This window comes from Pagrus pagrus (assembly GCF_965226575.1).
Source record: "Pagrus pagrus genome assembly, chromosome: 17".
Taxonomy (NCBI): Eukaryota; Metazoa; Chordata; class Actinopteri; order Spariformes; family Sparidae; genus Pagrus; species Pagrus pagrus.
In genome coordinates this window covers 20,226,991-20,289,108 of record NC_140201.1, presented here as the reverse complement: position 1 = coordinate 20,289,108, position 62,118 = coordinate 20,226,991, and the positions used below count along the sequence as shown (strand labels likewise).

At 41.6% G+C, this 62,118-nt stretch overlaps 1 protein-coding gene and 1 long non-coding RNA gene across 2 annotated transcripts; both read left to right on the top strand.

Moving 5' to 3' along the window:
* Positions 1-1,411: 1,411 nt before the first annotated feature.
* trim71 (tripartite motif containing 71, E3 ubiquitin protein ligase) lies at positions 1,412-35,418 on the top strand. The gene is made up of 7 exons (XM_084379807.1): positions 1,412-3,302; positions 18,535-18,702; positions 23,481-23,615; positions 27,409-27,651; positions 27,810-28,307; positions 29,317-29,457; positions 29,705-35,418. The coding sequence occupies exons 1-7, from the start codon at positions 2,571-2,573 to the stop codon at positions 30,275-30,277; spliced, it is 2,490 nt and encodes an 829-aa protein (XP_084235933.1). The 5' UTR covers positions 1,412-2,570; the 3' UTR covers positions 30,278-35,418.
* A 7,258-nt stretch (positions 35,419-42,676) lies between these two features.
* LOC311272727 lies at positions 42,677-45,571 on the top strand. Its single transcript, XR_014624595.1, has 4 exons — positions 42,677-42,788; positions 43,288-43,344; positions 44,802-44,881; positions 45,420-45,571. It is a non-coding gene; the product is annotated as an uncharacterized lncRNA (long non-coding RNA).
* The last annotated feature ends 16,547 nt before the right edge of the window (positions 45,572-62,118 follow it).

Sequence of the window (62,118 nt, the reverse complement as noted above, 5' to 3'; positions counted from 1 at the left end):
CCTTTAACCCCCGAGATAAATGGAGTAACATTTGTGACCTGTGTCAAATTAAGTTTGTTAAGTGTCTCATATGATCTCACTTAGATAACAGCCAAAGCCCACAGTTTTGACTGGTCTGCTCCTCGTGCTGCTTTATGTTTGTGGAACCTCATTTTTTGTCATTGACCTACAGTAGTCCCTCTCTTCAACACAGACCATTACCATCTTTCTATCCACTGTCAGTGCAGAGTAGAGCAAAGACAATGAGCAGTCAAATCGATGGTCAAATTACAGTGAAAAATGACAACTTTCTCTATTTTTTATAATCAAACAATTATTTTAGTCTGACATAGACATAGGCTTAGACTGTCTAAATTTCCAACAGCTGATGGTGCCAGTTTTTGGTATTAGGCCCAAAATGGGATATGTTGGAATGGAAATCAGATGTATAAAACAAGTGGATGCATTACTTTATTAGTCTGGACAAACACAGTTTAGCAATCTGTTAGACATGTTTTTTTAAATGTCATATCTTATTTATTGTTATCTTTAATTAGGCAATATCTTTATGAATTTTATTAGGCTATTAAATTGCTGTAGTTATAGGCTCTACTTATCAAATATTAATATTTAGATGCACTTACCCGAGAACATATTGCAAGGAATTGTTTGTAAGGCTACACAATGATTTAAGCACCCTCTTTTTTAAAATATAAAATAAAATGACAGATTGGCTGATGGACCATTGACTGTGTGGTTCCCACTTTTTTACTCAAAGAAAGGAAAATGTCACTCGGTCCAACAATGAAGTGCTAATTTCAATATTAACTGTAAGATACAGATGTTTGATATGAGAGGTGTCAGTGTTTAGTAATTATGCTGTCAGCTTCAGTGCAGATTACAAATGTAGATGTCCCGGACACTGTAACCACTACACTATAAAATGCAACTGTATTGTCTACCATGGTGGGAATCTTTCTATGTACATCCATCACAACTTCCAAGTAAAGTAAATATTCTGAAGCTTTATGGTTCCTGGAGTTGTTAAGTAGCCATCAGCCATCTCCACCAGTCCAGCAGCTGCAGGGCTGTGGTTCACTAAGCTCTTTATACAGTATGAACATCAATCATAATTAGCTTTATGTGCTGAATATCCTGCGGGAACAGTAGATTTAATCAGATAACGGCCTCTGGGTTTCATCCCATTTCATTTCCTTTACCTTTTCCCATTCTGACGTTAAAACCATCAGACCCATTTTTAACTGTTTGCTCACCGTGTCACTCACAACTGACTGCCGCCCGTGAGCACTGCGCGCGCACCACCACACTCCCATCAAGTCTCGGGCACGAGCGTTTGGCGCACACCCCTCTCTCCTCCGTCGGGCGGAAGTGGGTCCATTTTTCTCTCAGTCGGATAAGAGCGGCTCGAGGAGCTGCAGCCCGAGCGACACGCGCCCACCGAGAGCGCACACCCTGTGTTTATGTCAGAGGAGATTCACCCGAGAGTAAACAACGGCAACAGCGACGAAGCAAGGGACGGCATTAAGGTCCGGACGGTCGTTGGACCGAGTTATTCGCGGTTGCAGGGCTCCGTTTTCCACGCCGCCGGAGGAGAAACCCTCCGCATTCCTCCACGCAGAGAGCCACAGAGGGCGACCAGCCGACCGACTCGACGGGGAGGGAGAGCTGGAAGCGGCCTCTCCACACGGCGGACCGCTGAATTCACCCACACAGGCTAGTGGCAGACGTCCTGTCTGGTGTTTGGGCTCTACCGGAGACTCTCTGTGTTTGTTTTCGATGCCCTAACGACCCGAGGCACGCTGCGAGATCGGTGCTTTGATGAATAATTTACGGTCTCGCTCTCCGAGGCTCGCGCTGCGAACACCAACCGACCGCTGGCTGCGCCCGACGCCGTCTGCACGGGCCCCGATGGTGGACTAGAGAGAAACGCCACAACAACAACAACAACTCGGGCCTAAATTTAGAGAGCAGAAAATAAAGCAGAAGTAATCATTCTTTAATGCTCGACTGGGTGTTGTTTTGTAGCGCGGAGCCCGGGAGTCATGTTGCCGAGTAAGTGGGGGAGGAGAGACGGAGCCCCCAGTATTTCGACGCCGACCCAGTGTCACTCGAGTTTCGGGTTCATTTAATGAGCCTCAACGAAGAACCGTCGGCCCATCCTTCTGCACAGAGGCGCCGAAATCGTCCATCGACATCTTGTTGGTCTTATTTTTAAAGATCGAACCCGCAGCTTCCATCAGAAAACGCCTTACACAACTGATTTGATATGATCTTAACAGCATAAGTATTTCTCTTTTTGTCACCTCAGAAACAATCTTTGAAGAACTGTTTGGAAGATCTGGCTACCTCGTTGTTTTGCATCAGGTCAGAGTGGTATAATACAGAGACAAATCTGTAAGTCGATGAGCGCCGTTTTCACTGTTGAACTGACTGTAATACCTCATGAATCTACCTCAACTACAACTTTATTTTCTACAAACCACAACGGGCCGATGTGTCCCCAAATGAATGCCTCAACCTCATTACTGTGCATGTTGTAAAACGCAGCCTGTGTTTCGGTAACACTGCAGATGGCTTCGTTTCCAGACTCGGACCTGCAGACTTGTCCGCTCTGCAAGGAGCTGTGCGGCTCCTCTGCTCCTATTTCCTCCAGCTCTTCTACCTCCTCATCTTCATCACATACCTCATCCTCCTCCAGCCAGACCACGAGGAGGCTCCACGTCCTGCCCTGCCTCCATGCCTTCTGCAGGCAGTGCCTGGAGGGCCAGCGCAGTCCCGGGGACCCGCTAAAGCTGCGTTGCCCCACCTGCGATCAGAAGGTGTCCATCTCTGAGGCCGGGGTGGACTCCCTGCCTTCCTCAAACTTCCTCTTCAGCAACCTGCTGGATGTGGTGGTGAGCTCTGAGGAGCAGATCCAGAACAAGAACGGCCACCACCATCCCCGGGGAGTCTTAGGTGGAGGCTCCAGCGGCTTCCATCACCCTCATGGAGGCCTGCTGCACTCTCACCATCTGGGAGAGCCTCAGTGCAGCTCCTGCGATGAGGAGAACCCAGCCACCTCCCACTGCCTTGACTGCCAGGAGTATCTGTGTGACAACTGTGTGCGGGCACACCAGAGGGTGCGGCTGACCAAGGACCACTTCATCGAGTGCCTTGGAGACAGCCTCCACCTGGGCCGAGTCAACGCCAACAGCAACTCGGGCCAGTCAGGGGTGTCCATCGCACAGTCCCTGCAGAACAACTTCGCCCTGCTGTCCCTCTTCCAGGATCGCATGAGTTTCTGCCAACACCATGACAATGAGGTGAGCAGAGCCTCAGTCTAAGAAATTAATGGGAAATATATGCATGACAAATTATTGGTTGTCTTTGCAGCTCAGCCTATCCTACTGGTCCTGTGGGGTTGATAGTCCATTAAAATTCTATTTATTGTACACACACAAACACATTCACACACACTCCTGCAGTGTAATAGCATTGTGTGTGTAGTATAGACCCATACTGGGGGCCATATGGCCTTAGGTTCAAAGGGAGCTGAGTGGCTCTTCACCTAGTTCCCTGGAGACAAACGGGCACGTGTGCTGAGCAGGATTTATATATACACACACACACACACACACGCGCACCAAGACCCTGCGTGCACACACACATATAAGCATAGACACATGCAGAGTCTGGTTAATCTGTACCACACCATCCATTCAGGGCAGAGAGAGGCCCCTTTAGTAACTGCACACATGTTTCTATGACTGTTAGAAGTCCTGTCCATGGACATATTATGGAGATCCAGCTTTTCTCTGATAATGGGAAAGACAAGTTGGAACTCTGGGCCCAAAGTTCCTTTTTTTCCTCTTGGACCATGTGATCGGGGCGGAGTAAACTACAAAGGCCTGTAAAACAGGAAACTAGCTTTTTCTTGGTTTAGTCATATGGTCAGGAAGAATGACAAATAGCAGTAGCAGGCGGTCTTGGAATGTCAGTTTTGTACCACTCCTGTTTTCTGTTGAGGAGTTAGAGAAGCCTCCTGCTGCTGGAGAGCACACTTCTTAGTCAAAAAAGCATGAATTAGAAAAAGCAGATAAGAAAAAGGTCTGGCCAATTGAGTGTGATCAGTAGGTCAGCAAATGTTGTATGCAGTAATTGCACTGTATATCCATAATTCAATTTACCACATGATGTAGTACTATTGAAAATGTTTGATGTGTAAGCATAACAAATTAACAGATGTGGGTTGAATATTAATATTTTAAGTTAATAGCATGGGTACTACCTGTTCAACCATGAAATGATGGAGGAGACGTACAGGATGCCATTCAGTGGTAAATGCAAAACATTCTGGATGCTCACTGAGACATAAAGACCCCTTCGCCCAGTTGTGCGACGTGGGAAAGTTGAGTAGGATTCCACTTAGTGACAACTGTAACGTTGTTTTTTTTTTACTCCACTTAAGTATGGAAAACTATTTTAAACAAAATTGTTTGAAAAAAAAAAAAAATTGAAGTTCTGCAGTGCTAATCCCTGTGCTTGCTTGCAGTCTTCTTTCTTTCTGTCTTTGCGGGCGCATTGCTACGCTTCTTGGCACATTACTTCCACCTATCGGTGAAATAGTGTGAAAAAGGGCGGTAGGAAATCTGTATTTCATTAGCCACATGCTCTCCTGTTGATCCATGTGCGTATTTACGATTCCATCTAAATGGGGGCACACCCCACAATGCTACTGCTAGTACTAGCACTGCTAAAGATGCTGACAAGCTGGAGGCCTGTCAGAGGCAAGAGAGAGGCTGCTTATTTAAATTTGTGTATTTGAAAAAGGTTTTTAGTTCCAGGTTCTATTCATTGTTGATTTTATGATATGGCATGAACTAGAGGCATTGGGCGAGGTTGAAAAGGGAACATCAGGGAGCCAGCTTTCATGTAACAAAACAACTAGATCTTGTGTTAAAATGTCCTTTAAGTAGCCAGCAGTCACCAGTGAACTCACTTTTTTTGTAGCGTTGTTATAAACGTAAATCTTTATTCAATGCTGCTACCAGACAGATGTTTGTTTATTGGTAGACTCGGGTACACACTTGGTCTTTGTTAAAATGCGCTGAACTTCGATAAAAAATGCAGCATTATCAATAAATGAGTAATTCTGTCTGCAAAACATTAATTAAGCGCGTAGTCACAAAGGCCCAGGTCAGATTTCCAATTAATTTTTTCCTCCCATGGCCCCCCACCTTCCACACAACCCCCCTGTTCATTGCCAGTAAATGGGTGGATTGAGTTTTCCAGTAACAGCTTCATTTCCCAGTAATGCCTCACTCACTCACTGTGCTTCAGCCCTGGGGGAGAGAATGACACAGGAGAAGGCAAGTCTTTCTTTACCTGTGAGCACTGAGCAAGCAGAGCCATTGTCTGTCACCCAGTTCCAGATCCTTCACATGTTCAATGGTTCCTCATACACCCAGTCTGCTTGAAAGACAAGTTTGGCCCTCTCTGGAATTTTCAGATTTGATATCCTGTTCTGTTAATCCCCAGTTTGCCTATCCAATACACATTTACAAAGGTTGCCATTTCCTAGTTTGTGTAAGAGTCTTTTTTAGCCAGTAGACTACACCAGAATAGCCTGTCAGATGGTTGAATAGCTTTCGGGAACCCCTCCCCTCACACCTTCCCAGGATTGGAGCAGGAGCTGCGTCCGACTATTTCTGTAACTTTCCCAAAATGAGCATCCAGCATTTGCACTGTGATTGGCCAGATATGTGGAAATGAGAATAAAGCCTGGTTAAAAACCCTTCGATTCCAGCTTCTCAAATATGAAACTTTTCTAGTTTCTTTACTCCTCTATGACAGTAAACTGAATATCTTTGGGTTGTGGAAAAAACAAGACATTTGCGGATGTAATCTTGGCCTTTGGGAAACAGTGATCCACATATTTTCACCATTTTCTGACATTTTATAGACCAAACAACTAATCAGCGAATCAAGAAAAAACCCAACAGATTAAACGACAATGAAAATAATTGTTGGTTGCAGCTCTAGTATTGTGTTCACAGTTAGAAAAAACCTTGTCACCATTTAGAATGTTGTTGTCCAGCAAATCTCCAACTAGATATGTCTGTCATCTAGTTTTATGGGTTGCAGGAGCTGGTTACTGACGAGGACAACAGAGACCTTTGTAGTAAGAAGATGTTTATTGCATGGGGGAAGGGACGTCATCAAAATGATTTTCTTTCACAGTGTTGATGAAGTGAAATTTGTCATTTCTAATTGAGATCTGCTGTCCTGACACACAGATTTGCAGTAGTGCAGCAATTGGCTTCTTTGTTCAGATTTTTTAAATATATATGACTGACTTTATTTCCTGTCACCCAAGCCCAGAACGTACACTGCATGTCTGCAGCCAGCTGGCCGTCAGCTGTAGCCTTTGCTGCGTAATCAAATGCAGTTTTTAACAGAAGACGCAAGGCATCACATCCAAGTTTCTTCTTTGAGGTTTGCATGGTGTGTCAGGGCCCTCATACCAATATAAAATGGCTGTATAGTCTGAGTTATGGAGCAGAGTTTTTTCCAGGAGCTGGGGTCTGTCCCCTCTGCAGCGTTACGTAAGCCTGCTGAGGAATTTCTTCTCTCCCTGGAGATTGGTGCCATTGATGGTTACTGCTCGGTGCTGAAACAACTAAACAACAGAAAACTGTGTTTCTAGGTTATTGTTGGTTATTCCAGGTTATTGTGTCATGTGTATATTAAAAATGGGTAATGGATTAAATTTGAGTTTGGCTAATATACAGTGTTTATGTCGATAAAACTAATCACAATGTTTGTTTACAAAAACTTTAAGAGAAGAGCTCTGCCTTATGTTTTTTTTTTCATGACGTTATTTGAAAGTGTATACATCTTATTCATCTAAAATGCATGTTTGTGCTTTCATATGGTAACAACACCTCCACTAATGTGTAGAGCCAACCGATAGATTTTTGTGGCAGAAATTAGAGAGTAAAATATTTTTTTTGCAGTGATTCCTCAAATGTGGTTATCAAACACTTGCGGCAGAGATATGTAATGGAGGCCGGATGTTTTACAGTTTAATGATAAACTTTATTGTCTAAGATGACATATGTGCACTGAAACAAGAAATTTCACTAAATTATCTCAAGCATCTTTTGTTTTCTTTTTTTTCTTCAAAAATATATATATCAGCGCCTATCGTCCTGATGCTAGATACCATCTGCAATAGGCTAATATGTACTGATAATATAGGTCAGCCAATATATCGTGGGGCCACAGACTAAAAAAAAGACAGTTTACCCCAAAGTAGCAGTACTGACTGACAGTGAGATGTCTCTGTTGGGTAGATATGAAATGTACTGACAAATAGCAGATAGGTAGGCCCACTGTGTTTATCTATTTATCTTTGAACGTTAAAGTTGCAGCTAAAAAAGACCACAGAAATACTTACCTTAATGACCACAATGCAAATCAACTGCCAGTTTCCGGCCCAGAAATAACTCTGTTAATAGCTGTGGTCTGCTGGCCACAACTAATTAAATTTGCCAACAGTTATCACTTGAACTGGTGACAGTAGCTGGCTAAAAGTAGGAAGCCTCTATACAAGTACATATACTGTGCTTTATTCAGTTTTTGGAAAGCAATCAAATCTTGAAAAACCAAAAAATCAGGACATTGGGGGGAAAAAAAGGGATGTGATACTGTGACAGGGAGGGGCATGAAAAGTTCTCTCTTCATCAACTGTAATGTAGAGAGAGGTTATGTTGTTTTTCCTTATGGAGGCTGTGAAGTGCATATCACGTTTATTTGCTTTGGCCTCGCATTTTCTCCCAATTCTCTGCACACAGAGTTAACCCAGTAATTATGCATGCACTTCAACTGAAGATCATTTGATAATAGAGAGTATCAGAAATTGCAGAACTGGAACTGAAATAGTGGATACAGAAGGATTGATGGCCAAACAAAGGGGTTTCAGTTGGAAGATAAGACTCCTCGGGTAGCAAAGGAAGTCAGCTACCCACTGATAAGAATATACTATAGGGTCTGCACACATGACTGAATATGTTGGCCTGCTTAAACAGCATGAATGTCAGTTGTTACTCATCAGACGCACTGGCAGTCAGAGAGGGTCCCACGTTGTGTGTGTGTGTGTGTGTGAGGTGGAAATGGAAAATTGGATTACATCAAAGGACTGCCCTCTGCTCGCTGTGATGTCACCCTCGACATAGAAATACATACGCAGCTCCATCTGAGAGACACCTAATGATATGATAATCCCACAAAATGTCACTCTGTGCTTTAGATTAAATTGTCGTCACCATGACGACAAGCCTGGCTGTGCACGCGCATGGTGTCTCGGCGACACACACATAGTCTTTATGTAATAGGGGCGGGGGGTTGCTGAAGCAGGCTGAGAGTGGACAGAAAGTGGTTGCTGGGCAATGAGCGCCTACAATGCATCGTGTTTATAAGGATGAGGTGAAGTTGAACTAATCAGTTTGACGGCCTAGCAATGCTCTTGTATCTCCTCGGGGGCCATTTTTGTCAAGCTTTAAAGTGAGGAAGACAGTGGGATGTTCAGTTGCAGTGGGAGGTCTTGAGATTTTATCGTAGTTTGTCACACATTTCCACAATTTCACTTTTCTTTGTTAAACTTTACTGCTCCATTATGCAGCTCCACAGAGGAAGACCATCACTTGAAACATATGCTGGGTTGGCTTTGTGATCACCAGTTGTACTCCCCCCTCTTTGGAGCTCGCTCGCAGAGAATGTTTGTAAGGAAACCTAACCCAGCACTGACGCTGATACAAGGCCAGAGGAATTCCTGTAACTTGAGTTTATACCTCCTGGGTTCTCTTTTCCCCTTCTCCCTCTCCCTCTCTCTCTCACACACACTGGGTATTTCCTCTGCCGACTCCTGCCTTTCTCATCAGTGCTCTCTTTCTGCTCTGTGTCAGAGACAATGGACATTATGGATGCAGAAAGTCTCCTCAACATGATTTAGCAGCTGTTGCTGTTGAGGGCCAAGTGATTACATTTCATCACTCCTGGAAGTATCCGTGTGAGTGTGTGGCAGCAGCGTTTTCCTTTCTATGAGCATCTCCCATCTGTAGGTAGTTATCCTCTGAAGAGGATTTTAGTGTGTGCAAGTGTGTGTGTTTCCACACAGCCAGCAGAGTTGGATTATATGAAGTTGGACTTCCAGCGTTTTAATGTGCAACATGTGCCCAGTAATTAGAGAGCATTCCCTGTTTCCTGTGTGTTGTGAATGTGTTTCATGTTGGCTAAAGGGGAGTGTGTATGTGTGTGTGTCCTAGCTTTGATGTCCATTTGAGGACTTTGGGCCATATAAATTTAATGGATAGAAAGGAAGGCATTTATCACATTCTCTTTGACAACGGGATTTAAAACCCATTCAAAAGCTGGAAGCTGCCACTTCCTACTCAGTGGTTGGGCACAAATGGGGTTTTAATTGGCCATTATTTGACCTCACTCAACGGGATTGCGCTGTTAACACATTTAATGTTAAAGCACTCAACTCTATATGGGGGACACTGCACAGCTTCCAGCCATGATTTGTCCCCCTCTTCACTGTTTTTTATTTATTTATTTATTTATTTTTTATATATAAGGCCACAACTATGCTAGTTTGTTAGCCATTGAGATTAGAAGTTGGCATACTGGCTGTAGTTTGAAGAACCTTCAGACCAATGTACCATTGACCATATCAGAATTGTGCGTTGTGATCATATTGCGTATTGGGTTATGATCATATCAGAATGTTTTGTTTCCTAACCATTTTCTACTGCACGTATTTCACAGGGTCCTAGACGACCATCGGTTTTTATTGGAAGTAATGTTGAATAGACCCTTAAAGCTAGGTATATATGTGTAATACAATACAGTAAGGCCACGCTCTTATAGATAACAGTAGGTGAAAACAAAAAGAATCACAGTATAACCAGCAAAAAAGTTGAACAAGGGGCAGTTTTTGCTAAAGTGCAATATACTGTCATTGGGCAAGGTGCTGCGTCTGCCAGTCAATATTTGCACAGGAAATGCGCATTCCTAGTACATAACTTTGTAACCTGAATGTCATATATCTGCTTTTTACCTCACTGGGATGCAGGATGAAAGGACTGCGGCATTGAGAACTTTCCAGAGTTGTAAAATCCTCCCTAACAGTTAAAAAAAAAAATTACACTCTGTTGTGTTTTGATATCTGAAACCTTCAGACTCGTGGATCTAAGTAAGTAACTTGTCCCAGCAGGGACTTGAACACATAAAAAAAAATACAAGCAGAAGTAAACAGAAAATAGAACAACTACACAAAGGCAAGTCGAAACAAATGGGTCTTGATCTTTTGTTTAAAGGGAGAGAGTTCAAGAGTTTATGAGCCACAACCTCCAAAGCACCGTCTCCTTTCGTTGTAAACTTATATCCAGGAACTATCAGCAAACCCGGATCTGAAGACATTAGAGACCTGCTGACATATTCGTACACAAACTGACTCCTTGGATTGTATTTCATTGTCTCACCCTCACCAACTTTATTTTTAGATAAAGTCAACAATACATTATTGTTGCATGGCGATATGACAGCAGATTGATTCAAAAATTGTTTAATAAATGTTTTCACTTCAGGAATTTCCCCTTTTGGAATATGCAACTTATATAATGGGTAATGCTACATGTGTTGTGACAGGCATTTGCTCATGCTAATGTTTCGGCTGACTTGTATAACCAGGCCATTTCCTGTAAAGGCCATTCTCCTTAGGCTGCCACGTTGGTATGCCAGCCATGTACATGTGTATGTGTGCAGCAAACAGGCAGTGAATGTATACGAGGGCTTTGGAACAGAACGTTGTACAAAACGGTGAATGTTTGTTCTTAGCCTTGCATTTTAATGGACTATTTAAGAATATTCCTGTTAATGGTTATGTTTTGACATGTATGAGCAGGCAATATAACTATGAGAGCTTGATGTGAGTGGTAGAAGTGGGAAAAGAGCAGTCTTGTCATGAATTGAGGGTCATTAAGCATGTGGGCTGTTTATTATGCTCTCTAAAGCCACGGTAACCAAGAATAGCTGGTGTGTGACTATACAGACATGCACATGTTACATCTCAGCTGCTCCACATTTCATTCACACAGCGTCTCCTTTCGTCCCGTGTTTGCTTGAAGCTGCGACTCCCTCTCATGTTTCTCTCTTTCTCTTCTTTGCCTTCTCATTGTCGTTGAACTCCTTTTTCTTTTGATTTTTATCTTCCCTCACCTTTCTCACCCTTTCAGTGTCTTTTCTCCCTCTCCCCCATTTTTTTTTTTTTTTTTTTTACTGCTCGAGTACTAAGCACCCGACAGTCAGTCACATGCTCGCTGTGTAAGGAGGCCAGCTGACTGTGGTTTGTTTTCCTTCTCCGCTGTGGGGCTGTCCAATCAGATCGCCGGCTTACGGCCACCGCCCCCATGATGTATCTGGCAGAGTTTCAAAACATCGGCAGGCATGTCCGTGTGTGTGTTGTGTCGGTGGCAACAAGCCAACAGGGGTTGCCACGAGAGGGCGGGGCAGCGGTGGAGGAGGAGGAAGGAAATTAGCAATGAGGAGTGGAGAAAAAGAGTGATGGGGGAACAGAGAGGGGAGGGAAAAACAAGCTACTGAGGTTGTTTTGGAGGTTGAAGATGGGAGTAGGTGTCTGTGCGTTCCATTAAAGGAGCTTTGTCTGGCAGATGGTATTCCTGGGATTGCTGGGAGTGCTGGGATTGGGTGCTCCACAGATTATCCAGCCTGAACGTACCAGACTGGTTTAGGTCTGGTGCTGGGTCAGTAGCTGGGTGTGTTATTAAGCATGGTTAATGAAAATACTACTGAGGGTAACAACAGACATTTTTCTGTGTAGCGCCATGTTTCACTCATGATCACTCAGTTTGGTCTTGTGCCCCAGTTTAAAAAACACATTATTGATCTGCCTGGCATCCTGGTTGTTTACTATTATGTCAATGAGGACAAAACACCACTAGTAGGAACGGTATGCTACTAGCATAACAACATAGCAGCTTTGCCTTCGGCAATCTGATCAGCAGGGTTCCCTACACACGGACCATGGAATGACACCCCCACACCATGGCACAGACCTTGCGTGTTCGTCAACAAATTTCTGAAATGCTTGGCTGGTAACCTGACATGACTTTGAGGCCCTGTTCTACACAGGTAATTCTTAAAGCATAGTCTGTGCATGTGTTTTGACTTTTCATACACAAGTAAACAGCATTTTAGGTCACTGAAAACTGACCTTTTGGAAAACTGTTTCCAGGAGATATTTAAAAACTGTATTTTCAGTTTTTGTCTGGACGGGCAGAAACTGAAGATTTTGGAAACAATGACGCTGACACCCATATTTGCTTCCTGATTGGGTCTTATCAGTGTATGAAGCATCATTGGGAAATGTTAACGTGACGTATGTGTTATGTCATATGATCGCATTTGAGGTTGTACACTGACGGACTGGCTGTAAGATTGTCTATATTTAGAAAGGCACAAGTGGACACAAGTGGAAAAAGAGACACAAAATGGCTGCTGATAATGTAGTAAAGTAGAGTAACCAATCTGCTTCCTGTTTACACCGGCAAATGCATGCCAACTGTACATGAATGGCCGTGTGATATAGTGTTGGGCCAATGAACGATGCCATACACAGTTTTCTTAGCTTAGCGTCCTTGGCTAGTCGGCCAACATTGTTTTATGCATATGAGGCTGAACAAGGCTATGTGACAGACATGTGGTGTGGAGACGAGGACACTTTTAAACCTGGCACAGGGATGCATGTCGGTGGTAACGGGAGATAGTTTCCTCTGCAGGGTGAGACAATTGGAGATTCATGTCAGAGCAACGGTGGGAAACAGCGGTGGCTACAGTGGTGAGCTAATAGGCAACTGCTGCCTTAAGACAACACTCAGGGGACGTGCTGCCTCAAATTCGTAAACAGCGATGTCATCATCCATCATGATGTTTCATTGTAGACATCGTCATATGCCAGTTTGGCAGACATCGCCCAGCCCTAGTGTGATGTGTTTTCAGGTGTGTTGGTATGGACGGAGATTAGATCGTCTAGACGGAGATCGTTTGTGTTTTAGGCCTGATTAGTCTGATATACAACTTCCTTAAAGAAAACAATTCTTTTTTTTTTTTTAATTACTGCTGTCATTATTATGTTTTTAAGTATTTTTTCAAAATGAATCGTGTCTAAAAGAGAACTATGTGAAATACATTGTATGGCGAATACATTTTGTGAGCATAGTTATCTTCAAAATGCAACCCCCACTTATTTTGTCCTGGATTGGCCTGACTGCTCCAGTTGGCAACTCAGAAACCAGTAGTTGTACAGGAGAAGCTCCCAGGTGAAATTATTGGTGATTGAGTGCAAAGCAGGATGTTGTTTAAAGGTGTATTCAAATTATTCCTTCAAGCAGTCCATTTCTCAAGAGAAACCGCCTTTCTGAAATGTGTTAGATGTCAGTTTTTTTAACCGCTTGAGTCAGACATCAGCCTCTAGGAATGTCCCTTTAGTGTGTGTGTGTGTCTGTTGACAGGCAGTTTAAGAAAGACCACACAGGCCTCGGGCACTGACAGGGTTTATGAAAAAAGTCTTAACGTCCTCACAGTAAATCCCTTTTAGTCTAAAAAAAAAAACATACTAGATAAAACGTCTGTGTTTTTTAATGATCCAAGTAAATTTTCTAAAAATGTGCACTTGTTTGTTACTTTTTTAGCTTTGAAAACACAAATTGGTTAACTATATACTTTGTCAGCAGTCTTAAACAGAAATTGATTTTGTTTCTGTGGGTTAGAACAATTTTCTTGAAAGATCACATCCTGCTAACCTGAGCCCTCGTTTACTGCTTCTGGAAAAATAAAATCCAAAAGGAAATACTCTGATCTCATCTCTTAAAATAAGATCACATCTTTCCTACTTACCTCAGAAGGCATATTTGTTTAATTTCAGTTCCTTGTGCATTTAACTGTAATTAATGTGAAAATCATTATCAGTTACTTTACTGCTGTTTGATTATGAAGATAAATACACTTATTATCTACTGCATGACTTCAGCCTTTTAGTGCCTTCAGTTATATTCTGAAACTACATGTAAAATACATTTTTCTTTCATTTGACAGTTGAGTTATAGAGTAAGATGGAAACTGTTGACAATTGGACATGACCATTGCAGATATCTGAGCATCTCGCTGTCAGCTTTGGTGAACGTGCCCTCATAGTTCCCAGAGCAGCCCTGGTTTTGCTGGCACCACAGTGTGACATTACATGGCCCTCTTCCCCTCCCCCAACTCGGCCCTGCAGGCAGGCTGTGAGTGCTGCGACGAGCGATTCTACTGGCTAGTGGAGCTCGTGCCCTCTCCCCCAGTTCCCAGTACCTGCAAGGGGAGGGAGGGAGGAAAGGGGGCGTATCCTACTGCAGCCTGCCCACAGTGTGAGCACAAGGCCAGGCTCATAGCCACAATACATTTATTCTGAGGTTATATCCCTTAAGATTTGTTTGTTTCCCTGCAGTGTGCTTTTGTCAGGCCAGATTATGGTGCGATCATACAAATTCTAGATACAACTAGCATCTTAAAAGGTGAACTTGCGTTATAAAACTATAAGAAATCAATAAAACACATTGTTATGTCCCTGTCCTTTTTGGGGCTTGTGTGTTTCTTCTGTTTTACATAATTTACTAGCAGTTCTGCTGTGGGAATAGCAGAGGTAAATTGCTAAAATTATTGAAATTACAGGTCCATGCTGAGACTTTTCAGTGCTTGGCTTGATGGTACATGAGCAGTATAATCCAGACTATTTTATGGATGTAACAGTTCTATCGTTGTCTGTAAAATGTCAGAAAATGGTGTAAAGGCTACCAAAATTTCCCAGTGAGCATGATAGCATCTTTATAATATCAAATTCCTTGGGATCAGCACTCCAAAATTCAAGATATTCAATTTACAATGATCTAAAACAGATAATGGCAAATCCTCAAATGTACCATCAGGATGGTTGTTGATCGTTTCACCTTCATTTGAATGTTTCTCATGGAAATAAGGTGGTGGCAAAAACAAAACGCTTACAATGATAGTCCCTGAATTCTTTTTGAGGTTTCTCTTTATGACAAGACATTTTTTTAAATACAAACGCCCCAACGTATGTGGGTGTGTCTAAGTGTAAACTCAGAATGGAGGAGCGTAATGGGCAGAGAGGGTGCACGAGAAACATCCGGTGCACTAATGAAATACAATAACTCACTTCCCCCACTATGGCCGAGCCCTCCTGCTCAGAGCTTTTATAGCTGGTGATGGCATGTTTGTTCCAGCCCCCTCTCCAATAGCACCTCACTACTAGCATTTCACCTTGAGTGGCTGTATATGCTATTTGTTGTGCACTTTGCTGCACACAAGTCAACTTGTGCTTCTGTATATTTTGTTAGAGCTTGCTGTGTTGGTGCTTGACAAATAAATTGTGGAAGTGAGTCACTGCTGCCCGAAGGCCTTCCCTCCAGGGTGCTCTCTGTGGAATTTACAACTTTGTTAGTGTGACACCACGCCTATTTCACATCTTTTAAGGTTGTTTTTCCACATTTGGTGTCACGTGCCGGATACACTCACACATGCAAGAGCACACCAGAAATATCCAGCGTGTCCAGCTTATGGCATGGCTGTGAAATGCCTGTTGGAGGACCACATGCAGCTGCCTTCCTGACTTTGTTTTGGGCGGGATGCACTTTTGTCTTTCATAGATTGAACAATAAATACATATTTGTGGCAAATGACTTGCAGATTGTTGAATGATTGGTTTGAGAGAGAGGCAGATAAAGATGGAGGTAAGAGAGGGAACAGGATCCTTCCATAAAGACCTGTGGGAAGAGCCAGTATCCTGCGTGAGTCAATAATATTGACTGGCGATCCAAGAGGCCAGCGTGTTATGTAATCTACAACCTTGTGTGTACGAGTGTGTTTCACCTCGAGGAGTGTTGCGCTGTGGATGACAAGAAAGCTGCAGATAGCATTTTAGGCATCTGAAGGTTCTTGCAGGTATTTGTCATGGGATCTATTTATGTGAAGTAGGACTCCAGTGTTTTCAATAACAGGCTTCTGTTCTCCTGTTGTCTTTCAATTTGCCCTGTTTGGTGACTGCGAACATGAAATAACAGTCCTAAGATATTAATGATTCATAAATGGTCCGTGGTCAGTTGTGTGGTTTTGATGTCATTTTATTGTTTTGGATAGATGATGATGATAATTTGGTTTGTAGTTAGGGTCTCAGGAATAGTAGACGTTTCCAAGGCAACAACATAGATCCTAATAAATGGTAGGTGGACGCTTGCAGCTGAGGACTCTGAGTAAATTGGCTAATTATATTTGACACAACCTACCACACTGTTCTGTGGACTGGTTATTGTGAAGTAGTTAGTAACTGAATTAGCGGACCCACTTTGTTAGCGGTGATTCTTTGATAGTACTGCGGGGCTAGAGACAAGCGCGTCATTGGTTTAAGACACACCTTCAAGCAGGTAGCTCAGTTGTGGTTGAAATGCAAAATCCCGGCTGCACCAGGCTGCTGCACTGAGTCAAACCAGGTAGAGCCAGGCAGGCAGATGTGATGGAAAATGTCAGTTTGTGTTTTTGGAACTCATTTTGTATCTAATCTCATCTAATTTTCTGAAGAAGAAAATGTAAATGTTTTACATTAGATATTACAGTAATTACAGTATTATCAGGATGAGTGATAAGGTGTGAGGTACAGTCCAAATCATTCTAAAAAGAGTGCCAGGTGGTTTATAGATGAAATTATGTTTTCTTCCCTGGATAAATCAGTTTGTAGTTCATTGAGATGGTTTTTTAAACCTTATGTTATTTAAAAATGTTTGTGGCCTGTGCAGGTCACTGTCTGGGGATACCGTTGTGATTACCATAGATTTTTTGTTTTTTAAGACTTTATAACTGTCCTCTCCTGAACAATAGGTGCTAGGACTATAAACGCCACAAATAGCAAGTATGCAAGTCAGCTTTTTCACATCAGGAACAGCCTCCCTATAGCTGTAAAAATATATAGTTCATTAAACCACTCATCATGCAATTGTCAATAATGGAACTGCTCCATCTGATGATCTGAGTGCTGCTAATCTCAGTCCTGTAGATGCTACCGCCCAATCGCTCACCAGAATCCATCCTGTCCTTGCACCGTAAATCTGCCTGTCCCTCAACCCCCCAACTGCCTCAGCCTTGTGTCCATCATCGTCTTCTCCACCTTCCTCCTCCACTCCAGCCCAGCTGCATTCCTTGCTTTTGTGTGACCCGTCCCCTTGGAATTTGGGAGATGTCGATGGGGGTGGGAGGTGACGTGACAGGAGAGAAGAGGAGTGCATTGAGTGACAGAGCGGTGCAGGGACTGTAGTAGAGGACAGGGCTCAGCAGAAAGAGAGCAGGCAAGAAAAGGACAAGAAGAAGAAGAAGAAAGGGATCCAGGAGGAGGCAGAGAGGAGGAGGAAGTCAGATAAAGGGGGAGGGTGTGTGCGTGTGTGTGTGTGTGTGTCTCATTAGATTATACTGCTCCCTGAGGGAACTGCCATTATTGATGGATTGATTGCAGGCCCCTCCCCATCCACTCAGGTCTCCTGCTATTGGAGGCCATTGATCTAGTGTCTCTTTGGGATATGATGGCCAGTGCATATTTAATTAGCCCTTCATTACAACCAATCAGCATTCAGACAAGGGGTTTAAAGCGAGGCTTGGGTTTTAGCAACAAAGGTTAAATGATCATTTTCCTTTACATCCCAAGGGAGAGGGATTTTTTTTGGTAAACCACGATCAGTTCTGCTTTTATGTAATCCATAATTATCATCATTGTACACAAAAAAATAACAACTTTTAAGCCTAAGACTGCTGAACTTGGTTACGGTAATAAATGGTTTGAAAAATGTGAAATGGGAGTAACATCCCTTTATGGCCCTCCTCCTCAGATGTTAAAAGATTCTACTGAATGAGTATTGATCTAGTTTTGGTGGCCTTTAGTCCTTCTGTGCATCTTCTGCCTCTGTGTTTTGGAAGATAGAAGCTCTCTGGGGTGTCGAGGCCCATATGAGCCTTCTTGGTAATGCATACATATAAATGACTTTTGTTTGTCATTCGTGGTCTTTTCTCATTAATTAGCTCTGTGTGAGAGAAAAAGAGGAGAAAAGGGTGACACATAACTTTGTGAATAATGTGCTCATCCTGCATTTTCATTTCAATGTCAGGCTTTGGTGTCTGATATCAGTAAAACACACCAGTAATCACAGAGCTTAAAGAAATGGGCATTATGTAGTTTATACTTACACAGAAGATTGTCAAGAGATAATGAGAGGAATTTAAACAGTTGGTCAGTTATTGATGTATCCAACATCTCAAATGAGTAAAAATGAGTTTGGCGATTGATGAGTACAGCTTGGCTTGCCTACGGCCGTGACTGTGGTTTACTTTGTACACACAACTAATTTGTCCATTGATATCTCTCTCTCTTCTCAGGTATTCCTGTTCTTCTGTGAAAGCTGCTCGGTGCCTATCTGCAGGGAGTGCAGCGTGGGCCGTCACATTGGCCACACCTTCGTTTATCTACAAGATGCCGTACAGGACTGCAGGGCCATCACGATTCAGCTGTTGGCAGATGCACAGCAGGGGCGACAGGCCGTGCAGGTGAGACAGGAACCCAGACAGACATTCACAGGGAGTGAAAAGGAAAAATATCCCTGAGTTGTTTGTTTTTTTTGGTTAGTTTTACCCCTGAAATCTTGAACCAAGGCAGCAGTATTGAGTTAAAAATAACTCCTGCACGAAGTCAAACTTATTCCTGCTTTTTGTTTTCATGCAAAATCTTTCAAATTTAGAGAATCCAGCAGATAATCAATTTAAGAGAACATGGCCAGATGTTCTCATAATTACATTTAAAGACAAAGGTCCCGTATCACTCAAATAGGTCAAACTGATTTAAGTCTTAACTAAACAAAGCCACGAGCTCTTGCACATTTCTCCAAGGTCTGACAAAAAGACTATCCTTATGAAGGTCAAACCACACAAATCAACACTCATCCATCTCCTAGAGAGACGGAGGAGAAGCTGAGGAGAGCAGCTGTGTCTCTCTAGCACAGAGAGGCCGACTATTAGAGATGATCAGCTTGAATCTGTTTGAGAGTGACCAGTCCTGGGCTGCTGGGAAGCCTGGGGTTAGAGGTGTCCAGCTGGCCCTGAAAGGGGGTGGGTTGCACGGGGTGAGGTCTGCCGGGGGCAGGGCTGAAGGTCAGAGGGGAGGAGGAGTGGTGAGTACGATGGGGGAGGGTATATGAGGTATTTAAAGGATTTCAGAGAAAGGAGAACTCCCCTTCTCTTTTAAAGAAGTGGAACACTTTGCCCTACCTATTCAGTCACCCTCTCACTACCCCCGCCTCTTACTCTCACTCCCACACAAACACACACACACACACCGCCTCTGTTCATTTACGTAATTATAGATTGGGTGGCAGACCCCCCTTAGATTACAACTCATACAGTGAAACATGCGAATGTAAATGGTGAGAGGTTTTACTAACAGTCTGAACAGTGTTGTTTGGCCTTTTTTGTCCAGGTTTCAAAGGCACCACGAGTTGCATTTGCTGTCACTGAACTGACAGGATAAGTCTTCAATTGTGCTGAAACAATTAATTTATAAGTAAATTGACACAAAACACCTAATTCCCACGGTTGGGTATTATTTGCATTTTATTGATTCAAATTTCGCAGAAATTAGACAGTTCCAGTTCTTGATTCTCAGTTTCGATTCCAGTTTTGTTCTGAAAGAGGGAAAAAGTCAAATGTTCCAATATAAAAATATCCATATTCTTTTATTGTTTTAATAAAGTAGGTCAATTCAAATTATTTTTAACTAAAGCCTGATGCCTGAAGCTATGCACTGCTAAACAAAGGTTCCATTAATCTACACAAACTGTACTAAAACAAGAGAAACAAAGCAGTAGTGTGCAGTAAGAGTTTTCCAGCTGCTTCTCAGATGCAGATACATTGTAAGTGGACTCTTCACTCCATTCATCTATGACTGAAAACCTGAACAGGACTACAGCTAGCTTACTGTTCCACAGTTACAGCCATCATTTACAGCACAAACTTGACATGACCACATTAAATGATTAGCCACTGTCGCTTTTAGCAAACAGCAGCTGTTATTGGTCTTCATTATAGCTAGACTCACCTACTAATGTTAAACTAATCATACGTACTGAATACTGAATGACACAGTTATGTTAGGACACTGTGGTCACATTAGCCAACATGCTTGTATCTAAACAAACACGCTGTTGTGTGACATGGACATGTCCTGGCAGATATGCAGCCTATGTTTGCAGTAATTAAGGGTTAATGTGTTTGAGATCCAAAAGCGGAACTTACTTTTTTTTTACCCAATTCTTGAGTCTGTTCTAATTTGAAAACAAATTTTGGTTCCCAGTTGCCTACAATTTTGATAGGCCATTACTTTACTTTTATTCCTTTTATTTAAGAACTAGATCAAGAGTCAACAGCCACACTAGTGGCTCTGTGAGGCCATGATTTGAGCTTTATATGAATGTAAGCATGCTAACATGCTCATGATGAAAATACTAACATGCTGATGTGTAACAGGAAATGAATGAAAAAACTTAAAACACAAATGTCAACCTCATGGTGGCGCTAGAGAAGAAGTCAGGGCATCACCAGGTCAAGTCACCAAGTCGTACACTGTCTGGGAACCACGTACGTCTGCACAAAAATGAATGATAATTAATCTGAAATTTTAAAGTTGTTGTTAATGTTTCAGTTCCGACTCTAGTTTGGCTAAAAATGCTCTATACACTGGTTTCAGCTTCTGTACTGTTTGTATTTCCTGTTTCTCTCAAAATGATGTTATTGTAAAGTCGATATCTTTTGAGTTTTATCCTGTCGTTTGGCTAAAACAAGCAATTTGAAGATGTTGCCCTGAGCAGGGAAATTGTGACTGACTTTTTATCGACTGTCATCCCCTATGCAGGAAAGGAAAAGATTGATGCATTTATCAAAAATCAAAAAAATAATTACTCTATAAAAGATAGTCCAGGTAACCAACATTAGTGCTGTCCAGTGTGCCTGGAAGGTGGGGCAGTGTTCTAACCTTGGTAAAGACTCCTGAAACATGAAACACTAGCTGTTCCACTCAGGTCATGTGACACGTTGGTATTCACTATCTCCTCAGTAGAGCTTGACCTTTGAGTGACTGCTTCACACTAAATGCATGCATACTTATGTCACTCCGGGTGTTCTACAAATTCCAAGATATCACAACACGGATCTGCTCAGTTAAATGCCACTCCAGACCACGTGTAGTTTAAAACTTAAACCCTCACTTGTTCATGACTACAGAGAGTCAAACCAACAACTTCAATAATTCATTTGGTGAAAAGAACCAGGATCTGTGCAGCTGAGTCATGAGCAACACCGCCTACCATCTGGCAATATGTTGTGGTGTTTGCTGTGTCCATTTTGTCCCAGGTCACCATGGGAGTAAATGCTGACGCCAGATAATATGTAAACACACACACACACACCACACGCTCCTGTCCCCTGAGGTAGGAAATTTCCGCCCACTCCACGCCTATTATCTTCGCTGACCTCTGACCCTGGACTTGTGACCTCCTGGTTGGCCAGAGCTCTTTCACGCTGCGGTTTGATTGGTCAGTTTGATGCTCTTTGTGCTCCAAGCTGTGCTCTTCTGGGAATGTTGATGGAAAGATGGAAAGAGAGAGAAGATGGAGACATGAAGAGGGAGATTATGAGACCAAGTATGACAAATAGAAAATGAAGAATGAAATGGAGAAACTAATTTGATTCCCTTTCCCTCACTCCAGCTCAAAACAGAAAGAAAAAGAAAAAAAAAATAGAGAAGGAAAATTAGCATTTTATAGGAACACAGGGACAACTGGAGAAAGGCGGTGGCTTTATATTTCACCCTGCCTCCTTCCTCACTGTCTTCCTCCCCCGATTCTTCCAGGAGTCCTCCCTGCTGTTCTCTCTCTGGGGGCCTGATTTAGTTGACCCTGTAGCTGCCCAACTCAAATGGCCAGGCGAAAGAGAAAAGGACCCTGCTGCCAGGCTTTGTTCTTGCAGAGTATAGTGGGGGGTAGGACGTTATGTGTCTTGAGACAAGGGTTGCAGATCACGACCTGTAGAGGTTTAGGTGACCTTTGATCCCTGCGGCCAATATCACAAAGAGAGCCTTATCCAACCTCCCCTTCGTCCCTGTGAGGTCCGGTTCACCCTGTGACCTCCCAGAAAACGCCAGAGGAAAAGACAGATAAATACAGGGTGGGAGACGAAGAGGAAAATGTGCATTTAGCTCAAACTGGGGGTTGTAAAAGCCCAAAGGTTGAGGTTGACACTGTGCAGTTGCATTTTAGAGCCAGTTATAATCAAGGTAATAAAGAAACTCATTTTATTGTGCTGAAGCCCTGATGATGTAATTCCATGCAGTGTCATGAGAGGCACACAGTAAAAAGAGAAGCCTGTTTCAAATGTCTACATTTTGGTACCAAAACAAAAGTTTTTAATACTTTAAAACCCTTTATCACAAGGCAAAACATGCCAAATTGCTTGGTGGTAAATAACAACAAAAAAGCAATTCAAGCAAAATAAAATTAAAATAAATAAATCTCTGATTCTAGCATCTTAAATGTGAATAATTTCTGGTTTCTTGACTCCTGTCAGTATACTGAATCTCTTTGGGTTGTGGACAACACATTTAAGACATTTAAGGATGTCATCTTGAGCTTTGGGAAACCCTGATAGTTATTTTTTGCCATTTTCTAACATTATATAGACGAAATAGCTGATTGATTAATCAAGAAAATAATTGACAGATAAATTGTCACTGAAAATAATAATTAGTTGCAGCCTTAAACTTCCGCTAACTTTCAGTACTTTTTCATACTCAGTTCTTTAGGCACTCCTCAGAAGGTTATTACTGCACTTTGAGTGAAAAAAGTATTTCAAATGTCGTGCTTTAAGTTTTCATGATGCCGACCTTGAATACCAGGAGTGAACAGTGGGTCTGTCCAGCAGGAAGTTGCGTCATGTTGTGCAGTGTGACGGGACTTCCTATTCCTGACCCCATGTTTCCTTTTCCTCTCGAGAGAAGCCACCAAACGTGAGAAAGGAATAGATCACAGAACAGATTGCAGGTGTTGGTCCATTCATTTGTCAGGAAGATGGCACATACTGTGTCCTCTCTTTTAATGCTTCCTGATCCTCTGCATCCTGTTTCTGGGGGTCATCTGTATCCCATCTGAGTAATAAAACAGAGCAGGTGGTGGTGTGTGGAGACAGTCCTGTCTGGTACTTGCGTCAGCTGACTATCAAATAAGCTGACAGGGTGTTACGCCATATCAGTACAATGACATCATTGTGTTTTGCTTCCTCAGCTAAGCATGGAGAAGGTGCAGGCCATGGCAGAACAGGTGGAGATCAAAGCCAAGGTGGTGCAGACTGAAGTGAAGGCCCTGGTCCTCAGGCACAAGAAAGCGCTGGACGAGAGGGAGTGTGAACTACTGTGGAAGGTGAGCTGAAGCTTTCATGTTCATTAGCTTACTAATGAAATATCCTGCTTGTACCATATTGTGGTTGTAGCATGCTCATTGTTATGATTAATCCAATGACCGAGTGTTTGTTAAATGCATAACTGCCTGTGACAGTCGCATCGAACGAGCAAACAATAATAATATAAATAAAATGGCAAAAATAAAATATAAGAATATGGGCTTTGATACAAGTCCCTAAACTAAGGATTTTTTGTTGTTATTTTGAGGCATTACAGTGTTGTTTGTCCTAATAAACTAGCAACAGCACTATACCCATAACTTTATATCCTTAGATTATCTCATGGTACACAGAGTGACGCTGTATCTGCAGGGAGAAAAAGGATGTATGAGTCCAGCAGAGCATATACTGTCTCATCAAGATTCATTAATTATACTTATTAGATTAAACCAAAGAGCCAGCTGTGAAGCTGGCAGTTTGGACCGCAGCCTACGCTTGATGAACCCTCTTTCAAAGCCTCGCAGGTTTAAGGTTACCCAGAGAACAAGTGGGGTTTTGGGTGAAAGAAAGACCTCCTTCCCAGAGGCCCCTCACCCCTGGCTCAGCCATGCTTCAAAATAACTAACCCATGGGTAATAAATAACCACATAAAAGGAGACTGTACTGAATGCATGCTCTGTGTCTCCATGTACCAGTCTGGTCTCTAACAGCACATACAAGCACAAAATCTTGCATTGTATCAATTACGATTGAAACTAGATAGTTTCATGTGTATTTGTGTACATCTGCAAATTTGTAGCTTTTTGCCTGAAAGAACATAAACCATACTTTAGCCAAACACCCACTAGTCTACTAAACTCTTATTACTCCTCTTCTTCTCAGAGCAGTCTCAGTGACATCATAAAAACTGAGCTGTGTCTTACTCCCTCAGATCTTAAAGCTCTTGGTGTGTGTGTATGTGTGTGGGTGCAGGTCAAAGTGTCACAGAGAAGGTTTTCACTTACCCATGTTCTGCCTTTAATCCTTTTTACACTACAGGACTCACTCTTTATCCCTGGAGTCCTTATAGGCAACTATAGCACGCCTACACACACTGACTCTGTCTTTCCCTGTTTTTATGCTTTCATGTTATCAGTCCGCCCGTCTGTACAAACATATGTACGTACATCTGTCCCAATCTTGCGAACGCATACTCAGGAACACCTGAACGCTTTTCATTACATTGAGTACAATGTCTGCTTGAGCTTCTCCACCACAGAACTGGTGGAGAAGCTCTCCACCAGTGCTCTGATAGTGATGGTGTCAAACTACAGCTTGACTGGTTAGCAGAGGCTTACAGCCCAAGGGCAGTAACTGTAGTTTCTCTCTTGAGAACAAACAACGATCTGACTGTCACATGTCATGAATATCGATGATTTGCATCTTGTATGAAGTATGTAATTAAGTGTTTGGTCATGAGAGAGTTTTGCAATGCCTGTTTGTCTGCAAGAGAACTGAGGAGTGGTGTTGAGACTTTTAGGAATATCAGTGAAGGCAGATGAAAGCTGCATGTGAAGTAGGGTGGTGCTGGTGGATCGTCCATTTGTTGCTTCTAGAGAGGCAAGGTCACGCCCCGGTGTGCCTCATAGGACCTTATTTCTGAAATAAATCGTCATCAATGGTGCATTTTTTGTAAGGGTAAAGTAGAACGACTTACCTATATCAGTATGATTTACATGCCACCGTTTGCACTAGCTCAGCTCCTCTGCTCTCCTCAGCTCAGGTCCCCACACTTGCAAGTTGAGCTGAACAAGCCCTGAATCATACAAGCTATTGGAAACCACACAAGCATTTCCTGTACTTTGAGCCTGTGCTGATGGCGACCTGTGCTGACAGTGGTGCTGGGAAAAATGTAACTGAAACTAGGAAGGTGCTCCACAGTGACTCAGCGCTGTGTCACTGAAGAAGAGAGATTCATGGCTGTGAGATAATCGCAAAAAATAGCTAGATGTCACTCACAGTCGAAATGTGTCTTGAAAGCTACTGGAGTGAATCTGGGTGTGTCTTCTATATGTTATTGCACGAGTATGTTGTGCTTGTGCTTATAAATGAAGTAAAACTAGATGTCTGTCTATCAGAGGCCTGACTGGAGTCTCTGTCCTCAGTGACCATAAAGTGTAACTCTAGTCTCACAGATGCAAATTGTGGTTCCATTTATGCCAACGATTAACAAAGGACCCCTCTCTTGTGGACTCTTTGTTTCTTTCGGTCCTTCCTTAGTATCAAAAGTCCTTTTAACCAGAAAGGCAGTCAGGCTATTGTGTTGTACTCTTTTTGTTAGGTGGCGGTAAGTAAGAGCCCAATCCCTGCATCTCAGGTTCTAGCACCCTCTTTAATGCTTTATTCTCACTCACTGTACTGTAACTTCATCTGGCTTCTCACCGTAACAGAAATCTGTTGTGGGTAAGTGGAGGTCAGACTTTTTTATGATAAGTTAACACTTAAGTACTCTTTCTTTATTTTTATTTTTTCCCTCCAAGTTTTGTTAGCCCCTAACCTGGCTATCTGTTTGAATAGTCTACTTTGTATCCAGTGTTAGTCATTGTTATGTTATTGTCTTCTCTTGTATTGTCCAGGCAAGAAGAAAGGAACTAATAGCAGTAGCTTGCAGCTGCTTAGGGTTGAATTTCTGCAGAAAGAAAATACTCTGGATTTGAATGCAAATGTCACCACTGTGTTTTCCAGTTTAAAAACAAACTCCCCAATAAAGATGATATCCATATTGTCTTTATGACATTCATGGTCATGCTCATAAATGTATGTGATTCGAGCAAATAAGAGTTTATGATTTCAGTACAGAACAATTGCATCTTGTCACTCGGCTACAGTTTGATTTCACCACTGTAATCAGTGATGCATTAATACTCATCAACTTCAGATACATTTAAAAATCTCAGTGAATGTATCCTACCTCTGCTACTTCTTGTCTCTTCACTTAACCTACATTGATTCAGACTTGTTAATTTGACACACTGATGTACAATCAAAATTGATGTGCAGGCAAGTAGCTGCATGTCACCCGTGTTCTTCTTCTCCTTCCTGAATGTCTAACAGACTTGGCATGGTCAGCACATTGCTGCCATCCTGTGGGCAGACTTGCGTGTAACACTCTGTGGTATGGAGTTACTGAAAGACTGAAGGTGTTAAACTCCTCGTTCAATTTACTTTTAAAATTTAAGGAAATTAGTGGTTTCAAATGAGGGTAACTCTAAAATCAGGGCAATCATCAATGCGAAGGCCTTGATTTTTGTAACCTTATATTGTTTTGTTATTGAATTGGATTTCTCTGTGTTAAATATTCATGATCATGTAGTTGTGTTGCCACAGGAACGGGAAAAAACAAAACACACAAAAAAAATGTGTAGATGTCTGTGTTTTGGCTGCAAACATTAAACATCATACGTAAGACATAATGATTCTATGGACCAACAAAGTGCCTCTGTCATGTGTTATTCAAGATAATCACATTTAGTGATAGTAGACATTAGGGTTCCACTGTAAGGTAGCTATCTGAAAAATGTCAGAGTTTAATGCTATCACCGTATATCGTATTACACAGTTATTATTATTGTTATTATCATGACTATTGTTATTATTATCAGTTACAATGACCTTTTAAAAGGGACAGACATGAAACTTGATATAAGCTTGAAAAACTACAATTAAGTGCCATGTACACGGTATGATAATCCTCAATTTTCACATCATGGTATAAAACTGTATATCATTGCAACCCTAGTAAACATTCTGTGCTCTGTTTCTGTCTCTTTTCAGGTGGAGAAGATCCGTCAGGTGAAGGCCAAGTCTCTGTACCTGCAGGTGGAGAAGCTGCACCAGAGTCTGACCAAGTTGGACAGCACCATTGCTGCTGTCAGCCAGGTGCTGGACGAGGGCCGCCACCTCGACGTGCTGCTGGCCAGGGAGCGAATGCTCACCCAGATCCATGAACTCAAGGCTCTGAGGGGCCTGCTGCAACCGCAAGAGGACGACCGCTTCATGTTCACTCCTCCAGACCAGGTATGCACTGACACCCTGCAAGTCATGACTCCTTAAGAAGGGGTCACGGAGTTTAAGATTATAAATGTATAGCTACTTTGTAATGTAATGATGTAATAATAGTAGTTGCAGAAGAAGTGCTTCGAAGAAATTAAGTGTATCCCACTTGGTTCTCACAGGCTCTGTACGTAGCCATCCAGTCCATGGGCCTCATCAGCAGCGGAGCTTTTGCCCCAGTCACCAAAGCTCATGGTGAGGGTCTAAAAAGTGCGCTTCGTGGCAAGCCCGCCTCCTTCACTGTGATTGGATACGACCACGATGGTGAGCCACGTCTCTCCGGTGGGGACACGGTGTCCGCCATCGTCATGTCAGGTACAGATGGCAACCTGGCTGCAGCGGAGGTAACAGACCACCAGAATGGCTCGTACACCGTCAGCTACCTGCCCAAATGTGAGGGGGAGCACCTGGTGTCGGTGTTGGTGTGTAACCAGCACATCCAGGGCAGCCCCTACAAGGTGATCGTGAAGTCAGGGCGGAGCTATGGCTCCCTGGGCTCCCAAGTGTCATCCTTCGGGTGCGAGGGGGAGGGAGATGGACAGCTGTGTCGTCCATGGGGCATCAGCGTGGACAAGGAGGGATACGTGGTGGTGGCCGATCGCAGCAACAACCGCATACAGGTAGACCTTCTATTTCTCTCTCTTCCTCCTCCAAGTGTCAAACATGATGTTTGTTTACAGCAGGAAATTATAAAAGACTAAACCATTAAAAGCAAATATGAAGAAAGTTATTTCATTTTCAAGCGCTCTCAGTTAGAGGTCGACCGATTAATCGGTTTGGCAGACTTTAAGTAATGTCACATTTTTCAATGTAGACTAAGAGATTAACGTTACATATTTTACACATATTTTTTTCTATAAGTAATTCTCCACTCCATGAAATACCTTCCACGTATTACTCTGGCGATAGGCTTAGAAAATATGGGCAAACATTAAATCTTTGCGGTCCCATCGTAATGTTAAACGTTGGAACAGCTGATTTTACCGGAGGCTGACAAGTGTGGCATTCAAGTCTTATTTAGTCTCATAACGGGACACGCAACAGAAGTAATCCTGGGCAGTTCAGCCACAGAACAGCTCATCGCCTCATATTTCAGCCCTTCTTACTTAAATTGCATTGAAAGTGGTTCATTCATCATCTACTCAGCAGTTAATGTGAACTCCACACTGTTGATGCTTTTGTGCTAAAATGTTTATGCAGCAGAGAGTCTGATTTGCAAACTTTGTGAGACTTTGTGAGTTGAAAAGTGCCCGAAGCTTATTTCCTCCTACTTCCCTCCTCCTGCACACACACTCCCTCAGCTGTATACACCACAGTCAGTCAGTGAAATTTTTGTACTAAGGAATCAATGAAAATAAATAAATAATACCTAGAAATTGCACTGCATTTAATAGAACGAATGGCATAAAATTAGTGTCGGTAGGGCCATAACTACTGACTGCTCACTTTGTGGGCTTGAGTGGTTCTCACATATGTCTCTTGCTTTGCTTTGTGAAGACATTAGCAAAAATAGAACAGAGTTTGCCTTTAGCAAGCAGTTTAATGTGAGAGCTTTGCAGCAGAGTTGGTACAATGTTGTAACATTAAAGTGGGAAACGATGAGCAATGTTTTGTTCCTTCCCTCTCCAGATATTCAAGCCTTGCGGTGCCTTCCACCATAAGTTTGGCTCTCTGGGTTCCCGGCCTGGTCAGTTTGATCGTCCAGCGGGGGTTGCATGTGACAGTCAGAGACGAATCATTGTGGCTGATAAGGACAATCACCGTGTGCAGGTAAGAACACCCATTTAGACATGAATCCACACATTTCTACTTACTAATTTTTACATAATCGCTTGAAGTTCAAAACCCACAGGAAGGTTGCATTAGACATAATGTAAATGTAAGTTAGAAAAAACATGTTTACCTATGAAAACTTGTGAACTCACTTAGACATATGTAAACACACAGCTCCCCATGCTTATTCTCTGTGCGGCAGATGTAAACATGTTGACCCTGAGACATTTGCTCTGTCTGACAGGTGTTTACTTTTGAGGGCCAGTTCCTGCTGAAGTTTGGGGAAAAGGGTACCAAGAATGGGCAGTTCAACTATCCCTGGGATGTGGCTGTCAACTCTGAGGGTAAGATCCTGGTCTCAGACACCAGGAACCACCGCGTGCAGCTCTTCGCCCCTGACGGCTCCTTCCTCAACAAATATGGCTTTGAGGGGGCCCTGTGGAAACACTTTGACTCTCCCAGAGGAGTGGCCTTTAACCACGAAGACCACCTGGTGGTGACCGACTTCAACAACCACCGGCTCCTGGTCATCCGGCCAGACTGCCAGTCTGCTCGCTTTCTGGGCTCCGAGGGCACCGGGAACGGGCAGTTTCTGCGGCCCCAGGGCGTCGCTGTGGACCAGGAGAATCGCATCATCGTGGCGGACTCCCGCAACCACAGAGTCCAGGTGTTTGAGCCCAATGGAAACTTCTTATGCAAATTTGGCACACAGGGGAGTGGCTTCGGACAGATGGATCGCCCCTCTGGCGTGGCTGTGACGCCTGACGGAGTCATTGTGGTTGTTGACTTTGGAAATAATCGCATCCTCAAGTTCTAAGAAAAAAAAAAGTTTATTTTTTGCATTCTCTCCCTCCGTTTGCCCTTTTGCAGTTTTTTCAATGAAGGAAATGGAGGAGAGAGAATGAATCAACAGACACAACAGGAGGAGAGCTCAGAGAGGACTGAGAGCATGTTGAAGTGAAGGGAAATTAAAACTGTAAATTTGTATTATTATTATTTTTTTTATTATTATTGATATTCTCCCAATCAGATATCTGTGGTATGTATGACAAAGGGGACCTCTACAAATTGATAATCAGTAGAAAAAGAGCCATATTTCCCTTCCTCAGTCTCAGCTGCTCTGAATTCTCTCTGTAAACTCTCCTTAAGTATCCATCTCAGGGAATTTCTCACTTTTCTTGAAATCTTGTACCCTCTGCTCCAAACCTACCTCATTTAGCTCTTTATGAATGTACTCATAGTCACTGAGCAGAGGTTTTAGTCCGTGAAGTTTTACAAAGAAGAAAAGTCTACCTCTATACCTTGTTATTTAAGAGAGACAAAAAAGAATAGACTGTTCAGTTGATATTTGCACAGGATTAATGGAATTCTTGCTGTGCATTTTTGAAATATGAGTTAAAGTGAACCTCCTGAATGTTGTTGCTGAGACAATACTCAGACCGCTGTAGAGGCTGCATGATTTATTCTCATTAGAGGGTGTCGCTCGGAGAGGAAGCTAGCGTATAGTAGTGTCCTTTTCATGTTTTTAGGCTACTTAGTTTTTTTGCTTATGCATTGGCGCTTGTCTCTGTGTGGCTTTGTGGAGTTTGTAGTGTAGCCTAAGAAGAGTGTGCGAAGCGATGCCAAACTTGATAGAATCAAAATTAGCCCAGGTCACAATAGGACCGATGAAAATGATCTGTACTTTTCAGGATCTCCCTCTAGCTTTACTAGCTAATTCTGATTTGATGAATTTATTCAAAAGTAAACATATAAATTTGAGGACATTATCTCTGAAATGATCCCTGAAATGATCCCCAAACTAAGCCCTGTAATAAAATAATCCAAAGTGTTTGATCAGCCATACCCCCCTGCCCCCAATCATGTCCCGCAAAACTGGATGAAGTAATGTTTCTGATGAAATAAGACGACCTGTGTCGTTACTATCCAGTCAGATGCAAAGATTAGTATGCAAGGAGACCGACATCTCCTTCAAAAGGGAGGACCCACCAAAGGATTTTGGAGATGCATTTTCCAAGATCTGGATTTATTAGTGATTTTACCATAGAGACTTAATCATGTAACTGAATGACACCTTTTTGGTGAGGCATGCTGTGTGACAAAAGCCTCACAGGTATACTCCTAATTTGGCTGTCCAGAGGACATTAATGGCATCAAATGAAAGGACGTATATTTTACAATCCTTTGGATTTAGATTGTGGTTGAAAGCCACTTCCTTTGGCTCCTTGGGCCTAGGATTTAGTCCAGTCCATTTAGAGGGCGTGATCACAAAGCCCTGCCCTATTTATTGATCCTTGGAGTTGAGGAGATCTCTCCAAATCGAGTGCTAGTAGACCGATTCCTCTAAAGATGGAGGTCTATAGACCGACTGCTGGAGTCAACCAAAGTTAGAATTTCTGCACAATGGCCAACTTAAGATTTGGCAATTAAAGAAACGAAAAATCCCCTTTAAAAACCTTTTCTTGATTAATCATTGTTGCTGGGAGGTCTACAGTTGATTAAACTCATGGAGTTGAGTTCATAGCACTGTACAGTTAGGCTCAGAAGATGAAGTGTGCTTGGGTCACAGTTTATTGTGCATGAGTACTTCCACATCCTGCTAACACCAAGGCCCTTGTTGTGTGAGGCAGGTTTTAAAAGAAGATCCTTTTCGTCTTTCTGCAGAGATGTTCATGTAGAGAACAGATGATACCTACACCAAAGAGAACCCCCTTTCCCCTTCGCATTTATCACCTCAGCCCATCAAACAATGCCCCAGCTTTATCATTAGTAGACAGCCCATTGGCTCAAAGTAGCATCTCAGATTAGCCTTTGTATCCCAATGTAATTACCATAGAAACTAACTCATACTAATTCTTTGGGGGATTTTGAATCTCCTTGACCTTCGTTCAATCTGTGTCCCACAGGAAGCACTAGACAATTAAGGTTCTGTTAGCCACTTCCTTAGCCTAGCAAAGAATCTTGGGACCTGTGAAAAGATTCTCCGACTGACTCTCACCTCTGAGGAGAGGGCCCGTCTGCACATGATCAGGATATACATCATCATATCTCAGACATCCTGTACCTCAACGGTCGTTTTACCTCCTTTTTTCGTATACCTCATCTCCTGAATACCTCAAATATGTCACTCATTGCTACTGTGCATTTAAACATTCAAATACCTCAACTTGTTACTCGTTCTGAATACCTCATTTTTACTCTTTTATTTAAGCATACCGTGTCAGATATTTATGCATTACAAATATACCTCATTCTTTGAGTCGTCTTGTGTTACAGTACAGTACATGTCCCATAGCTCTAGGACCAAAGATCATGGTACTGTTTTGAGTTGAAATTTGTATTATGGTCATCGCTCCATCTTCCAACCCTCTACTATCAATTCTGTAGTCTATGCCTTTTTATCACCAAGAAACCAAATATGTCAGATGAAAGCATTGTGCCAAAATGATCTGTGAGCGTTCTGTGCCAAACAGGGTTGGCATTTGGACCACGCTGTTTTACATGACAAATGTCACTGGACCATTATATCATTGATACAAATGTTAAATCAGAGCACCTGAGAATAAACCCTCGCTCTCTGGTTGGATGCACTTAAGAGGGCTGGGCCCCATTTATCTTTACCTCATGATGATGATGATGATGATGATGATGATGAACATGCAGATTCCACTTGTACTTTGTTACTGTGCGCAAAGGGGTGAGGGAAAGAGGATGTGGCCTCTTAAAGAGTTAAGAAGAACTTCAGAAAACAGCCTTTGAACGCACAACAATGACCTCACAAGAAGATTTCAGCACAATTTACCAAGATTCCAGTGTGGATTTTTAGGATGCTTGAGGTTGGTTGTGGAGGACCTTGAGATACGTCTACACTCAACCATTCTGATAGTGGTTTAAACAAACACATCAGAGGATTACGCCTAACACGTGACAACAGGCTGGTTTATTATTGAAGTGGAGCTGTTAGCCAGTTTGATTCCACACACCCTGCTGCTTTGAACCCAACACCTAGCTTCACCAATAAGATTGTTTTTGTTTTTTGTTTTTTTGCTTTTCAGTATTAGTCTTTCTTTTTTCTTTTTATTAAGATTGCAGAATTCTATCTTTAAGGTCCTTAGGTCTTTACTCTTAAAGAGGAAAAATGTGTTTTAAACCTTTTATTTGTTTTTCATTTTGTTGCATGCTTTAAAAAGTCCTTGTATTATAAAGACGTCTCTCAGATAGGTGTTGCAAAACGCAGACGGGGTGGGTAGCTGACTATTGGTTTTTACCAAGATATATACCCAAAGATGTGTATGTTTGTGTTAGGGTTGCGTTGGATGGAATTAACCTTTGACCTTTGCGATTGTATTTCCTGTTCTCAAGAGGCTCGGCAGAGCACAACCTGTTCAGCCAGCCATACCTCGATTCCTGAGAAACAACAGAGGCAGAGTTTTATGATAAATGCTCCCTCTGATATGCAGAATATGGGTTGACATATTAACATATTGTCCTTTCACACTCAAGCCCTGTAACTGCTGAGCGTATATTTACCGTACCAACAATGATGAATCCACAAGGCGGCCATTTTGTGTGTGACCTAATAGGAACTCCCTCACTGTCATGTGAGGAGCAGCTATGTTTCTTCAGCACAAACTAGCAATCGGCTCCCCTCCTTGACTACATAAGAATCCAGGAAGTGCAGTGATGGCTGCTGAGCACGTGATTGGTTGACTGCACTCCTGCTCAGCGTTTTTTTCCCCCTTTTTTTTTGGTTTTTTTTTATTGGGCCCCTGTGGTTTATGTCCACCATTTTATTTCTGGCCTCTCACAGCTTTAAGAGAGAAAAAGCAAAGCTGCACCAGGTGACGTGTGCAAGGTCGTAGACCTCCTTTTAATGATTGTATACTCGAACGAAAAAAAAGAAAGAAAAAAAAAGGTTGGAAAATTTAGAAAGGAAAAAAAATAAAACTCAGGTAGTTCTCAGCAGCCCTGCCCTGCAGGTGTCTCATTGAAACGTGTCCCGTAGTGATGATGTAGTGACTCCCCCCCTGTTATGACTTCTCAGTACTAGTCTGATTCTTTTGTGTGTCCATTTCAATATTATAAAACAAATTATTTCTAAATCTGAAACAATAAGGCTTTTGATTAGTTTCCCCTGATTAATCTTTTTTTGTTTGTAATGCCAATTTTTGTTTTTTTTTTCACAAAAGAAAGTACAAACACTTCTCACCACTTGATGCTCATTGGCCCTTTTAGAATGTATTTTGTGAAGAAAAGGGTTACATGGGATCTTGTTGAGGCTCACTCGCTACAACCAGCTGCTGGTGGCACAACAGGACAATAGAGACCACAGAAAATACTCAAACATCTGATGCTAAATGTTCCACACCAGCAATACTCAGAGTATTTGGTGGAATCATGTGGTTGTAGTGGAACATGAGGCACCTTGTTCACTTTTAAACCAGCTTTAACATCAGATGGGGGCTGTGTGTCAGCTCATTTTGTCCAAACTCTTGTTTCCATTACGTTCTGTCCTCCCAGCAGCCGGTTGTGCGCGGAGCGGGTATCGGGTTTGTGCGCTGCATCCGTGTTGTCTAAGCAGAAATCCACTGAATGTATCCTCCTAACAGTCCACGAGGCGGGGTGAGCCAGTGTGGCTAGCTGAGTTTAGATGGGTGCTGCTGGCGCTTCCTCAGCCACGTCACTGTGTGTGTGTGTTTATCAGTCAAACCTTGTGTCTGTCTGTCTGTGTGTGTTTGTTTGCCGGCACACCTTCCCTCCCTCTTAACACACACTCGCACATCGTGCTGAGTTAAAGTGCAGATGTCAGGTCTTCAGTCTAAATAAGGCACAGGAGACTATAATATATTGGCCACCTGCTGCTCTCTCCGTACTCTGTGGACTTTAAACATTTCCTATGCAGTTTTTTGTTTGCTTTTTTTGGTTTACACTTAAATAAATAAAGTTGTATTTCTTTGACTTCAAAATGTACGACTCTCTCTTTGTTGTTAAACTGCGGAAATGCTCAAATCTGTTTATTCAGACTGGACATCGATCACTGAGGGTTTTTAAACTGCAAGTGATATACATGTACACACACATGACGTAGCCACGAAATCACACACATTTGAAGCTTAAGTAGTCATATCTGTGTATTTATTCCACGTCTTCACAGAACACAAGTGACACTCCTTTCCTTGTGTAGAGGGGACATGAGGCGACGTGCCCTTTTCTGTTTTTCCTTCTGTCGGTTCACATAATAAACGACTCCATCTGCTCATGACACAAGAACAAACACACCCTGCGTTACTTCAGAGTGAGTCTGAAATTGGTTTGGACAGTAACTGCTTTCACTGGACGAAAGAAGAGAAAAAGTAAACAATTATAAATAATATAACTAATGGTGGCTGAACTGTTTAGCCGCTTAGTTTCAGGCTGTTGGTATTGCTGCCTCTGTGTCACACTTTGACCAGAACAGAGCCATCGTTAATGGTATAGATAACACGTGTTTTTCCTACAACAAGACAAAATGGTTCAGCTCTTTAACATCATGTCAGTGTGGAATTTGTAATTATTGTGTATTCAGTGAACTGCTGAGTTTCACCCAAAACTGCAACCCCACGAGTTTTATGTCTTGTGTGCATTAAAGCGGTAGCATTAGTGTGTGATGTCGAGAGAGAGCCATAGTGGCAATCTGCAGTCTACAATGTCTGAGTGTAAAATGGTGCTTAAAAGACAGATTTTACATGAAGACACATGAAGACGTGAGGTGGAGCTGTAGGCGATTGTGGCTCAACGTCTGTGCCGGATGAATGTTTGTGACGTATTTAAAGGACAAGGCCTTCTCTGTGTGACCGACTCTCTGTTGTAGCTGCTGGAAATATCTGTTACACTGGAGTTCACATTGTCTGTAACTGGGCAGTGATTCATGTTAAGGCCAAAACAGCATGGAAAGCAATGAGTTGTTAGGCAGTTCACATCTTTTCATTTTAGAAATAGTAATAGCCACAAAGTTATGTATGTACATTCCAAACATTGTGTGATTAAAATTTGCACATTAATAACTTTCTAAATGGCACCTTAGAAAGTTCCTGGGAATTACCATCACTGTAACTAGTCATCAAACATCACCCGCCTGGTTAAAAAAGCACAATAAAGGCTCTACTACCTACAAAAACTAAACTCCGGAGCAAGATTCTGGTTAGACAACACCCAGCCACAGTCCGCTCACCCTGCTACTGTTTGACAAAAGGTACACAAGTATCCGCTGCTGTACCGCCAGACTATAGAGCAGCTTCAGTCCCCAGACTGTGAGATTCGTCATCAACACTTTTATTTTATTAGCGCAAAGGACTTTTTTTTTAATCCACTGTGTGGTGAAACATTTACCATTACCTTGTGAAGACAAAGTTAACAAAGTGCTTTGACAGAAAAAGCATAAGCAGGAAACTCAAGAAAATATATATACAATGGAATGAATGCTAAACAGCCAAGCCAAACAGGAAGAAATCCCGATTAAGGAGACAAGAAAACAAGAGGGCAAAACAAAAAATGTCAATAAGAACAAATACAAAGGGACAAAAGCATTAAAGGGCAAAATCACATAATAGCAATTAAACACAAATATACTAAATAAAAGTGTGCCGGTGAAAAAAAACAGTGCCTTTAATGAGCAGCTCAGTGACTGAGATTATATCCAACATTTAACCAAGACGGTCAAAATATAAACTAAACCTGAGTCAACTCAGGCGTAATCGCAGGTTGAGCCTTATGTCAGCATGCACATATCATTTATTCAGAATATTTACTGTATGAAAATCTGAAACACCTGAGACAGTTTGGAAACATGACACAGTGAGGATAAATCTGTAAACGCGAAGATCTTCTGGATGATATTGTTGTGACTGTTTTGTGAGGCCAAAGACACATAGTAATAGTGCAAAATACACAATTGAGTCTCCTCTTATCATGACTGTCTGACATTAACTGATAGACATATTTTGTTGCAGATATTTTGACAAGAAGAGCACAAGTACAACAAATAACCTGACAGACGGGCCTGTCCCAATACAATGTGCCAGTGAGCCAGTCCAATGTCACTTTTCCAGCTTAATGTAACGCAGCCAGGATTGTGTTTTGCCGTCTGTGACATATGAAAATGCAAAATGTGTGCCAGTGAAAAGAGCCAAGTTTAGATCAATTCCCTGACTTTGCTGAGCAACACAGTGAGCTGGATTGATATTGGCAAGCTCCCCCACACAGGGACAGTCAGTTGTACTCAGTTGTAGTTCCCTGCCTCCACAACTTGATGTCAGCAGCGCTGCGTTTCAAATCCACCCTGAGAGCGACACTGTGGGCTAATTATGTTACAGTAGATTTGTCGTGCACTATATTCATGAATGATATTAATCAGATCAGGAGAGGACTGGATACGAATGTTAGCTTTGTAAAATGTACAGTTGTGATTGAGATGTCTTGCTTGAAGTGTGTTTTCCAGCACTCAGGTTGACAGAATTACAGTGAGGGGGTTGGAAGCAGTGAGAGCAGGGGCTGTTTGGACAGAGATGAGTCGTGAACCGCAGGCTTGCAAAATTACAATGACAAGACACGACACGGCGTCACTGATCAAACACAACAGCAGGCTGGTGGGACCTCGAGCATCTCCTGAGCAGTGAGCTGGGACAGCAGGAGCAGAGGAGCACCTGTATGTACGAGCCCCCAACAGATGGCAGGGAGGTCCTCTGCTGGTGTGTGTTCGCATGGATGTCAGCTACTCTATGTATATGAGTGGCTGTACCTGGCTCTCAGAGGAGCCAATTAGCTGTAGCAGACTGAGGAAAGGTGCCACAGAACACAGAGATCCAGATTGTGTCGCTTTGGTGGCGTCACAGACTCGTCTGCTCTGCCAGAATCAGCCGAGGGCATCAGTCACCTTTAGTCACCGCAGAGCCGGATTACATGTTCATAAATTTACTCCACTTAGCTGTTTCACTGGGCTTTGAGATGAGGTTCATATTAAATGACTCAGAATCTATGGAGACTCAAGTGTTCAATATGAAATAAATAAAAGACATAAAACTAGAAGGGGACTCAGTAGAGTGCATACTTCCACCAAGGCTCAGCAGCCCCCTGTAATTTAATCAAACCTCATCCAATATCACATGGAACATATTTTAATCTGCTAGATCCAGATTTGTATTTGGATCAGCATGAAATTGTACACCAGATTTTTCTCATTAAGATCCATGCGTTATTCCCCAAGAAATTAATTTCTTTAGTTTTCATTTCCTAATGGCATTTTCTTTAATTAGAGCTAAAATTTTTCAAACTGTAACTTATTATTTTAATGTCACTTTCGATGAGCTTCCAGATAGCGAGCGACCACAGAGATGTCAACCTCTTTAGATTAAAAAACCTGCCATGATGACTCTGAAATAGCTAGCTACTGCTGCTAATCAAACAAATCAAAGCTTATCAACTTGAAACTCTGAACGTAATCAGTGCCGACCCACATATCATAAAATAACAAATGACGTCATCAGTTCTCACAAATATATATATAATATATATAATAACACAGCAGCAGAAAGAAACGGACGTCCTCCTCCTTCCTAGCTGTTGCTGCTGCCATGAACAGCAAAGCTTGCTTGTAGCATGATAGGAAGATATTATGCTTAATGTGTTGTGTATTTACACATTCAGCAGTTATGGAGCAACATTATCATCTTGTTTCCGTCCGCCTGCCAAATGTAAGTCCAAAATTCACTCTCTTTTATCTCTGTTTTGGGTCTCCGCCAACTCCTGAGGGAAATATCTGGCTCTGTAGCAAATGCTCCACTATGCTTACTAGATCGGTGCTAACTTTGTCTGTCTGCTGTTTGGTGTGGAGCAAGTAGTGTGGCTTGCTGAAAACAGCTGCCAGCTGGATCCAAAAACAACACGATGAAAGCGGTAAAAGTGAACCAGAACAGGAGCGTCGCAGGCCGGGTAGCTAAACAATGAGTTGAAACTCCCTCCCTCGAGGGGAGAGTGACTCCTTTCATAGTGCCACATTTTTTTCACATTGTCGTTTCATACATTGTTATGAAAATATCAATTATAGCCTCTAAATTAAAAGGATAGGTTAATTACTGTGTCTTTGTTTATTTACAGCAGCAGCGGCTGGTTAATTAATTACTGTGGCACTGTGCTTGTTCCCGCCAACATGAGGTAACAGGCTCCCAGAGATTTCATTTCAATTTTTTAATTATTTATTCACTGTTAATTATTAGTACCTAATGTTAAATATCAGATCTGATTTTAACATTATATCAGTGGGGCCATGGCCCCCCTGCTGGCACCTTGGGGCCACCACTGCTGGCAGGGAATATGTGATTTGACATACAATTTAAGAAACAATTAAAAAATGAAATAAAAAAATTATAATGTTGAATAAATATGAACCCAGATAAATAATAATAACAATAGAAATAATAATAGTCTCTGATGCTTTGTTCCAGTATACAGTATTTTTCTAAATGTATTCATTTAATTATTTCGAAATTACTCAAAACTTTTGAACATGTGGTTTTGAGTCAACAGGCAATCATCCATTTTAAGGCATTGTATGTGTTTGACCCAGAGACAATTAGAGTAATTGCGTCTGTGATGTTTGAGCTTCAGAGCAGGTCAGAACATGTGACGCCGGAAGTTGAGGGTTGTCTTTGTGTTGACTGAGATACCGAGGCGTGGGCGAATCTGGCCGACCCCTCTCATACAGAGCAGAGCGAGCAGCTGACGTAGTCTTGACGTTGAGGTGATGCAGGGCGTGACGTAGCCGAGACTCCAGAAGATCTTGATCCCCCGACTTGCCTTCACATCCAATTCCAGCCTGGTCCTGAGGAGAGTCACTCCTCTGAGTTGAGGAGGTGTCAGGGAGGAGGAGGAGGAGAGGAGGGGGCAGATGTGTGGCAGCAGCGGCAGATGGAGGGAAACAGAAAAAGAGATAGAGATTGATTTTGTCTTGTGTTTCACACTCTTCAAAGACCTTTCAAGCATATTGACTCCAACTCACAGCCTGTGGAAACCCAGAAAACAACCCTGCGAATGAGATAACGAGGCTGGAAAAAAATAACAAGACACACAAAGTGAAAACATGCAAATCAACTTTTTGTTAATGGATGTTGTGGATTTGAGGAAAAACCTTTAATGCGTTGGCATTTCACACGACATGATCCTCTCTTCTTACGTCAGCTGGAGCTCAGTCTGTGTCAGATTGTCCTTTGATTCCCCTCCTGTCTTGGTTTGTGTATTGTCATGTAATGTGTGTGGTGTCAGTTTCTCTCTTGCCTCTTTCTTGCCTGTTGTCGCACTGCAGACAGAGCCGTAGAAAGACACGTACAGGCAGATTCGGCTCTGTTTAAAGGTGTTAAAATCATCCTTATGTTATGCAGTGACTGGTGTTTATACCCTGTTGCTTCTGCAAGCCAAAAAAGTGACCTCATCTACTGTGTGTTTACCATCCTATACACTTCATTCCTTTCAAATTATTTGTGGTGGGTATCTTTTATTTATGATACTCTTATCAATGTAGGAACGCCTCAGAAAACACCAAAAATTACATGAAACCTTTGTATCAGAGGTAGGGAAGAGTACCCACTTCCACACAGACATTCACTTTTGGACCCCTTGAACAAAGATCCAGAATGCACCCACACATGCACGATGCACACATCTTTCTACAACAGCAACAAAGACACCCAGTGAAGGCGATGGACTAAACCCAACAGACGATGCTCACTTTACTGCCGAGGCAGATCGAGGTGACACGCTGAGTCATAGTTTGCTTTATTTTCTTCCAAGAGACAGGAACTCTGCATGATCGTTTTTTTGGTGAATCCCTTTAAAGGAGACGGGACAAGCGAGTTATTTGGATGACACTGTTGACGTAGCAACTGCGGGTCATGTGGTTACTTAGAACCATTGCATTACCTGGCGTCCTCTGATTAATTTCTTCCTCAGATGAATTGGATCATGACATCTTTATCCTCCCCCCTCCTGTAAGTGAGTCATGGCAACCCCGCTATGGCAGCGTCGTCAGGCAGAATGTGATTGAATGTGAATAATGTGGGGGGGGGGGGCATAAACCATTAGGATTATAGACTCAATGCGGCCTCGTGACCTCAAGTTTTGTCTGGGCCGACCACTACTCTCCCTAGTCAACATGCATCAGGGAAGCTTATTAGACACACACAAACACACACACACACACACACATACTTGTGCGTGCACATACACACACCTGACCAATCCATTACAGCAACCGGTGGACTGATAACCATACAAAGCGACAGATGCAAGATGGAGCCACAGAAGAGCTCATTGACCTCTGCTCTGTTCTGGGCGCTGTGCTCGCTGGCGCAAATTACCCGTCCATCCGTCCCATGCATCCTGCCAGCAAAATGAAAGCGACTGCGGATCACCGCGTCTCCTGCACAGATATAGCCAGCTCCTGTCCAGAGATTTCAGGCCTTTCATGCGTGTGTATGCATGACAAGGAGAGAAAAAAACACAGAGGAAGTGAGGGAGAGAGAAGTTCAACAGTGACTTCTAATAAAAGACAGTGACGTGATGACATGCTTCTGTGGGGTTTTCTGCTCTGATGTGTCCTCTAGGAACATTTATCTTAACTTGAATCAAAATTTTAAATGTGTAGTATAAAGCCGCTCCTGTCCGTTGTAACAGTAGCTAAAGCATTTTAGCCAGCAAGCTACAGGTAAAAAAAATAGCTAGCTATGTTGTCCCAGTGGCCAATTGCAGTATTGCAACAAAATATCCCCTTTTACTTCAGAAGCATTTGCCCCATAGACCTCCATTATAAAAGACATATCTGCATAACTTTTGATAGGACAACTGCTACTAAAGAGGCAATCTTGTTTATCTGAACTTAGCTTGGAGTTATTGTTTGTTGTTGATGTGTTGAAATGTTAATGCTTTTAGCTAACGTTAGCCGAGCAGACATTTTTAGCTAATTTATGTATGATATACAGATAAAATGCTAAAACTTTTGGGTAAATATGGCGGCACTGGCTCACGTTATTGATGTCAACTAATTCAGACAGAAAGAGCTTATTTAACCGGCAACGCTTGAACGCACCAGTAAAGAATGTGGGACAAGCGGGGAATGCGTGGGCGGGGCTAGCGTGAGAAACACACTGCGCATGTGCAGTGGGCCGCACAGCTCAGAAGTCAATTAAATATAACGTCATGATTGTTTTTGGCTAATGCTCTTGGCCACACAATGCTTCTATCTCCATAAATCTTCTCTTCATCTTCAATGACGTGTCTTTTCTTTACTAAGGACCACAAAGGTATTAACTTCTCCCATAACGTCAAACAAGCAAGAAACTTCTAATTAGCATTAGCGAGCTAACTTTATTAGTGTTAGCTTGCCTGCTTAAAGTCATAAGCTAATGTTACATGAGTCGATACAGTGATGTTACTGCTTTATTGTGCTCCATAAATTTAAAGTTAAAGCTAGATAGAAAAAAAAGCACCTGGCCCCATTGAATCACTCCAGCAGCTTGTTCCTGAAAAACACTCCTTTTATTTTAAGTATAAATATTTACCCATTGATTGAATGTTTTTGGCATTTGTTTTGCTTGAATAAAAGTGCACAGTCTCTCCAGAGAGCAGTTTAATTTGACCATGTTTCTGCCAATTTGTCCTCCCCTAACTCCTCTTGTTTGTTACATCAACCTCCTACAAGTCAGTCAAGCATAAATAGGTGTGCGGCTGTCAATATGATAATCTCATTATTTATTCATTCAGCATTTCTGTTTGTCTTTCTTGCTCTTTGTTTCTCACAAGTGTCACAAATGGAAACAGCCGGGGGGGAGATTTCCCATGTTGCCACGGTGTGAAAAGGTCAGTACACACACATATATGCACACATACACGCACATACATGCACACACACACACACACACACGCACAGTTCATTACATGAACAAAGATCAAACCCTTGCAATGAACTGAACATCACCCACGGTCTTCCCTTCGATTTTTCCCTGCATCTCCATCCTCCTTGTTCTTATGTTTTATCTCCCACTCATTCATAAAGTGTTCAGTTTGAACATAAGGATTTCTTCCCTCTGACGACAGCAGAGGACCCAGTGGTAAGGTGCATCAAAGTTTGTTTCAAGTTGGCGTGCAGATGCTGGCTTTTTAGTCTGTAGCTCTGATTGGCTTTTTACACTGAGTATTTGGAAGTCTGGCCCTTTTTAGTCAATGTACTTCTTAAGTAATGCGAACGCCGACACGAGCCAACAGTGTGTTGATGGATCCATTCATCATAGCTAAAGCTTTGGCTTCATAACTTTGAATGATTGCAGGCTAATTAAATTGTCCAAAGTGTTTATGAATGTGGATCGAAACAAAAGCATGGCCTCTAGCTGTAGAGATGTATTATTGGGACTATTTCAGATGAGCTGTTGTAAATCACAAAAGGAAACCTGAGGGTGACACCAGAGGAAAAGTCAGGAACCAGCAAATTCATTAGGATTCATCTTCTTAGAACCATGAATCTGTGTACAAAAGATTGTCCCAATCCATTTTTATAGATATTGAAACATTTCACCAAAAACACAAAAATCTCGACCTTTCAGTGGCACTAGAGGTAGAGGTAAAGCCAAAGGTCCAAAGTCCAACGCATGCGTATATCTAAACGACTGAAAAGGTCGATTTCCAGTTACTCCTATAACAACATGATATCACCATTACTAAGACAATATGAAAATTGCAGTGTACCAGTGACAGGTGGCCGGACCTTTGTTGTACACTCACAGTTTGGTTAGGTTTAGGAAAACATTGTGGTTTGGGTTTAAATAACTGCTTACCCAACTTATCACAACGTACTAATGTTATGTACGTAACTGCAGTTACGTTAGGTACGTGACGTAACTTGCAGTGTACCACTGACAGGTGTACTTGACCTTTGTTGTACACTATATACTACCTCGCCTGACTTCCTCCTCTGTTGTTGGAATGATTACTAACATGGCCATCCTGGGATGCAAAGCAAAAGTAAATTAAAAAAAATAAACTTTAATATTTCACAACAGACAATTAAATTTTTCGTACCACTTTCTAATATGTCAGGCTTTATACATTTTAATTAATTCATGGGAAATCCATTCTTTATTAATACTTTATTTCTCAGTAATATTATGTTTTAGGTGGTTGAAGTTAAAAGATCTCTTTGCTCTGTGTTTATCCTTCTCCAGAACACTTATTTTGTCTATTTATAAACTATTTATAAAGGGCGTTGATTTAAAATGAGAAAATGGTCTCCTTTAAAGCTGCTTTCACTTTCTTCCTTCCAGAGAAAATGAAATTGATCCATCATGCAGTCTGAAGTGTTGGCGTGGTGCTGCAGTGTTAATGATCTACAGGGAGCACGTGGGTAAGTTTGAAGTCTCATTCACGGCGCATTGAGCTGAATGATGTGTGTGCACAACATTTAAAAGTCATCTGATAGCGAGATAAGAGGCCGGGACGGCGTCGCTGCTTCTGCTGAGATAATGAGTCAGTCAATATCAATTGAGTACAGCAAACACAGTGCTATTGGCATAACAGATCACTGATCGATTAAGTGGCACATCACCAGTTACTGTGTCCAAATAAAAGAATAATAAAAGGTCAGATTAGTAGGTATTAGGGGCTGTATATTGTTTTATAGATGCATTTGTTTGATTTGGTTAATTGGAAGGAGCTGAGTAAAAAAAAATAGATTTTTAAACTGCTAATAGAGCAGCTGTAAATATGTGTACAATATTTAATATTAACAAAGCATCAAATGCTATGTGTAAAGTGGTTGTTCATAGTGTTAAAACAGAGAGAGTTAACACCCAGCTCTACAGTTCCTCTCAGCTCTCTGGAGCTTTTACACTTGCTTCTCTCATTGTTTTGATTTTACAGCCAGCAACTTTAATCGTTCACAGATGCAGCCGTTTGAAGAGAAAGAATGAGCCATTCGGTCCAATAACATTTGGAAAGTCTAGAAGAGCCGCAGTGGAGCGTCGTGCCTGCCTTATGAGATGTTTGTGTTTCTACTGTGGTTGAGAAGGCAACATACTTAAATCATTTCATTATTTGTCTGTTTTAAGTGTGATCCTTAATATTTCGTTTTTTGAAAATTGACCGGTGACAGTCAGGTTCTAAACATGAATGTGACATCACACATATACCCCACGCAGACACGTATAACCATGACCGTATCAGTGGTTTGCAGAAAAAAAAATTGTTTGCACCTGCTCAACACCAAGCAGCAGACAAATACAGCGACCAGCTCTCAATCATATTAGAGCATTGCGCCACTAAAGGAAGAGACAGATATAACAAAGCTAAAGGAGAGTCAATATTAGACTTACATTTGTCCCAAACACCAAATCGCATTATTGCTATGTTGTTTTGTGTCAGTCATTTACCAACACAGTTGCCTTTTTAACTTTATTCAGTGAAATCTTGTCAGTGTTTATGGCTTGATACGTTGTTCAAAAAATTAATCCAGGTTAAAACAAAAACCACAGCCGTCACCTGGTTAGAAATCAGGACGGCAGAGCATGAAAAAAGAAAAAACATTCTCATAAAAAGCAAGCTGTTCTGGCTCTCCTTTTTTAAACAGTCTGTCACTCTTGCAAAGTATGAAACAGGCACAGCACACTCAATATACAGACACTTTTCTAAAATTGAGACATAAACTTTAAAGCTGTGAGATTTTCCCCAGTCTTCTGACGCCACAATATCAATGTGAAGACTCTTGGCCCATCAAATATTGAAGCCATGTGCATTAAAAATGAACGAGGTTAACAACACTGTGTTGTTTCTCTGATCCTTCTCCTCCTGATCATCTTTAAAGGACCCAGACAAGCGGGCCGTCACAGAGCGAGCTGTTTCACAGACAGACATGCAAATAGTTTCCAGTACAGTTTCACGCCTTCTATTACATCTAATGTCTCCAGGAAAGCTCTGATGTAGAAAACAAAAGGGTTTATAGCTTGTAAATTGTATTTTTTCCATTAGTGTGAGGACATTTGGAGGTACAGTTCTACACTTCCCTATTTTTTTTTAAACATCCTCATTTCCCCTTACATCTTTTAAAACAGATGACACTCCAGCCAACACCCTGTGATTATCAGCTCAAGCTGCAGCTATAATTACACACCACTGGGTTTATGCATATTAAGACATTACACCTCATTACATGCATTCATAGCAGCTCCAGTTTTTCTGTGTTACATGTGCCCACAGTTTGAGGCAGTTAAACACTATCAGCTCTCTGCCGACTGTCATGCTGTATGGAGTTGTTGATGAGAATGTGCATTTGAAGTGCAAATCTACTCTCATTTCTCTCATCTCAACCGTCTTTCTGTGTCCCCACCTCTGTCTTTCTCTCTCCCGAGTCCTTCTCCTTTATTCCCTTTTCTCTTTCTCTCTCCTTCTCGAACAAAAGCCCTGAATGAAAACTCTAATGAAGACCAGAGAGACTTCATAATCGCACGTCACCATAAAGGTCCGCAGGCATACATAAATAATGACAGGAGTGACAGAGAAAACTTTCAGCTAAGAATAAACTTCATTATCATGATGATTCTTCGACTTGAGAAACCCTTTTCAGAGACACTTTTGATGTTTGAAAAGTACTGGGGAAAGGACCCACATTTCAACTGCAATATCCCAGGAGCAACTGTAGCAAAGGGATCACCTTTCACTAAACTGTACTTGGGCCGCTCTATCATAGCGATTCCCCTGCAGCAGCAGCAGCAGGAACACTGCCATATGCTGCTGCGATTTGTCTCAAGGCTTCTGTATTTTGACGTGTGGTGATGGTGGATGCATCCATCAAGCTGAACAGGACAGGTATTGAGAGATAAGACGCTTTACTGCTGCCCTCGCTGTCAGCAATAAGGACAAGCGATGCTATCAGGGGAACTGTAGTACATTTAAATAACCTGTTATGGAAGGGGTGTTAAATCTTTCTGTAGCTCTCTCTCTCAAGGGGCTCGCTTCAGCGGTAAACACTAATGATCAGTGGCACGAGGATAACATCACCATCATGGAAATGCTCCAGGGGAAGAGCTAAAAATTTAAAATGTTGACGCTGAAGTTATTCTTAATGGAAAGCGAAGACTGGGCTTGTGTTTACTCACGACTAAAAGTCAAAGCATTTCTTTATAACCTTAGTGAAGTACCTCTGACTCATGCTGGATTTGTAAAGGACTACACAGACTTGTTGGACGTTTGACTAACTAGAGTGTGTCACTGTAAACATTCAGCCCTCACAGATGGTTACAAATCAAAATTAGATGTGAATTTTATGCTAACTGACCTTTAAAAACAAAATCACACATGAGCTAGTTTTCCCTTCAGCCCATATAGCTTTACACATCGGGACGCACTACCTGCCTTTTGAATGAAAAAAACAAAGGCTCATGGCGGAAAATGCTGTATTATTTTTTTTAAAACAAACAATGCTGGAAAGTGTTCTTGCAAATGTGATTACATTTTTGCCCCAACACTCTCCACAATGTGCAGTTTACACAGACAAATGCAGACGATAGCAGCAAAATAAAACATGTTGGGTGGTCTGAATCAGAAAGCCAGCTGTATATTGAAACAAACTTCCTTGAAGGGCATGTCGTGCATTATTAATTGTGGTGTTTGCCAAATTTCAGTGATGAAAGGAGTGATGAAATTTAGATTTACCCACCCCTACACTTGGGGGAGTACAGTGGAAACAAAAGCAGAAACCATGGTTATGGCCAGGTCGTTAAGTTCTGGTGTTGTAAAAGGCTGATTGGAGTCATTTCTCTTGTGCTCTGTCTCCACCGACTCCTAAGAAGAATATGGGACTCTTTAGCTGCTAAATTTTTAACTATGTTCACAATTTAGTTACTAACTTTGTCTCACCGAGTTTGCCCTGTAGTACTGAACAGGCAGCTGTGGGTGTATCGGAGCTTTGATTATAAAAACAGCTGCTTTTGCGGTGAGTGCGAAATAAAACATTCAAACGTTCCATTTTGTAGAAACTGAGATTTCCATATTTTTTTTAAATCCTCATTCCACTGAGAAATGCACACAGCCTTTGTTCAAAAACTGTGCTTTTAAATGTGCAGTCAGGACTTCTGTAAGGTTGTGATGACACAACTATACAGTCAACGCCCTAAGCCACACCCCCCAGCTCGGCCGTGCTCAGGCCTGTAAGAACTGACCAATCAGAGGAGACTGTGCTTTTTGGGGGGGGGGCCTTAAAGTGAGCGGCACTAAAATGGAGCGTTCAGACAGAGGGTGAATAGAGATGCTGCAGCAATGGACAGTGTGAGAGAAATAATTAATGTTTATTGAGCAGATTTGTCCGAAAATAAGAACAAATTTAAATATCAACCTGAATATGACCATAATATGGGACCTTTAAAGTTGTTTATAATCCTCTAAAGGTCCAATTTGTTAGACAGTTGATTGTTCAGTCTTATTCCCAACTACTAAAATACTGATGCTTTGGGTCGGCAGCAGTGGTGCAGTGGACTACGGTGCCTCACAGCAAGAGGTTCCTTGGGGTAAGGCCTTTCTGTGCAGAGTTTGCATGTTCTCCCCTGTGCTTGTGTGAGGTAGAACTCCAGTTTTCCCCACCGAGGCGCTGGCCCAGATCTGGAGTTGGCCCGTGTGCGCTGCCCACTGCTCCCTTGGGATCAGTTAAATGCAGAGTACCAGTTTCACTATGTTGCACATTCTATGATATGTGATATAAATAAAGATTCTTCTTCTTCTTCTTGATGGCCGGCCAGACCTACAATCCCAAAGTGTCTTTATTTGAGTTGGGATGAGACTTAATAATGAACTATCTTACAAAGTGGACCTTTAATGATTCTCTGTGAGTTTGTTACGAGCCCCTGCACCTTTGATTTTATGCATATAGTAATTTGATACATTGTTAATATAAATCTTTAATCCTTTAAACAACACAGTGAATTGAATTCTTACTTACTTAAAAAACTAAAACAAAAAATTACTATTCAACAGCTCCACCTGTGGTCAGCAACCCTACGGGGCACCTTCAACTATATTTTTGTTTTCTCAGTTTTAAGACAACAGAAGTCATTTTAATGAACTTCTTGTCAAAGCAGAGACTAATTTATACCAGACACAAATATGAGGGACTGTGTTGTTGATCCTCTTGTCATATTTTGGGTAAACTCACCAGTGAGATAAACGTACCAAAAGTACCAGCAGTTCTTTGATCATTAGTGTGTGAAGTGGCAGTTGTCTCTGACAAACAGTGAAGGAACAAAACAACAGGGCACGATGGAGGTACGGACACTGTGCCAGACAGAGAGATGTTATCATCCTCTCTTTCTAATTAACAGCCTCTCAGACAGACATCAGTGCAGATTGAGTTTGGTCTTAAGTGCTCAATTTCATCCACCTTGTCCTGCATGGGCTGATAATCAGGACTGGTGAACATGACAGCACAAGGCGTCCTCTCAAGTAACAAGTAATCTGAGTGAAGTGACATTTTCCCCAAAATAACACAAAACATTTGAGACACTTTCTCATTATTAAAGGAATTGAGAAGAGGTGCTCCATAGATGAACTGAGTTTATTACAGTTTTCTGATTTGTCCTGACATCATCCCACTATGTTAAATAAGTGGTTGATCTTCAAACAGGCAATTAATTCCATGCTTCAGCGAAGGAGTACTTGATTGTGAATTTAAGGCATTCTTTGGACGTCCTTTAAATTAATTCAGCAACCTTTCTTAACATAAACGGTGGGGTTAGGGTCAGTGCTGATACTTTTTACTGATAATTAGGACAGGTTACATTAATTATTACAAACTACAACAGAACATCTGAAGACAACTGAAAGGTTGTTAACTTCTCCAATTTACACTGAAATAACCTTAATCACTGAAACATCCAGCTGTTCACTGAAACCATTAGGACAAAATTCATTTAATAAATTATGGAGGACAAAATTATATCTAGTGACCAAGAAGTTGAGTCTGCGATACAACTCTGCGAGTCATTTCACCCACGCTGTTCGTGGTCCATTACTGTAATATGAGTCGAGTGAACGGGTCAAAGTAGAGGGCGTGCTGTGAAAAGTGTTGTTTTTTTATTTTGCTGTTCTGAGATGCAACACATGAAGGAACTCTGTGACCTTCAGAACTAGCAGAGCCTTTTATTCCAGTAAGAAAGTAAAGTAACATTTTAATGAATACAATGATACAAAATAATTCATTGATCTAAAATGTCTAAGGACCACAGCTGTCAGTCGGTAAAGTTAGAAAGAGCATCACTAGACCTGCAACTTACAAACATCATTATCAATTCAACTTTAGGGGAATAGCAGTCTGGTTGGTCCATGATTTTGGTCAAGACTGAATAATCTAAACAACTATTGAATGGATTGCGTGGGATTTTGTGCAGATATTCAGGGCCCACAGTAGGGCTGCACGATATGGTAATCATATTGTGAAATATTGTGATTGAGATATAATTCATGATTATTGGGAATGATCATTTGAAGATTTATAGGCCAGCGCATCTCTGCAGCACTACACATTTTACTTTTATCAAAATATCGCGCCTTCCTGCAATTTGGTATTTGGTTAAGACCAAACAAAGGGCATTCTCATCAGCCTCAATCATACTTTGTTTTAATAATTATCTAATGTTGGCATGCTAACAGGCTAAACTAAGATGGTAAACATTATACATCAGCATGTTAGCATTATCACTTTGACCGTGTTGACATGCTGATGTCGGCATCAGAAAATACTATACACATTGCTAGTTCTGTCAAAGCAACAATCACATTCAAGTGACATAGAAAACAAGAAAAAGCAGCAAGTCCTTGTGTTTGAGGAGCTGGAACCAAAGAAAGAGCCTTTCTTCTTCATAAATGACTTTGGTGATTGATCCATTACCAAAACTGTTGAGGGTTAACCTTCTGTTGGTCAACTTATTGATGAATGGACTCATCATTTTAGCTGTACACTGTAAAAATCAGCAGCATGATCAAGAAAAGAAAGCGTAGTCACACAATATTACATCACATCAAAACAATGATCGATACAAAATTGATCATGAAAAAGGGAGGCCGAAGACAGCATTTAAATTTTTTAATTTAACAGCATTTACCCAAATTTATCTGTCTTTCAGTCTTCAGTCATCTCTTTTAAAGAGGTTTTCTCACAGCGACAGAAGCTTCATTAGTTCTTCAAGGGATTTTGCAGCGTACACCCCCCTAACTGTTGTAGATGGAGCCATCTGGGAGATGGGCGGCTTGGCTCCTCTGAGATCGTCTGTCAAGCTTTAGCAAAGAATCTTGCATTTGGCTTCATCTCTGTGGGATTCTCTGTAGATTCAGGTTGCTTTTTCTTCTCTTTTTTTTTTTATTTTGGCATCCTGTGGACTACATGGCTGACTAATGGGATGCCCGCAGAATAGATAATAGTGACTCTGCACAAGAATATATCTCCATTAAGAGCCACCCTGTCTCCGCTGTACATGGAAACACAAATGGAGGCTTTACAGTCTCTCACTTTGGACCTTTGGTTAAAGGTTAAGAGCTACCTTTTAGCCTTTAACCAAAGGTCCAAAAAAAATTCATTAGCTTGGAATGAAGTCTTCTTTTAATTCTGTAGCATTTTGGCTCAGCTGCAGTTTAAGTCCAGGTGGTTTTTGTCAGCCTCTGAAGATAAGATTAAAGAGCGCTGTCAGCTTTACCTTACAGCCAGAATAACAGAATATATCCTCATATAAATAACAGCCCTGTCCACTCAGCTTATTGAGCCCATTTTTATTGCCACTCTTTTTCACTTTTTTTTCCACAAATTGTCCAACAAATGTGCAACCCACAAACAAGGCTGTTGTACCAAAAAACAAAAATCCAAGTACAACAGATACTCATCTGTTGCTGGCTGGGTGTGATAATGGTTTCAACTGGTATTTACAAAGAGACGCATGAAGATCATATTTTTATTACAGAGCCCATTCAATATTGAAAATTAACAAAATTTGGTGGAATTCGATAAATGATTGAGCAGCTGATCTCATATCGTCAAACTGAATTAATCAGATGTTTCCTGGAAAGTGGGCACATACCATGGTGAGAGAGGGACGAGACATTCTTCAATGCTAATATGTGAGCAAGGTCCAGGTGCACTGGAGACGGGCAGGAGAGGTACCATCTGCTTATCCAGACAAGGCATGCCAAATATAAAATATTCATTATGATTCATAGAAGCATACCATGCATACTGTATTTCAGGAGAGCCTGCGGCTGGTTACATCCATATGCAGTAGCCTGGGAGATGGATGTACCTGGCAGCATGTGTGTGTGAGTGTGTGTGAGAGGGAGAAAGCGTGCTATTGTAGCATGTGTGCCCCCCATAAATATCTGAATTTCGGTCATTTATCATGGCCGTGTGACTAATTCCTTAGTCGACCTAACCCCCACTCCAACATAAAACCAAACATTTGTCTAAAATTTTATATATATGGAGAGTAAGGTTTTGGTGGCAGCAACCTTGACGATTGTGCAGTAAAAGTCTGCTGAAAGCATTTTCCATATATGCCACACAGATGTTAATGGGCTCAGTGAATGAATGAATGATCTTTATTTACATTGCGCCTTTTATCTTGGTGGGCATGCCCCTGGATCCCCCAAGGTAGCTACTTTTTCTCACCATACACCCCTTGCCCCGACCACTTAACCCTAACCCTCCATTTTGCATGTTCACGTCTAGGTGAAGGGTGTCCCAATTCTTGTTGGGGCACACATCAAACCATGGGGTATGAGAACTTCAATAGTTCAGTGTATTTCAATGTATTATGGACCTTTTCTTTGCAAGCATAAAACAGTCACTACTAATTTGCTGATGTCTCGGTAGCTAGCTAACATGACATCGCTATTGCTGATTTGTGCATGACAGTCCCACATATTGATGACTTTCAATGCTGCATCCCCATTTTGATGGCATATGATGCTGGAAATTTAACTGAATCTCAGCAGCGTAGTTCCTGCACTTTGTACCATTCCTCTTATATCAGTGCTATTAGCAATATGAAGGGGTAGGGCTAAGTGGTCAGGCCAAGGGGGGTAATTGGGACTGGGCAGTAGTCTCTGTATGTTTTCTGTATCTCTGTATCTTTTAATTTCACTTTTCCAAGAAACCTCCTACCTAATTAATGGGATATTATTCGAGTGTTTCCGTTCAATGTACGAAGCTCAACACCATGTCACTTGGCAAAAAACATGTAAGAATGTTGCTTGTTGAACATTGTTTTCCCTCTGAGTGATGTGAGCCTTGAAAAGAGCAGCAGAGAGTGGAAGGAGAAACAAAATAGAGGTCCACATCTGGTCAGTGAGATGGAGGGCCAGTCTTACTTTTCCATCTGCTCTGAGTGGATCATCATTGAGCATTAAGTACAAGGTAGTTAATCTAAAAAAAATACATGTTGCTGCTCTCAGTTGGTCCTTACAATCTTAATCACCATCACTTTTTGTTTCCATCTTTTGTACTAATTGCAACATTATGACATCCCTGTTTTTGATTTTATGGTAATGCTCTTTGTGTAGGTGGTATTCAGTTCAGCCAAGATAGACATAATCACTCAGACTAACTACCCACTTCTTCTATTTATTCCCACTAAAGCAGAAATAATAGTTGATATTACTTAAGAAAGACTTGTTACATTTCACAGAGAACTCCACAAATTTTACACACAAATGTCAGTTTACAGTAGGTCTACTCAGTCTGTGAAATTAGTTGTATAATTACCAGCCGCAACAGTGTCGGCTGTTAATGTTCTCAGTTTGTCAGTCTATGTGTGTGTCATTTTGTCAAAATATGGTCCTGGAGACACATTTTTTGAGTATTTTGCTAGGTGATTATATGTCTGTCTGTCTGTCTGTCTGTCTGTCTGCAGATTTTGTCAGCGCAATAGCATCAATATTGTGTAAGATGCAGTGCTGAAACTTTACAAGTGTGTAATTGAGATCAAATGAAATCAGAGTTCAAAGATGGCCGTGGTCCTACCCATGAGTGCTAAGTACTCATGTAATAATGGAGTTGAGTGCTCTTGGGTCAAAACGTCATCATGTTGATCAGTGTTGTGGCTGCTGTGAATCACAGAGCAAGATGGTCTGTAGTTTGAGATCAGAGTAGTTAACAAAACACAATCAACTCATGCTCATGAGCTCTCATTGATATCACCTGAACTTCATCAGAACTTGGAAGTTTCCCTGGTTGCCAGATAGTGGTTGATCCATTTTTGGGGATCACTGTGGTGAGATTGTTTTGACCACCACTCTTTTCCAAGATCAAGAATGAATTTGCAATCTAAACTTTCAAGCCAAACTGGATGAGAAGCAACATGTTTATACCTAAACGACTGATTCAGTTGATTCCCAGTGACTCTCAAAACAACATGTATGACCAATGACACAAAAACTATGACATAGGATTGGTCGAGCGGACCAGTTACAGGCTACTGCACCAGACTTACTTTAGTTACATAAAAGATACGTAAAGTACATGTACAAGTACTTTTCATAAGTTAAAATAATTCATAGAAGATTTATGGTTTTGTACAGAACACATAAGTGGTGTCCTGTGGTTGTACCACCAACCCCATCCTCCTCCTTGTGTGGACTTGTCACTCTTACATTACGTCAACTAATTTCCTCCTTTGCTCCTGTCATAATTACTCTGGCCAGTAGAGGTCACCCCCTCACAATAAATATAAGTATAGGTCATACTAAGCTGCTTTGACTGAGGGCGACTGTGAGGGCAGGTTGTGGAAGTCCCTAAAGTGATTTAAACCATCAGGCCACGCTGAGTCAAACCGAGATGCGCCGATTTGCTTTTCCATCACCGAGTTGAGCCGAGCTGCACGCGCAATGGACTTGCTCTGGAGTAGGGCCAGCCTGGGCTCGTCCCGCCTCCGTAACAAGGGGGCCCCCACACACACACACAAATCGATACTCAATTCATGTCTGTGCAGGAAACCTGAGAGAAAGACATTTTTAAAAGTCAGTGTATTCAGCTCTCAGTAATTTTGTAGCTTCTAACTGAATCTCTTAAGTTTCTCTCATCCTGTTTGTACTTTCATACATCTGCTATGTTTTACTGTTCTTGTCATTGGTTTAAGACACACCTTCAAGCAGGTAGCCCTGTTGTGGTGGAAATGCAAATCCCGGCCGCGCTGGGTTGCCACGCCGAGTCAAACTGAGTAGAGCCAGGCCGGCCGATGTGATGGAAAAACGTCATAGGGTTATCTTTGTTTAGACTTAAAGACGGTCTGCATTATAAACTGGGGCATAGTTTCAAAGTCCACGTATTCTTTTCTCCGTCCTAATTGCTGTACATCACACATTTCTTCTTCTTTGTGCAAAAGTAGCAGGGTGCCTGAGTCATTACAAAAAAATTCTGTCAACCAGACCAGAAGTGTCTCCGAGCACAGAGCTGACTAATCTACCAGCGTCAGGTGTCATGCTGTGAACTGGCCCAAAGGCAAAGAGAGACTTTCCCCAGAGGGAGTCACAAAGTATCACATTATCAGAAGTAAACATTCTTTGTTTCCAACCTCAAATAGAGCCAGGATGACATACAATTATACACAAGCCCTGGAAGTCATCTGGGCTCTCACCACCACCCACCATAATCTTTTGGATTTGATAGGCTGAATTGGTGCTAGTTGGATACGCTAATGGATGATTTCCAATCACTTTGAGTTCCTCTGCAGAAGTCAGGGCCATCACTGACACCTGTGATCTTCCTCATGACCACAAAGCTCTCTCTGTCCCACTCTCTCTCTCTCTCGCTGGACTGTGCATGTCACCCCGTGGAGTCTGCTTGGACGTGATTCATCTGGTAATTGCCAAATTCGTGTCACTTTACAGCTCTGAACTCTCACAGAGCCAATGGCTGCCAAACCCCACTAACACCTAATGAATTATACATCCTGTGGGAGGCAGAGACAGGAGAGGAGTGAGTGTGTGTGTGTGTGCGTGCATGCGTGCGTTAGAAAATCATTAAATCCCCTGCAGTCTTCAGCATTCAACAAGTGTTTAAAAATAGATGATAAGCTAAGAGAGGAGAGAGAAAAGTAATACTGCATGAGGAGTTTAGATGACTGGCACTAATTTCTTTGCTAACATGGGTGTCAGACATGAATAAAAACCTGAGGAATCTTTACTCATTGACTGTCTGTCGCTCATTCAAATTCAGTAAAGCTGGCAGGAAAACACTGATACAGACCAACAGTGACATAACAGAGCAGTCACAGAAAGCGATCTGCTGTTTCCTCCAGTCCAAACCGTTTTGCATTCATACTGGTCAGTTATACAAAAGCATAGTTTCATGACAACAGTGACAGATAGCTTGTTGATTTTTTTAGAATGTTGACTGTGGATCTTGGCGGTGACTGGCAGAGGTAGATGTTTGGATTATAGACGGATGTTTGACTAAATTTACTCTCTTGGTTTACACATGTATACCTCTACCATAAACTGGACTATGAAGCTGATCGTTGTGAACCAGCCCTACGGCCAGTCAAACCTTTTGGGAAGAGAAACAAACAGCGTTGCAGTCGAGGTCACCTAAGCCAAGACCAGGTCTTGACCAAAACCATAATGTATCAAGACCGAGACAAGACCCAGACTTTGAGGGGTTGAGACAAAGTCCAAGGTGGGACAAGACCGAGTCAAGAGTCACCGAACCAATACCAGTGTGAGCCCCACACTGCATGACGCACTTAAGTAAATGTGAAACATGTGAACCATAGGCACTTCTAAAATTGATCTAAAAGATCCACATTCATATAAACACACTCACAGAAGACAAATGAAATTTTTCTTAGTTCCCCTCTTTTATGGCCCAGTGTATGTATAAGTGTATCAAAAAGGATTGCAGAGGTGAATTTTATGTGTATAATTCAGTGGTATCCCTGCAGTTGTGGTCTTGACTGGTCTTGAAATAAATTCCAGTCCTATTTGTCCGAGACAAAAAGATTCTGAGACAAGAGTGAGACTTTCAGACCAAGACAAGTCTGAGGACTACAACACTAGAAACAAAGCCAAAAACAGCACTGTAAGCTGTAAACACCCACGAAAGTGTTCAGGCTCTAATAATGTCTTTATTCCGTTAACATCCACTTTCTGGCTAAGCGGTTGCCTTGTTTACATTCTGATCATCCAATTAGTCATTTTTTGCCGTATTGGATTGTAGTAGCAATGTTGCTGTTTTCCCCGATCATCATTTCGATCATAACAAGAGTAGATCGCCAAAACTATGAAACTATAATGGCTTACAATAGAGCATGCAGCTCTGCCAAGGCCCAGCGGTCCCCTTTAATTAAATCAAGCCTAATCCAATATCAAACTGAGTAGCCCTGCATCACTCAACATTTTGGACCACCGAAAACTGCTTAATCATAAATTAAGCTCATCAGATCTAGGATCTATTTCAAATTTTACTAATTGTATTGAAATTGCTAAATTTCACGGAAATCTGTTCTGTAATCAGTTTATGTAATCCTGCTGACAAACTAACAAACTAACCAACCAACAAATAAACGGATACAGGTGAAAACTTCTTGGCGAAGGTTAGTAAAACCCAAGTTGTAAAAAACAAGAGTGCAGAAATCTTTTAGGTTGGTGTGTCTATAACTGTTTTGTTTTATTTTTTATAACAGAATGTGATCATACGAGGATCATTCTGTTCATTTTTGTGGTGTAAAGCTTTCGAAGCAGAGCTGAACCAGATGTTAATATTGTCTTGCATATGGGGTTGTTTGCTGTTGAGGGTTCAGATTTCATTTTCACCCATAACCAAATGCAGTTCTGTTGAAAAAAATAAAATCACTGACACTCATTTTGAGCATTCTGGATGATGCTGTTATTTGGTACCACCTGAATATAAATAATGTTGTTTGCACATGGACAAACAAACCAGAGTAAACACTCCAAATAAATGAATCCAAACATGTATGTTATGAACACGCTGTGCTCATCCCCTCCACAGATGGACACTCGCGCAGTTGTGCAGTAGCGTGCATTTCCTTCAGCAAATGAAAAGACCATGTCACATGCAATGAATTAAATGATCATTTCTGGTGATCAATATTTGGTTATTTTGTTAAGATTGTGTTTGATATTTACAACTGTGGAGATCAATAGAGATTCGGTGAGGCAGTTTTATATCTGGGTTTATGGTTTCCCTCCATGAGAGATAATGGATGTTGTTTATCTCCTTTTATTGTCCGATTTCCTTGTTGTACCACAGATTTCCTCATACGGTACGTGACCGTCTTATGTGCGCAAGGGTCCACTTCATTTATGCAAATATACGGTATGTGCTCGTTAATCTGAATGACGATCATGGCTTGCATTTAATATTTAATGATTTGTTTCGTCTAATGGATTTGTACTGCCATGACGTGAATTATTGAGCTGCCTTAATGTGCAAATATCTTCTCTGAGCGACGCCATGAGGTGGATACACGTGAGAAAACCTCCACACGCTACACAGACAACTGATATGATGAATTAAGTACAATTTTCACATTTGCTATAATTACATCTGTTTGATTTTTGACAGTGTTGCTGTGGTGAATGAAAATATGGATGAGCTTTTTAGCACAAGGTGAATCATAACTGTTATTAAAGGAAAAATAAGTGCATTATTTTAGAAAAAAAGAAAACATTTATTTATGTTTTAGAGGGTGGTGTCTTTTTTTCTGGCTTTTCCAAATCAAATAATACAGGAGGACAAGTGCATCTTTACCTGCTCTAACATAAGTTGCAATCATTAGCCACCAACTTATTAGCTACAGAGGTAACATTACCCCCAAAGCCAAGGAACACATAAAAAAAACTAGTTTTTGGATGGTTCACATTTAAAAAGCCTGGTTCACAACAAGCAGATCAATAGAGGGGCTGCAGCAATGAGTCCTACGACACAGGTATATCTTAGCGTTTTTGCACTTCCGGTTCCCTCACCGGGAAGTCAGTGGGTTAAAAGATTTTCACATTATGTTTTATAACATAAAATATCCAAGATGGTGTTACATTTGCCTTTTTTCTTGTGATGTCAAAGAGACACACGGTTTGAAAAGATGAAAAAAAGTACACTCAGTATTATACGGGCTGTTTTTTTTTTATTTTAACCACGTTTCATCCAGTTATGGGGGTCTGATTGCAGCCATGGTGAGTCAGTCAGTGAAAGCATTTGATGAAAATGAAAGATTGTTTTCATCTCTTTTATGAATAAAAAGAAAACAGTGTTTCACAGCTATTGCAATGGGATTGGTTTCTAAGTAAAAGCGAGGCAATAAAGTTGTCACGAATATCTTTTCCCTGTGTGATGCCTATGTTTGCCCAGTGGGAGTAACCTATATCCACTCTCGTCTGTCAGCAGTGACACTTCACAAGATCATTTATAATTCAGCACGGAGACCAAGTAGGCACACGGATGGCTTTCCTCCAGACAACACCAGAGTGGAGCAACAATTACCAGCCTCTACTGCCCGTCTCCATCCATTTATGGCTGTTCATGGACATGCATGCACACATACAGGTGACGGCATTTGCCAGCTTTCAGACAAGTGCCCGCGCAGAGGAGATCAAAAGCTTTTTAATTGCACAGAGTTTAGAAATGTGCCATGATTTAATGAACCCTCGTCAACTTAATTGGATATAAAATATTCACACCGTTAACATGCTGACCACACACACACACACACTCAAATAAACACACACAAGGCAAACACATGTACACAATTATACTTACATGCTGAATTAAGCTTTAACAGAGCAGCTAAGAATAAAATGTATTATGGTGACACTTTGGATGAACAGGGAAAAGCTTCCTGGTACGAGCTGCTTCTCTCTCCATTATTTGGACGAAGACGTGTTTGAAACAGCAGCCATAACTTCAGCTCTCCTCCGTTGGACATCTTGTCTAACTGCCTGTCAAAGAAGTATTGATCAACTAGTTTCACTGAGAGCTATGGTGGTGATGGTTAGTGGTATTAAACTGCAGAGAAGTATCGGTGAGAGACAGGCCAAAGGGTCTGCGGTAGATACTTATTTATAAAAGCAAAGCATGGACACACACACTGTAATGCTCAATATTTTTTGGACAGTCCACAGAAACAGGCAATCCTGCCTTCATCAGGGTTGTGTCCCCAGATAAAAACACTTCTGTAAATAAGAAAAATCTGCTGTTACACAACAAGTCATGGAGAGAATATGCCGAAGATCACGCCGTGCAGGAGCACTTTGCAAGAACGTAGCCGAGGGCAAAAACCTGGCTGCTCAGTGCGAATACAAATATAAAACCTGTGTTGCTGCCCATAAATTCTGTCCTGAACAAATTACACAGGAAATAGACTTACTTAGAGTAGCCCTAGTCTTCATGTTAAACTCTCTCAAACAGATGAGATTTCTACCCATGTGAGGAGAGTTTCGTTGCCTGTCAATAATAACCGATCAGTTTCCTCAATTTATCCCTGTTTGACATCATATCAAGTCCCAAAGATACTTTAATAACATTTGCAAGCGAGTGAGATAAGCAGCAACATGGCATTGTGATGGCAATAAAGACTGAATCAGCTTGACCGCTCATCAGAAAGGTCTCTCTCTTTGAGAGTTAGCCTCTAACAAGAATGACATTAAACTGATCCTCATGTTGTTGAGCACCCCACTAGAAGCATGACATGGTCTGACCCTCATTAACAAAGCTATTAAACCTTTAAATGATCTTTACTCTTGGCTGGTATCTGTCTATTAAAGTTATATCACGCTGGATTGTATAACTGAGATATCTACTATAACACACATATATGTATCTATATAGATATATGATTGATGTCAATGGATTTTTAAAAGTTGCCTTAGGCTGTAATTGTCCTCCTTTTCTCAGAGCCACTCGCACTGTCTCTCACTTCTGTTCTTCTAGTATGGACCTGAGCTGGAACATTAATCTGACACTCTGCCGAAGATCTGAACTAGCTGACACTGGGTGAATGGCGGGGTACACGCTGGACAAGTTGTCAATTCATCACAGGGCTGACATATAATACATATACATACATACATATATTGTACAATGGATGGATTTATACATTTCTATATTTAAAGATCATGCAGGTGTCATATTTGCACATTGTGCACTGGGTATTTTTTTAAATACATATATTCTCATAGCTTTTTTTTTGGAAAACGTTTTTGGTATTTTAGAAACATATTTCTAGTATTGTGTGACCAGTACAGATGTGTATAGATGTATCTATCTAAATGTAAAATACTAGAAAATAACCCTACCCAATAAGGAGGACATGCACAAGATCTTTTTTGGAAAAAGTTGGTAAAAACCAGCCCAAACAGCACCTCACAGAAAATGTTATGGGCAGTATACCAGCCTAAAAAAAACTTTATCAATATACAAACCATTATAAAAGAGGTTGGCCTTAACAAATATATCAATTATTACGATGAGACAGTCCTTTTTTCAGATGGTGTTTCAGATGGTGTTTAGTGATCGTTCATATGGACAAAATTAGCTGTGTTTACTTTGTTTACCTTTTCATGTGTATACATTTTGTGTTAGCTCCTTGGTTAGCACACAAC

Coding starts and splice junctions, on each gene's coding strand:
- trim71 (XM_084379807.1), top strand. CDS start 2,571: ATGGCTTCGTTTCCAGACTCGGACCTGCAGACTTGTCCGCTCTGCAAG. Junction 3,303..18,534: donor GCCAACACCATGACAATGAG/GTGAGCAGAGCC, acceptor CTCTCTTCTCAG/GTATTCCTGTTCTTCTGTGA. Junction 18,703..23,480: donor AGGGGCGACAGGCCGTGCAG/GTGAGACAGGAA, acceptor TTGCTTCCTCAG/CTAAGCATGGAGAAGGTGCA.